At 43.2% G+C, this 72089-nt stretch overlaps 1 protein-coding gene and 1 long non-coding RNA gene across 2 annotated transcripts; both read left to right on the top strand.

The window, feature by feature from the left end:
• Nucleotides 1-30074: 30074 nt before the first annotated feature.
• On the top strand, nt 30075-39276 carry LOC121818296 (odorant-binding protein). The gene is made up of 7 exons (XM_042242139.1): nt 30075-30218; nt 31728-31867; nt 34198-34268; nt 35883-35993; nt 37194-37295; nt 37498-37554; nt 39077-39276. The coding sequence occupies exons 1-6, from the start codon at nt 30123-30125 to the stop codon at nt 37515-37517; spliced, it is 540 nt and encodes a 179-aa protein (XP_042098073.1). The 5' UTR covers nt 30075-30122; the 3' UTR covers nt 37518-37554; nt 39077-39276.
• Nucleotides 39277-60871: 21595 nt separating this feature from the next.
• On the top strand, nt 60872-68219 carry LOC114111737 (uncharacterized). Its single transcript, XR_006058398.2, has 6 exons — nt 60872-61005; nt 63364-63434; nt 64913-65023; nt 66233-66331; nt 66540-66575; nt 68017-68219. It is a non-coding gene; the product is annotated as an uncharacterized LOC114111737 (long non-coding RNA).
• The last annotated feature ends 3870 nt before the right edge of the window (nt 68220-72089 follow it).

Raw genomic sequence — 72089 nt, 5'->3', positions numbered from 1 at the left:
CTCCAGTTCTAGGTAACTTATGCAAAGTCTTTTCTCTTTTCTTGCCTCCAAGGAAGCAGCATGTTTTAGATCTTGTCTAAGATATCTTAATAGTTGTTGGGCTTCCCAGATGGCGCTCAAGGTAAAGAATCTCACTGCCAGTGCAGGAGACATGTGTTCCATCCCTGGGTCGGGAAGATTCCCCTGGAGGAGGAAATGGCAACCCTCTCCAATATTCTCGCCTGGAGAATCCCCATGGACAGAGGGGCCTGGTGGACTGTGGTTCCTGGGGTTGCAAAGATTCAGACACAATGGAGTGCACACACAGCATAAAGTTATTACAGGATTTTTTTCCCCGTGGAACACTAAAATTCTCAAACCCAAGAAAGTTGGAAGTGAATGCACGTGTCACACCCACAGAGCTGGACATTCTACTTCAGCAGATTTATGCTACAGCTATTGATCTGTTCATAGTTCTTTCCATTCCTCAAGTCATCATATATATGTATATAAATGGTTATATTTAGAAATATATTAAAAATAAATTATTATGTTGTCGATATGTGTTTCAGTTCAGTTCAGTCGCTCAGTCGTGTCTGACTGTTTGCAACCCCATGAACCACAGCATGCCAGGCCTCCCTGTCCATCACCAACTCCCGGAGTCCACCCAAATCCATGTCCATCGAGTCAGTGATACCATCCAGCCATCTCATCCTCTATTGTCCCCTTCTCCTCCTGCCCTTAATCTTCCGCAGCATCAGGGTCTTTCCAAATGAGTCAGGTCTTCACATGAGGTGGCCAAAGGATTGGAGTTTCAGCTTCAACATCAGTCCTTTCAATGAACACCCAGGACTGGTCTCCTTTAGGATGGACTGGTTGGATCTCCTTGCAGTCTGAGGGACTCTCAAGAGTCTTCTCCAACACCACAGTTCAAAAGCATCAGTCCTTTGGTGCTCAGCTTTCTTTATAGTCAAACTCTCACATCCATACATGACCTCTGGAAAAACCGTAACCTTGACTAGATGGGCCTTTGTTGGCAAAGTAATGTCTCTGCTTTTGAATATGCTGTCTAGCTTGGTCATAACTTTCCTTCCAAGGAGTAAGCGTCTTTTAATTTCATGGCTGCAATCACCATCTGCAGTGACTTTGGAGCCCAGAAAAATAAAGTCAGCCACTGTTTCCCTGTGCATTTGTTTACAGGTACACCTATTCTGACTGTACCTGTCCACGTGTCTTGACAAAGCTATGCACCCACGCATGCTAAGTCAGTTCAGTTGTGTCTGACTCTTTGCGACCCCAAATAGTTGCTTCTCTATGGGGATCACCTGTTGCTTCTCTACCTTTGTTTTACGGTGTTTTGTTTCTTTCCTTATCTTTTTTTTTTTTTTTTTTGATTCTTCCATGTTATTTTGTGTATCGGTAGTCCTCTTTGTGTTTTACTGGGAAATTCATTGTGACAGCTTGCTGGTCACGTCACAAACTAGATATGTTTTAGCTAACCTTCTGTTTTGTTTACATGCTTTAATCCAGTGTTTATTTCATGTGACATGATTTTTAGAACAAGCCAGTTAATGCTGTATCAGAGAAGGCAGTGGCACCCCACTCCAGTACTCTTGCCTGGAAAATCCCATGGACGGAGGAGCCTGGTGGGCTGCAGTCCATGGGGTCGCTAAGAGTCAGGCACGACTGAGCGACTTCACTTTCACTTTTCACTTTCCTGCATTGGAGAAGGAAATGGCAACCCACTCCAGTGTTCTTGCCTGGAGAATCCCAGGGACGGGGGAGCCTGGTGGGCTGCCATCTGTGGGGTCCCACAGAGTTGGACATGACTGAAGCAACTTAGCAGCGATGCTGTATACATCAGGGCACATATAAGGTTTATTTTGTTATTGAAAAAGGATATTAAGCTTTCTAATTTACTACAGACAGCCTCAATGAATTCTGTTCTGTGAGATACTTTTTGGGATTACCTACGTTTCAATATAGGCTTCCCAGGTGACGCTAGTGGTAAAGAGCCTGCCTGCCAGTGCAGGAGATGCAAGAGATGTGGGTTCGATCCCTGGGTCAGGAAGACCCCCTGGAGGAGGGCATGGCAACCCACTCCAGTATTCTTGCCAGGAGAATCCCATGGACAGAGGAGCCTGGCGGGCTGCAGTCAAAGTGTTAGTTGCTCAGTCTTGCCCGACTCTTTGCGACCCCATGGACTGCAGCCCACCAGGCTTCTGTGTCTGTGAGTTTTTCCAGGCAACGAGACTGGAGTGGGTTGCCATTTCCTGCTCCAGGGGATCTTCCCGACTCAGGGATCGAACCCTGGGTCTCCTGCACTGCAGGCAGATTCTTTATGGACTGAACTACAAGGAGAGGGGCCTACAGTCAATGGGGTTGCAAAAAGTGGGACAAGGACTGAAGTGACTTAGCACACATGAACAGGTAGCTTCAGGGTGGCTGGACACATCAGTGTTTGCAGTTCTCTGGACTAAACTGGTGAGGCAGGAAGGCAAACACGGACAAGTACATGCCGTCTTACTTCCTCCATTTGATGTTCTGTAATGTCCCGCCTACTGTGTCTGGCAGCAGAAGACACATCATTGCTTGCCTGAGGGCTACAAACAGTAGGAGGATGTGTTTGTAAAAGGGCTTGTGGGGACAGTCTGGGATGCTGGCGGTGTTCTGTGCAAGGTTTGTCGCGGAGAGCGTGTGGTTACGATCTCCAAGCTCACTGAAGTGTTCCTTTTATTTATTTTTATGTTTTTAATGTGAAGGTGTGGTTCTGCATTTTTTAAAAAAACTTTTTATTTTTACTTTATTTTACTTTATAATACTGTATTGGTTTTGCCATACATTGACATGAATCCACCACGGGTGTACATGCGATCCCAAACATGAACCCCCTCCCACCTCCCTCCCCACAACATCCCTCTGGGTCATCCCCGTGCACCAGCCCCAAGCATGCTGTATCCTGCCTCAGACATAGACTGGCGATTCGATTCTTACATGATAGTATACATGTTTCAAGGCCATTCTCCCAAACCATCCCACCCTCTTCCTCTCCCTCTGAGTCCCAAAGTCCGCTCTACACATCTGTGTCTCTTTTCCTGTCTTGCATACAGGGTCGTCATTGCCATCTTCCTAAATTCCATATATATGTGTTAGTATACTGTATTGCTGTTTTTCTTTCTGGCTTACTTCACTCTGTATAATCGGCTCCAGTTTCATCCATCTCATCAGAACTGATTCAAATGTATTCTTTTTAATGGCTGAGTAATACTCCATTGTGTATATGCACCACAGCTTCTTTATCCATTCATCTGCTGATGGACATCTAGGTTGTTTCCATGTCCTGGCTATTATAAACAGTGCTGTGATGAACACTGAGGTACCTGTGTCTCTTTCAATTCTGGTTTTAAATGGACATGGTCCCTGTATATAATACCTCACCAAGTTAGACGAAAAGTGCAAATGACATCGGAAAAGTGCGCATGACATTAAGACATTCAAGCCTCTACGTAATATATACACTCAGTTCAGTTCAGTTCAGTCGCTCAGTCATGTCCGACTCTTTGGGACCCCATGAATCACAGCACACCAGGCCTCCCTGTCCATCACCAACTCCTGGAGTTTGCTCAAACTCACATCCATCCAGTTGGCGATGCCATCCAACCATCTCATCTGTTGTCCCCTTCTCCTCCCACCTTCAGTCTTTCCCAACATCAGGGTCTTTTCCAGTGAGTCAGCTCTTCCCATCAGGTGGCCAAAGGATTGGAGTTTCTGCTTTAGCATCCTTCCTTCCAAAGAACACCCAGGGCTGATCTCCTTTAAAATGGACTGGTTGGATCTCCTTGCAGTCCAAGGGACTCTCACTCAACCAAGGTTTAAAACCCAGCACCATGAGACTACGAGAGATGCATGTTCATTACAAGGCTCCTGAAAGTTTGAAATAAGTGCATGGGAAGACTTCCTGGGCCACCCAGTGCTTAAGAATCTGCTTCCCACTGCAGGGGACGTGGATTCAAGCTCTGGTCAAGGGAGTGAGATCCCACATGCCACACAGCAAGTAAGCCTGGGAGTCTCAACTACTGATCCCACTTAGGGGACTCAACTACTATGAGGTGAGGCTCATATGAGGCTCAACTATGATCCTGTGCACCATAACTATATCTCATGTCATATGGCTAAGACCCAACCTGGTCAGGTTAATTAATTAAGTGCATAGGAAAGTTTACTGTGGAAACAAGAGGCATAAGAAAGCTGTTTTTTATTTGTTGTTTGGTCACAAAGTCTTGTCTCTTTGTGACCCCCATGGACTGCAGCACGCCAGGCTTCATTGTCCTTCACCATCTCCTGGAGCTTGCTCAAACTCATGTCCATTGCATTGGAGATGCCATCCAACCATCTCATCCTCTGTCTCCATCTTCTCATTCTCTGTCTCTCTCTCTCTTTTTTTTTTTTTGCGACCCCGTGGACTGGAGTACATGAGGCTCTTCTGTCCAGGGGATTTCCCAGGCAAGAATACTGGAGTGTGTTGCCTTGCTCTTCTCCAGGGGATCTTTCTGGATTGAACTCGGGTCTTCTCCATTTCAGGTGGGTTCTTTACCTTTTGAGCCAGGGACTTTCAACTATAAAAAAGCTGAAGTAGCTGTATTATTAACAGTAGACAAAGGAGGCCTCAGTCTTCCCTGGTGGCTCAGATGGTAAAGAATCTGCCTGCAACGCGGGAGACCTGGCTTTGGTCCCTGCGTTGGAAGATCTCTATACAGTCCGTGGGGTCGCAAAGAGTCAGACAAGACTGGGTGACTGTCACTGCACTAAGCATAAGAATGGACATTTCCTAATGACAAGGCCCTTAAATCAACAACCAAGTTATAAAAAGATTGCAAATATATGTACACAAATAACAGATTCAAAATAGACAAGCACCGTTCAAAGAGATCTCAAGTGGAAAATACACAAATCTGTCATTACTGATTCAGAGGCCGGCCCTCCTCTTTCACTCACTGGTACAACAGAACCTCATCAAATGAACATTTACCCAAGTGTAGGATGCACCGTATCTTCAACTGCCCATGAAACACCCACAATGATATGCCAGACTCTGGGTCATAGAGTAAATAATAACATACTCTCAAAGGCTGGAGTTCTATCAGTTATATTCTACGGTCGAAAACAGAATTGAGTTCTAAACCAATGAAAGCAGTTACCTGGGAAATCTTTGAACGCTTGGCAATCGAAGAGCAGACTTTCTTCATGGCATGTGGATGATAGAAGAGAAAAACCCAACCTGTTGGAAATGTGAGGTGCATTCCTGGGCATATATTTAAGCGCAATTCTGATCCAGAAAGATACAGCACTGTTTACAATAGCCAAGTTGTGGAAGCCACCTAAACGCCCATGGACAGATGAATGGATAAAGATAAAGAAAGTGTGGTAGATATATGCAATGGATTATTTACTCAGTCATATTGAACCTGTATTCTGGAGCCCGGGAGCCACAACTACTGAATCCTGGAGGCATTCAGCCCATGCTCTGCGACGAGAGGTCGCTGCAATGAGAAGCCCATAAGCCAGAACTGGAGAGGAGTCCCCACTCCCCAAAACTAGAGAAAGCCCGTGTGTAGCAGTAAAGACCCAGCACAGCCATCAGTTCAGTTCAGTTCAGTCGCTCAGCTGTGTCCGACTCTTTGTGACCCCATGGACCGCAGCACGCCAGGCTTCCCTGTCCATCACCAGCTCCTGGAGCTTGCTCCAACTCATGTTCGTCGAGTCGCTGAGGCCATCCAACCATCTCATCCTCTGCCGTCCCCTTCTCTTTCTGCCTTCAATCTTTCCCAGCATCAGGGTCTTTTCTAGTGAGCCATAAAATAAATAAATAAATGTGTGCGTTTTTTTTAAACTTTAAGAATTACTTTACAGAGAAGTCAATAAAAATAAAAACGATTTAGTCTATTTTACAGAAATTACTGAAACCTCTGAAATATTTATTTTAAAAATAACAAGTGATTTTTTTCCTTTTTGTTTGTTTCTGTCTCCCTTGCAGAAAAATCAACCAACCATATTCAACCAAATGCTGCCTCCCTGGATAAAAACTGTCTTGGCCATTTACCAGGTCTCATTGAAAGGATGTTATAAAGAGGAAGCCTCCATAATGCTTCAGCTAGACTTAAAGCACTGGAGCTCATTTAACTTTTCCACAGAGATCCATACCCCATAAGTGATAAGAGCCTCCAGTCTACAAAGAAGACGGAACACATTGCCTGCTTCCTGGAATTCAGTATTTAAATTATTCACGATTTGGATACGTCTGTGGGAATTGCTGTATAACACCCTTCTCTTTATGAGCAGCAGATGGAAATACGTTTAAAGATGGACCTTTTAAATCTGTCCCATTTTATAATCATAACCAGACCTGTTAAGGGAAGCAAAAATAAAGCCTTTTGTTGAACAACATTTTACAGGGAATGGCTTAAAGGGAGTTTTCATACATACAGGTCACTTCGTGTTTAAAAAAAGATTGATATAGAACACTCAGGGATATTTTATGAGATGAAGACAGTTGTCAAAAATGCACCTTCAGATACAATGAAAGCGAAAAATAGCAGAAAATTGTGCAGTTTTGACTTCTCAAGGAAAGAGGACTTGAGAAGCTATTTGAATTACAATACAAAGAAGGTTTTATATGTAAATATGTTTTTTTTTTAAAGGAATCAATAGTAAACCCAAACAAGCATTTGGAGTGTTTATAAAGAAATCTTAAAAGGTACAGGAAGATGTATTGAATGAAGTTTGGAAAGCCACATTTTTTTCCTCCCAAAGTGTCAAGAAAAAAAAAATTGCCATTTATTAAAATTCAATGAAGGGTTGTACTTTTAAAAGCAATTTGTGGTGCATTTCCTTTGACAGTCACATTCTATGAGGAAAAACATTAAAAGCCACAAAACTCTTTTAATCTCAGAGTTAAAGACATCTTTGTGGGCTAAGTCCCTTTAGTCATGTCTGACTCTGTACGACCCTGTGGACTGTATCCCTCCAGGCTCCTCTGTCTCTGGGATACTCCAAGCAAGAATACAGCAGTGGGCTGCCATGCCCTTCTCCAGGGGATCTTCCCCACCCAGGGAACAGACATCTTTAACTCACAATAAAAGGTTAAACAAAGCAAAACAAAAGCCCATTTCAACAGAAGACAAAAACAGAGATTCTTGACTTCCATCTCCAATTTTAATATACCAGGAGTTTTCTACAAGTTGATGCTAAATGCAACATGGGAAGCTGTTTGGGTGCACGTGGGCATGCAAGCAGGCACACACACAGGCAGGCATGCGTGCGTGTACACACACACACACACACACAGACATGCGTATATTTGGCGTACATTTACAAGGACAAATATGTCAAATATACAGAGCACACGTATTGGCGATGAGATGCGCTAACTCTGAGGAAGGTCTGTGTACCTAGAGTACACTACGGAACTGGGGAAAAAAGTCTTGAATTAATTTTTGCGTAGTTCATGCTTCTCTATAAAACCAGCTTTTGCTGATCAACCATTTTGCAGGAACTTCTTTTTCTTTTCTTTTTTTAAAAACACTTTTGTTCCGTGTGGCAATCTACTTGGTGAGCTGTGGAGACAGCAAGTTCTCAACCACCACAGTCATCACTGTTACCGAAGTGTTGCCCAGAAATGTGAGGTTTGGATGAGATTTTTCTACCCATGAAAGTGATGGCCCAAGAAACATCCCACCTAGCCTATCGGGCCTTTTGCAAACCCACATGAAACAGATCCACCCATACAGGAAAATTCAGAGCCTTGCAAGGCCGTTTGTGTGGAACTGGTGAATATTAGATGCGTTTCCTTTGAAATTCTGAAAAAGCTGTGCTTGCCCACATTTACGGAAGGACACGCCACGTGTAATATCTTCAGGTCTTTGCTTTTGTTTGCTCAGTCGTAAAATGTAAATAGGGACGCTCTTCCAAGGATGGATTAGAGTCATGTTTCATGCCAACAAGGATGTATTTAAAATTTTCAGTCGGTTGCTCTATATGCATGCAAAAATACTCTGCTTTGTTCAGCTTCAATTTTATATATGACACAAACACCTTTATGTTTACTATAAAAGTATATTTTATATATAATACACATCTCTAATATTTGTCATATCGATTATATATGAATTATACATTATACAAATTACATTATACCATGTCTGTGCATGCTAAGGGGCTTCAGTCTTGTCCAACTCTTTGCAACCCCATGAATTGTAGCCCCCAGGTTCTTCTGTCCAAGGGATTTTCCAGGCACAAACACTGGAGTGGGTTGCCATGCCCTTCTTCAGAGGATCTTCCTGACCCAGGGATTGAACCCATGTATCCTGCATTGCAGGTGGATTCTTTACTGCTGAGCCACCAGGAAAGACCATTATATTATATAAATATGGCAAATAGTAGGTATATTAGAGATGTTTACTATATATAATATATATTCACTGTATACATATCCTACTTGTTGTATTTCTTTGTAGAATCTTAACTAACACAACCTTCTCAAGCAAGTAGTAAAATTTTAAGGGTTTTTTTTTTTTTTTCAGATTTGTTGACAACACTATGTGGTCTGAGAAATATATATTTGTTACCTGCGATTATTTCCCTCTTTCCTGAATCATTTATTTCTGTTATGCTACTCATTTCTTTTGGCTTTTCCTTCTAAATGAAAAGAGTTTCTTTACCACCTGTGTGTCTCCAAGTCCACCACACTTTCTTTTTTCTCTTGCAAAAGCCTTCAGGAGAGTGGTCTAGACAAGCGTCCATCTGTCTCTTTTTTGCAAGTAACTCTTGAATGCACTTCAGGGCCCAGGGCACAACAGGGCTTGTGGACGTCACACGGGTGTGAGCTAAAGCGATGACTGACCGGGAGGCACTTACATTTCAACGACCCCCACCCTGAGATGTACAAGAGATCACATCAAGCTCTTACCTCGTGACGTCTTCTCTGGCAAGCATACCACATGCCACGTCTGAGAAGAAATTTTCAGTGTCCTTGCGGGGTTCAGTGCCAACTCCTGTTTTTTTTTTTTTTTTCCTTTGTGGCAACTTCCCACGGAAAGAGCTATTTCTCTGATTGTGTCCTGGAATGAGAAAAGGTAGAAAGCAGAGGCTTACACAAGCTACTGGGTGCATGGATGGGAGATGGAAATAAATATTGAGTCATCCCAACCAGCACTGACCGTGGGTGTCTGGAACGTCAGCCAAGCTTGCTCACAGAGGTCCCTGATGTGGGTCACTCACCCCTGTGGCCAGACACAGACTCCACTGTGTGCCCCCAGACGACCCAGGTTCCACCTCTGGAGTCTGAGAAGCCTGCAGACAGATTTCTGCATTTCTGGCTGTGCGTTTCTCTCTCAGTCTATAGCCAATCTGCAAGCACACAATGAAGGTTCTGTTTCAGAACGTCTGCAGAAACCACACCCGAGTTGCCAACACCAGCAGCACTAAGAACAGGCGTCCCAGGTGGCACCAGTGGTAAAGAGCACACGAGACATAGGAGATGTGGGTTTGATCCCTGGGTCGGGAAGGTTCCCTGGAGGAGGAAATGGCAACCCACTTCAGTATTCTTGCCTGGGAAGTCCCATGGACAGAGGAGCCTGGTGGGCTACAGTCCATGGGGTTGCAAAAAAAGTCAGACAGGATGGAAGGAACTTAGCCCACATGCAGGCATGTTGACTCTTAGCTCCCGGACCTGGGATCGAACCCACACTGCCTCCACTGGAGGGCAAAGTCTTAACCACTGGACTACCAGGAAAGTCCCTTGGGGCGGGTTGATTTAAAATCCACATTTCAAAAATGCTTCATGTCACCATAATCCTCCTCCCTGTGACTTCCAAGGTATCAACTGAAGCCCCAAGAATTTACAAGCAATTGTTATTGAAACAGCTTGCCAAAGATCTCAATTTTTATGGTAATTTTATTTATGCCTTACCACAAAGTCACAGCTGTATTTGGTCAAGTTCATTTGTTAGGACCCTTGTTTCAGAGGGCCCCTGAAAGGAAAATTTTTTCTAAATTCAAACAATAGAAGCTCTTTCTAGTTCTGTTTTTGCTTGTGCTTGCTTGCTAAGTTGCTTCAGTCATGTTTGACTTTTTGTGACCCCCATGCAGTGTAGCCTGCCAGGCCCCTCTGTCCATGGGATTCTCCAGGCGAGAATACTGGAGTGGGTTGCCGTTTCCTCCTCCGGGGCGTCTTCCCAAACAGGACTCGAACCTGTGTCTCTTAGGCCTCCTGCACTGACAAGCACATTCTTTACCTCTTATATTATACTAACTTAAATGGTAAATGTATAATAATCCGTATGATTTTACTGCTGTGTCATTTCTGAGGCTTCCTTGAAGTTTCAGAAGGTAGAAAATCTTGGTTTGCTCTAAAGAACAAGCATTCTTCCACTGTTCTGTGAAATATTTTAGGCAGAGTAGTTCTGCACGAACTTTCTTTTCCAAATTGTTTATATCTTTTGCGACATTTAGCTGAAATGTTCCATCAGTTCTGGAAGAACTGTGTTGAAGTCTCTTGCTATAATTTTGGAACTCTAACAGGGAAGAACCAATTTTTCATTTTTTTTTTTTTTAGGGGATGAAAATATGTTGATTTTTCTGAAAACATCAGAAACCATGAAAAACAAGCTGAATATCTGGCCATACCAAAAGCAAAACACAGATAAAAAATAACATTTAGAAATCACACTTAATCATAAAGAAACATGCTTGAAAATAACAAATTTAACACTGTTTCCTCCATAAAGCAAAATGGGTTTACTGAACCACAATGCTAAAGTGTTTTTTCAAAAACATGAAAACATAATTTTTTTAAAAAACGAAAATTGAAAGGAGAAAAGCACTCCATTCCCACCCTGGAATCCCGTCATTTATAAAGCAACATGCTCAAATGTTAGTGAAAATAAACAGTTGCTAAACCGGAAATAAATCCTTCAATGAATGATAGCAGATTCCACAGAACACCTTATATTTGCAGAAGAATATCTTTTATACATCAGGACTTCCCTGGCACCTCAGTCAGTAAAAAATCTGCCTGCAGTGCAGGAGGCCTGGATTTGATCCCTGGTTTGGGAAGATTTCCTGGAGAAGAGAATGGCAAGCCACTCCAGTATTGTTGCCTGGAAAATCCCATGGACAGAGGAGCTTAGCGGGCTATAGTCCATGGGGTCCCAAGCGTGGGACACGACTGAGTGACTAAACTACCACCACCACTTTTGTCGAACTAAGGTCTTATCCAATACAAAGAAAGACAAAAGGGGATTAAAAACACACGACTAAATCAAAGTCTTTCTGTAGCAGCACCGGTCACGAAATAAAAGAACCTAGTCCCACAGAATTGTAGGCATATGGCCAATTGTATTCCCAGAGTCCCAGAGTCTTGTACTATTAATAAAAGAGTGTCTCTGTCTTGGAAAAAGTCTGATAGACACCAAAATCCTATTATCCATGTTCCCTCAATAATACTTAGAATGCTCTTATCATCCTTTCAAAGTAACTTCAACTTATTAGGAGTTAACATTTTAAATTTCTTACGATTATATAGTGGAAGGGTTTCCCTGGTGGCTCAGATGGTAAAGCGTCTGCCTGCAATGTGGGACACCTTGGTTTGATCCCTGGATCAGGAAGATCCCCCGGTGGAGGAAATGGCAACTCTCTCCAGTATCCCTGCCTGAAAAATCCCATGGATGGAGGAGCCTGGTAGGTTATATAGTCCATGGGGTCACAAAGAGTCAAACACAACTGAGCGACTTCACTTTAGCCCTTTCACCTTTTAGCGTTATCTAGTGGAAGTGACAAATAGATTCAAGGGATTCAATCTGATAGACAGAGTGTCTGAACTATGGATGGAGGTTTGTAATACTGTGCAGGAAGCAGTGATCAAAATCATCCCCAAGGAAAAAGACATGCAAAAAGGCAAAATGGTTGTCTGAGGAGGCCTTCGAAATAGCTGAGAAGTAAAGAGAAGCTTAAAGCAAAGGAGAAAAGGAAAGATATACCCATTTGAATGCAGAGTTCCAAAGAATAGCAAGGAGAGTTAAGAAAGCCTTCTTAAATGATCAATGCAAAGAAATAGAGGAAAACAACAGAATGGGAAAGACTAGAGATCACTTCAAGAAAATTAGAGACACCAAGGGAACATTTCATGCAAAGATGGGCTCAATAAAGGACAGAAATGGTATGGACCTAACAGAAGCAGAAGATATTAAGAAGCCGTGGCAAAAATACACAGAAGAACTGTACAAAAAGGATATTCATGACCTAGATAATCACAATGGTGTGATCACTCACCTAGAGCCAGACATCATGAAATGTGAAGTCAAGTGGGCCTTAGGAAGCATCACTATGAACAAAGCTAGTGGAGGCGATGGAATTCCAGTTGAGCTATTTCAAATCTGGAAGATGATGCTGTGAAAGTGCTGCACTCAATATGCCAACAAATTTGGAAAACTCAGCAGTGGCCACAGGACTGGAAAAGGTCCGTTTTCATTCCAATCCCAAAGAAAGGCAATGCCAAAGAATGCTCAAACTACTGCACGATTGCACTCATCTCAGTTCAGTTCAGTTCAGTTCAGTCGCTCAGTTGTGTCTGACTCTGTGACTCCATGAATCACAGCACGCCAGGCCTCCCTGTCCATCACTAACTCCCGGAGCTCACTCAGACTCACGTCCATTGAGTCAGTGATGCTATCCAGCCATCTCATCCTCGGTCGTCCCCTTTTCCTCCTGCCCCCAGTCCCTCCCAGCAGCAGAGTCTTTTCCAATGAGTCAACTCTTCGCATGAGGTGGCCAAAGTATTGGAGTTTCAGCTTCAGCATCATTCCCTCTAAAGAAATCTCAGGGCTGATCTCCTTCAGAATGGACTGGATCTCTTTGCAGTCCAAGGGACTCTCAAGAGTCTTCTCCAACACCACAGTTCAAAAGCATCAATTCTTCGGTGCTCACCTTTCTTTACAGTCCAGCTCTCACATCCATACATGACCACTGGAAAAAACATAGCCTTGACTAGACAGACCTTTGCTGGCAAAGTAATGTCTCTGCTTGTAAATATGCTATCTAGGTTGGTTATAACTTTCCTTCCAAGGAGTAAGTGTCTTTTAATTTCATGGCTGCAATCACCATCTGCAGTGATTTTGGAGCCCAAAAAATAAAGTACTCATCTCACACACTAGCAAAGTAATCCTCAAAATTCTCCAAGCCAGGTTTCAACAGTACATGAACTGTGAACTTCCAGATGTTCCAGCTGGATTTAGAAAAGGCAGAAGAACCAGAGATCAAATTGCCAACATTCGGCTGAATCATCAAAAAAGCAAGAGAGTTCCAGAAAACATCTATTTCTGCTTTATTGACTATGCCAAAGCCTTTGACTGTGTGGATCACAACAAACTGGGGGACATTGTTCAAGAGATGGGAATACCAGACCACCTGACCTGCCTCTTGAGAAACCTGTATACAGGTCAAGACCAACTGTTAGAACCAGACGTGGAATGATGGACTGGTTCCAAATTGGGAAAGGAGTACGTCAAGGTTATATAATGTCACCCTGTTTATTTAATTTATATCCATGCAGAGTACATCATGCAAAACACCGCGCTGGATGAAGCACGAGTTAAGATTAAGAGGAAACATGAATAAGCTCAGATATGCAGATGACACCACCCTTATGACAGAAAGCGAAGAAGAACTAAAGAGCCTCTTGATGAAAGAGAAAGAGGAGAGTGAAAAAGCTGGCTTAAAACTCAATATTTAAAAAACTAAGATCATGACATCCAGTCCCATCACTTCATGGCAAATAGATGGGGAAACAATGGAAACAGTGACAGACTTTATTTTCTTGGTCTCCATAATCACTGCAGATGGTGATGGAAGCTATGAAATTAAAAGTGCCTGCTCCTTTGAAGAAAGGCTATGAGAAGCCTAGACAGCATATTAAAAAGCAGAGGCATTACTTTGCCAACAAAAGTCTGTCTAGACAAAGCTATGGTTTTTCCAATAGTCATGTACGGATGTGAGAGCTGGACCATAAAGTAGGCTGAGTGCTAAGGAATCGATGCTTTTGAACTGTGGTGTTGGAGAAGACTCTTGAGAGTCCCTTGGACTGCAAAGAGGTCCAACCAGTCAATCTTAGGATTTTGCTTTAGAGGAAATCAACTCTGAATATTCATTAGAAGCACTGATGCTCCAGTATTTTGGCCATCTAATGGGAAGAGTCGACTCACTGGAAAAGACCCTGATGCTGGGAAAGAGAAGGGGATGACAGAGGATGAGATGGTTGAATGGCGTCACGGACTCACTGGGCATGAGTTTAAGGAACTCTGGGATATGGTGAAGGACAGACGAGCCTGCTGCGTTGCAGCCCATGGGGTCGGACACTCGTTGGCTTGGATCAACAACAATATTCACTGTATATGTGTGGGTGTCACTACTTCTTTATCCAGTTACCTGCCAGTGAACATGTAGGTTGCTTTCATGTCCTGGTTATTGTAAATAGTGCTGCTGTGAACGTTGGTGTACACGTGTCTTTTGATGGGCTTAATTCTTAAGACAGCAGATAGCTATCTTTGTCATAGGAGATGGTAACTATAAGAGACTCACTTGTACCAACTGAAGATGATTTCCACATTTTTTTTTTTTTGGTCATTCTGTACTCAGGAATATTTAGGGGTCCTCATGGTTAAACTTCTGCATGGTAATTTTTTCAGGCAAAGGGAATCATATAGAAGAGGGAGTCTTGGAGAAGTTCAAGGAGGAGACTAGAGAAAGGGGAATTCCAGCAGAAAATATCATGAATATCCTGGAAAATGGCAATGGAATTAAACTTTTTTTTTTTTAATATATCAATCAGGTGGTGTGTATGTGTGCTATCGGGAAACAAACAGATTCCTGTAAACTTTCTTCCTTCATAAATAATCTTTTATATAATCCCTTACTTAAAGAGAAACAAAGAAAAATTAAAACCAAAACCTTGGAAATACTGGTGGATGGGAATAACCTGTGAGTCATTTACTCTTACCCTTTTGTTCTTCTGCCAGATGACTGTCTTAACCAGTGGACAGGAAAAAAAAAAAAAAAAAGCATTTCAGAAATAGCAAAGTGAAAATGGTTTGTTATCAAGGTAGTTCCATCAAATCAGTTAATAAGGACGTACTGTGATTTTATTCCTGTCAAATTTTGCAGGTAACAATTTATTTTTCTGTCCCAATAACTTATATCTTATTGACAGAGAACTTTGTCTGTTGCATTAGGTTACTTAGCTTCTCTTGAGCCCTAATAAATTTCAAATTGTTGCTTGATTAATCCTAAGCAGCTTTGGTGAGAGAGCCTTATCCTGCAGGAATCTTGCAGACCAGAGTCGTTGGAGAGAGGCAGGAATGGCCACAAGTTGGCGGAAACTAATTAGTGTTCCCGTCAGTCCTGACCTCGTGCGTGTCCACACACATCCCCACACTAGGAGAACTGGATTAAAAGAGAACTCACATTTTCTGCAAGACCAGTCTTTAATCTCACATAATTCTGATGGCCCCCTTCAATGCTTTTCCAATAACACCGTCTGAAACATGCATTTGTTTTCATATTCCCTTTCAGAAGGAAATTTTCTTAAAGTGAGATCTTTAAAAGCAAAGAAGAACCACAGCTTTCAGGTGGATATAATTCATAAAGCCCACAGAGAGACCCCTCTCCTGGAATTAGGTGAAGAGCGTGATTCAATCACAGGTCCTGTAAACCATCTTGAACATTCAGCTTGGAATGATTCCTCCCAGAGTGCATTCTGTAGATGAAGGATCCCACCATATGTATATCCTGGGGAAAGTTACGCAGCGACCCCCCACCTACAGCACACAGATGTGGAGTGTTGAGGTCCACCAGGATTTGCACATTGGACCGCCTACCAGATCCTGTAGCCTGGACATCCCACTTCCTAACACTCACCCCTGTCTGCTGTCAACAGTCGACTCCACTAAACCTCTGGTTCTGTTTTTATTCATCTACAGAAAGAGTCCCTGAGACCAGACACATCCGTGTTTCCATGGAGTCAAGACCATCAACAGGAACATGACCTTCGTGGTTCCTGATTAACATGAGCCTTCCCTCTTCACCCTCACACTCCCTCTCCCATCTCATCTCTCCTGGGCACTAGTCACGCCCTGCTTGGGGGTGTTTCATTTCTGAGGGTCAAAATAAATTGATGTAACGTCTTCCCCGCACATGTGTGTCTGTGCAAAAGTCATCTGATTTTAAACACTCAAACATCCACATTAAGTATCCAGGAAACTGTGCCTTTAATAGGATGGGTGTTCATCAGAGACATTCTTGAGAAGGATTAAGTGGAGATGCCCTAGAGGTGTCCAGGGGAAAAAGGAAAAAAAAAAAAAAAAAAAGGACTAAATCATCCTGTGACAAGGTTTTGGACTTTCCTACTGTAGTGGAAGGGGACAACGTGGTCAGGAAAGACGTCCCCAGAAAACATCTTATTCATCCCAGGGAAAGGAGCTTGTGTTCCACTCACTGAGCTTCATAGAGAGAAAGCATCAGATGACAAGCCATGTCACTGAGGGGAAATAACGTGTTCTGACAGCTGCAACACTTCTGCAATTGAGCTGAAGGACTCACATGTCTTAATGATTGGAACAGAAGTTATCAAAGATGGAAGAGCAGCTGAGTCTGGATCAATGGGACCGTGAAGACAGGGCAGGGTTTGCAGGAGCAAGATGATGTGACTGGCAACTCACAGTCACATTTAAAGACGGCTGTCCAGTCTCATGCTTCAAAAGCAGGTGCGTGCTAATACTTCCAAGGACTGGCCCATTCCACTGTCATGGGCAAAGCACATTGCTCAGCTCCGCGTGGTGTTTGAGCCATTGACCGTCTATGAGATCTAGCAAATGCTTGAGATACAGAACTTATTCCAAGGGCTGGGCCACAGCTCAGAGATCTGGTCCACGTCCTAGGGAAAGAAAACCAGGCATAAGCAATATTTATCAGAATAAATGCTTTAGGAGCTTCATAGAGATGGCCTCCAAGTAGGCTCCAGCTGGTCAATGTCAAAGGCATTGGTCGTGAAGGCTTTGGAGACTTCATTAGGAAGTAATAGAGCTGTCAAGGGCAATATTTGAGTTATTTCTCCTGAATAATAGAAGGTATGCATTTGCAGTTCTGACTCTGGTCCTCGCAGTATGTCTGAAAGGTTGGCTTGGTTGGGTGGATAAATTCAGAGACAACGGAATAGTCGGGGGTGGGATGACCCCCCTAAAGGGAAAGACAGGACCTGAATAAAGAAGGTAGACAAGTGTGGAATGCTCCATGTGTTTGCGATGTGACCCTTATTAACAAGGAAAACAGGGTTGTCACCACAAATGCCACAGAAATGCAGGGAAACGTAGAAGAAAACTAGAAACCAAGTTCTTCCACCTGATTTTACACTTTCAATGAAACGGACCCATTTCTTGAGAGATTCATAACTGTCATTGACCCAAGATAAAACAGAAAAATTTGCTTAGTCCTTTCTCTTAGGAAAGAAATTGGACCTGTCATCATACAGTGTTTCACTAAGGACTCGGAGGGTCAGAACATTTCACTGGAGACTCCTCTCAGATTTGCAAATAAGAGAGAGCGCTAAACTTGGTTAAAGTTTTCAGAAGGAGACGATGAGGGACACGGTCCTGCTCCTTTGACGAGGTGAGCAAAGCGTAAACCGCCAAATTCAGAAAAAAGAACTCTATCGTATGCATACACCTACGAGTTCATATTAAGATGTCTCAGATCTGAAACTGCTCTTCCATTCCTGAGACATTTAATTTTTTGAGGTTCGCTCAACAAATCGGCATCTACACAGTGACGATATCTATTTTATTTACACCACAAAGAGGCTGTTATAAGGGAGGGCAGCGTTCGTTTTGCCCACACATATACATAAGTATCAAAATAAATGTTGTTGTTGATCTGTCACTAAGCTGTGTCTGACTCTTTGTGGCCCATGGATTGCGGCACGCTAGGCCTCATCAAAAGTTGTGTCTGACTCTTTGCGACCCCATGGACTGTGGCACACTAGGCCTCCTATCAAAATATAGAGAGATTCTTATTTCTGCTCTTATGCAGATGCTAATATGTTTAGAGGATAATTCATGCCTTGATTCATAGAGATCTAATGTATTAATTTAACTTTTTACATCTTGCACTTTGATATGGCATAGGTTGTTATTGTTCCATTGATAAGTTGCATCTGACTCTTTGCAGCTCCATAGACTGTAGCCCGCCAGGATCCTCTGTCCATGGGATTCTCCAGGCAAGAATACCAGAGTGGGGTACCATTTCCTTCTCCAGGGGATCTTCCCGGGCCACAGACTGAACCCATGTCTCCTGCATTGACAAGCGATACTCTACCACTGAGCCAGCAGGGAAGCCCTCTCTTATAGCTAGCAGATTGTCAATTTATTTCAAATATATCGATCTTACAAACAAGAAACCAGTGAATCATATTTATAAGTGTCAACATTTTAAAATTTCTATTAATGGAAATGCCCTGTCAAAGAGAATCCATCTTTAGAATATGGACAGTTATGCCCAAAAGGACCTTTCAAAACCCACTTGTCTATTCTGTCCCCTTTCTCAGATAGTCCTGCCCACAGATAAAGACATAATTCACTCTTGCAACTAATATCAGAGCTTTACTCAAAACCGTACTTTGTTGAAATTGTATCTTCCATCGAAATGGATTGAAAACACATTCTTGGATTTTACCTTGCCATCAATGGACATGAGTTTGAGCAAGCGCTGAAAGCTGGTGATGGACAGGGAAGCCTGGTATGCTGCAGTCCATGGGGTCACAAAGAGTCGGACATGACTGAGTGACTGAACTGAACTGAGAGCTTCATTGTAGAGCTTAGAGACATGGGATATATTTGTCAATTACTGGTTATCTGCCTTGCATTCGATCTCCTCTGTCTGGAAGACAGTTCAATGGATCATGAGTTCAGTCTGGTTCACAAAGCTTCAGCTGTTATGTGCTTTGTGCTTTTGCTAAGTCACTTCAATCATGTCTGACTCTTTGCAACCCCAGGGACAGTAGCCCACCAGGCTCCTCTGTCTATGGGATTCTTCAGGCAAGAATGCTGGAGTGTGTTGCCATGCCCTTCCCCAGGGGATCTTCCCAACCCAGGGATTAGACCCATGTCTCCTGTGTCTCCTGCCCTGGCAGGTGGATTCTTTTCCATGGAGCCACTTGGGAAGTCCATATAAACACTCATGGAACACAGACCAGACACTGGGCATTAGGAACCCTCCAGAAGACACACTCTTTTCTATGATGCATATATAGATAAAGGTTTACTGTATCTTTAACTATGGGCTTCCCTGGTGGCTCAGATGGTAAAGAATTCGTCTGCAATGCAGGAGACCCGGGTTCGACCCCTGAGTTGGGGAGACCCCCTAGAAGAGGGAATGGTAACCCACTCTTATATTCTTGCCTGGAGAATTCCATGGTGGGCTTCAGTTCAAGGGGTCACAAAGAGTCAGACGTGTCTGAGCAAGTCACACACACACACACACACACACACAAACAGACACACACACAGATACAGTGAACTATAGTGTCTATTGGGTTGGCCAAAAAGTTTGCTCAGACTTTTCCATAAGATGCTATATAAAAACCCAAACAAACTTTTTGGGTATCCCAATACACTCTACTATGCTACGGCAAAATAGAGGAGATTTCCAGTCCTTCTGACAACTGAGACTTGTCCCTCACTGAGTACGCACACCTGGTCTAGGGGTGGCCTGCAATTCACTGCGCTTCACAATGGATTCCAGATTGATATTAGCAGACACTCCGTAAATACTAGGCCATGGTGGGGGTGTGCATAAAAAATCCAATGCCTATGTAATTGACAATAAACATTTTGGCCAAGGACCATGTCCAGAGGCTGACGGACAGAAATACCCACAGGGGAAATTAATTGTCCATCGTTTAGTAAAGCAAATGCACATCCTAAAATGAAAACAAGGAACAAACAGATCAATTGATAACTAGAAAGAACATAAATCCTAAGGTAAATAGTGTTGAGACCCAATGGGACCTTTTTCTCTAGAAGGCGCCAGGTCTCTGACATCTGAAGGAAACTTCATCCCGCCCACAGCTACCTGCAAGCCTAAAATCATCCATGAGTATTAGGGAGGTCATGGAATATGTTGCTTTTTTTTTCCTTTTTACATTTCTCATTTCTCTCAACACCAGGAGAGCTTCAAGGTGTTCTCAGGGACAAGCGTGGGCTCAAATAAAGCTTCAAAGGGTGAGCATTTCTAGTAGGAAAACTTAAGATAAAATATATATGGCACCTCTTCTACTCAAGGGCTACCCAGATGATGCTAGTGGTAAAGAACCCACCTGCCAAGGCAGGAAATAGAAGAGATGTAGGTTTGATCCCTGGGTCAGGAAGATCCCCTGGAGGAGGCATGGCAAGCTAGGAGATCTTCCCAACACAGGGATTGAGCCCTGGTTTGCTGCATTGGAGGCAGTTTTTTTTTTTTCTTTCTTTCTTTCTTTTTTTTTTTTACTACTGAGTCCCCTGGGAGTGCATATATGGATAAAAACATTAATGTATATTGGACTACCCTATATATTGAATTGACCAAAAAGTTCGTTCAGGCTTTTCCATAAATGTTATATAAAAACCCAAATGAAGTTTTTGGGTATCCCAATACATACGAGAAGAAATGGCAACCCAGTCCAGTGTTCTTCCCTGGAGAATCCCATGGACAGAGGAGCCTGGCGGGCTACAGTCCATGGGGTCGCAGACAGTCGGCCACAGTGGAGCGACTAACACCTAGTTCTGTATTCTTTCTCGGTTTCCTGTGGGGATTTCCTTCTTTAAACGATCTCACGTGTGTTACGGAACCACCCGCCGTGACTATCTCTCCCTGTATCTTCAAGTATTTCAAGTACAGCTAGTCCCTGAGTGGTTGACTCCTGTTTCCTCCTAAACACACCCGAGGTGGCGCACCCTGGGCGTTGAGAACAACAGGGGCATGCTGCCCCATTCATTCACCAGCTCTAGCGCTGGGGGTACGGCCAAGACCAAAATCCAGGACCGAAGAGGAAGTCACTCACTGGAGCCTGAAGGTTGATTATCAACAGAACAAAAGATGATAAAGTGGGAGGGAGAAGGTGTTAGGGACTGCGGGGCTGTGATGCTGGAGGAAGGACCACATCCTGCAGAAATCTACAGGTTCCCACAAGGATGGATGCTTCATTCTGGGTCAGAGCAGCAGGTTAACCCGGGTGATTCAGGACTTCTCAGCCTCCCCGTGATGCACACGACTAGATAATTCTCTGTGAGGTGCTGTCCTATGCACTGTAGGCTGCTAGGCAGCCTGCTTCATCTTCATCTCTGACCAGATGAAAGGTATCACATCTTCATCTCTGACCAGATGAAAGGTATCACCTCCCACGTCTTGCATTGTGACACCAAGAAACATCATCACCATACATGACAAGGGTTTCTCCCGGGAGGCAGAGACATCTCTGGTTGAGAACAAATATACCCGCGGTGTTAGAAAAAGTTTCCCAGATTTGGTGAAAACACCAAAGCTGCTGGTCAAGGGCAGAGAAATCTCCATGGGGAACCAGGAGAAACTTTGGGAAATCTCTTGAGAAGACTCTGATGCTTAAAAGTGTGGCTTCCCTAGTGGCTCAGATGGTAAACCGTCTGTCTGCAATGCAGGAGACCTGGGTTTGATCCCTGGGTTGGGAAGATCCCCTGGAGAAGGAAATGGCAGCCCACTCCAGTATTCTTGCCTGGAAAATCCCGTGAACCGTGGAGCCTGGTAGGCTACTATCCATGGGGTCGCAAAACGTCAGACATGACTGAGCGACTTCACTTTCACTTTCACTTTGAAACCAGAAGGACTGCTATCTTCAGGGGTGTTTGTTAGAAATGCAGGTTCCAGGCTCAACACTAAACACACTCCATCAGAACCAGCATCACCGATAGTCTTCTCTGAGGGTCACTGATCGTGTTTCTCTTGGAGAGGTGCTATGTGGAGAATGTCATCAAGGGTGAGAGCTTGAAAATGAGCCTGTGACTCATCCTCTCATCTGTGAGAGTTTATGCACACTGGAACCTTCATCAGGGATCGCTGGGCAAGGCAGTCTGCAGGTTCATGGCCATCCCTATCGAAACACCAATGGCATTTTTTTTCAGAACAAGAATAAATAATTTTAAAATTTGTAGGCAATCACCAAGACCTCTCACTCCCCAAAGCCAAAACGTTCTTCAGAAAGAACAGAACAGCTTGAGGAAACATGCTTCTAGACTTCAGACTATATTATAAAACTACAGTTAGCAAGATAGGATGGTAGTGACAACACACACACACAACCACACAACCACACACACAACCACACACACACAACCACACGCACACAACCACACACACAACCACACACACACAACCACACACAACCACACACACAACCACACACACACAACCACACACACAACCACACACACAACCACACACACACAACCACACACAACCCCACACACACAACCACACACACACAACCACACACACAACCACACACACAACCACACACACACAACCACACACACACAACCACACACACACCCACACACACACACACACACACACACAACCACACACAACCACACACAACCACACACACAACCACACACACAACCACACACACACAACCACACACACAACCACACACACAACCACACACACACAACCACACACAACCACACACACACAACCACACACAACCACACACACACACAACCACACACACAACCACACACACACACCCACACACACAACCACACACACACAACCACACACACAACCACACACACACAACCACACAACACAACCACACACACAACCACACACACAACCACACACACAACCACACACAACCACACACACACACAACCACATAACCACACATGTAAAACAAAGAAAAAGGACACAAAACCCAGAAATAAATCCACACACTTGCAGTCAAATAATCTACTACAAAGAAGACATGAGTATATGGTGGAGAAAACAGTCTCTTGAATAAGCAAAAACAACACCCAGTTGTGGATGTGACTGGTGATGGAAGCAAGGTCCGATGCTGTAAAGAGCAATATTGCATAGGAACCTGGAATGATAGGTCCCCGAATCAAGGTAAATTGGCAGTGGTCAAACAAGAGATGGCAAGAGTGAACGTCAGCATTCTAGGAATCAGTGAACTAAAATGGACTGGAATGGGTGAATTTAACTCAGATGACCATTATGTCTACTACTGTTGGCAAGAATCTCTTAGAAGAAATGGAGTAGCCCTCATAGTCAACAAAAGACTCCAAAATGCAGTACTGGATGTAATTTAAAAAATGATAGAAAGATCTCTGTTTTTTTCCAAGGCAAACCACTCAATATCACAGTAATCCAAGTCTATGCCCCAACCAGTAATGCTGAAGAAACTGAAGTTGAATTGTTCTATGAAGATCTACAAGACCTTCTAGAACTAACACCCCAAAAAGATGTCCTTTTCATTAAAAGGGACTGGGATGCAAAAGTAGGAAGTCAAGAAACACCTGGAATAACAGGCAAATTTGGTCTTGGAATACAAAATGAAGCAGGGCAAAGGCTAACAGAGTTTGCCAAGAGAATGCACTGGTCATTGCAAACACCCCCTTCCAACAACACGAGAGAAGACTCTACACATGGACATCACCAGATGGTCAACACTGAAATCGCATTGATTATATTCTTTGTAGCTGAAGATGAGGAAGCTCTATACAGTCAGCAAAAATAAGACTGGGAGCTGACTGTGGCTCGGATCATGAACTCCTTATTGCCAAATTCAGACTTAAACTGAAGAAAGTAGAGAAAACCACTAGACCATTCAGCTATGACCTAAATCAAATCCCTGACGATTATACAATGGAAGTAAGAAATAGATTTAAGGGACTAGATCTGATAGACAGAATGCCTGAAGAACTATGGACAGAGGTTTGTGACATTGTATAGGAGACAGGGATCAAGACCATCCCCAAGAAAAAGAAATGCAAAAAAGCAAAATGGCTGTCTGGGGAGGCCTTACAAATAGCTGTGAAAAGAAGAGAGGTGAAAAGCAAAGGAGAAAAGGAAAGATATAAGCATCCAAATGCAGAGTTCCAGAGAATAGCAAGAAGAGATAAGAAAGCCTTCTTCAGCGATCAATGCAAAGAAATAGAGGAAAACAACAGAATGGGAAAGACTAGAGATCTTGAGTCTCTAGAGATGCTGGACCTCTAGAGTCATTGGAAAAGGCCCTGATGCTGGGAAAGATTGAAGATGGGAGGAGAAGGGGACGACAGAGGATGAGATTGTTGGATGGCATCACAGACTTGATGGACATGAGTTTGAGTAAGCTCTGGGAATTGGTGATGGACAAAGAAGCCTGGTGTGCTGCAGTCCATGGGGTCCCTAAGAGTCTGACAGGAATGAGCGACTGAACTGACTGACTGACTTCAATTAGTGGTGCTGAGAAAATTGCATGTAGAAGGTTGAAATTAGAACACTCTCTAATCTCATATACACAAATGAAGTAAAAATGGATTAAAGACTGAAATGTAATACCGAATACTGTGAAACTCCTAGAGGAAAACCAGGAGACCACTTTTGACAAAAATTGCGGGAGTATTTTTTGAATCTTCAAGGAAAGAAAAGAAAAATAAACAAATAAGACCTAATTTACCTTAAAAGCTTTTGCACAGGAAAAGAAACCATTGACAAAAGAAAAAAGACATGAGAAATGAGAAAATATTTCCAAGTGATATCCCTGATAAAGGATTAATATGCAACATATATAAACAGCTCACACAAGTCAACATAAAAAAAAAAAAAGACAACCCGATTTAAAAATGGGAAGAAAATCAAAGAGACATTTTCCAAAGCAGAAATGTAGAGGGCAACAGGGATGTGAACAGATGCTCAAAACTGCTAATTTTCAAGGAAATGCAAATCAAAACCACAGTGCGATCTCCCCTTACAGCTATAAGAGTGGCTGTTATCAAAAAGAGCACAGATAACAATTATTGAAGAGGGTGTGGGAAAAAGCGTACCCTCCTACGCTGTTGATGGGAATGCAAGTTGGTGCAACCTCTGAGCAAAACAGAATGGATGATTCACTGAAAAGAGAGCTAACGTATGATGCTCTGACTCCTCTTCTGGGTGCATACTCAAAGGTCTAATTCAGAAAGACACATGCACTCCCCCCCAATGTTCCTAGAAGCCTTATTTGCAGTAGCCAGGACACAGAAACAAGCGAAATATGCACTGAAAGATGAGTGATTAAACAGGATGTGGTATGAACACACAATGGAATAAGGCTCAAGCATCACAAAGAGCAAAGTAACGCCTCTGGCAGCGATGTAGATGGTCGTGGAGGGCATTATGATAACTGAAACAAGTTAGAGAAAGACAAATATCGCATGTTACCACTTACATGTGGAATCTATAGAATATAATAAAGCAGTGAATATTACCAAAAAAGAAGCAGATTCACAGTTACAGAGAAAGAGCTAGTGGTGACCAGTGGAGAACTAGGAGGTATAAACTATGGGATATAAGGGAGGCTCAAGAATGTATTGTTCAACACAAGGAATATAGCCAGTATTTTATAAGTGTTAATCAATTTTAACCTTTGAAAACTGCACAAAATTAAAAAAATTTACCTAGGTTAAAAAAAAAAATGAAATAGAATCCTTGAGGGGACAGGTTGTGTTTGGTAAACAAGGTCAAAATCTACCTTTCACTGTTTAGATCCAGTTGTGGAATCTAAGATGTACCAAAAAAAAAAAAAAAAAAAAAAGAACACAGAGAAAACAGAAAAACAAATCAGAAATTTATAAACTGGGAGAGACAGGCTTCATAGTGAAAGATTGTTGCTAAACCATGGGATTCTTGGCATCCGGAGGAGAAGAATTCAATCCGGGGCCAGAGATGAGGCTTGATCACTCAGAGCTTTTGTGTAATAAACTTTTATTAAAGTATAAAAGAGATAGAGAAAGATTCTGACAGACATCAGAAGCGGGACAGAGAGTGCCCCCCATCCCCACCGCCAGTGTTAGCAAGGGATCTATATACTCTCCAATCCGTTATCACAATGAATCAAAAGAATGTCCAGAGGTTGCAAAGATCTTACTAGACCCACTTCCGCAATCCATATTTCAAGATAACAGGATTAGCCAGAAGGCCCTCAGGAAGGAGAAGCTGTCCTCAAGCAGGATACATTGTTACTATATGATCCCTAGTACAGAGTTTAAACTTGAGCTCTGTAATTGACTAAGACTATGGAGACAGCGATGGCACCCCACTCCAGTACTCTTGCCTGGAAAATCCCATGGATGGAGGAGCCTGGTGGGCTGCAGTCCATGGGGTCGCTAAGAGTCAAACACGACTGAGCGACTTGACTTTCACTTTTCACTTTCATGCATTGGAGAAGGAAATGGCAACCCACTCCAGTGTTCTTGCCTGGAGAATCCCAGGGTCGGGGGAGCCTGGTGGGCTGCCGCCTATGGGGTCACACAGAGTCGGACATGACTGAAGTGACTTAGCAGCAGCAGCAAGGAATATAGACCAAAAAAGGTTTGTCCTTTCCACTTCTTTGAGAATTCCAGAACCCTCTCTCCTTGGGGACCCTCCTGGAGTTCTTATCAACCTGCCTAGAAATTGACTCTCTCAATAGTTACAGAAAGCTGGCTAAATTTGGGGAGCAAAGTCAGGAAGGATGCTTAGCACTGTTCAGGGGTTTATAAGGGTAGTGTTTGTGCAGGAGGGTTCCATTTTTATTTATCATTCTGTGACTGTCAGTTTCGTCAACGCTTATGAAAGACAGTTGGGAATAAAGGTCCTATGACTTCCTTCAGTTACAAAATAGCAGGATTACCACCACCTGTCTGCAATCATGTCTGAGAGTAACTGTGTTTCATCTCCCCTTGATTGGCAGTTAGAAAGGTCCTCCTAAGAGGGAAACACTCCCAGGGGAACATGTGTTAGTAAGACTCCAGAGGAAAATCCCAGGATGTTGAAGGTGCCTAAGGAGGCATGGAAGGGTGATGATGGGTGGATGAGGGGTGTTAGCTGGATCACATCCCTGCTGGAAATGACATAAGTCATGGAGATGAGTGAGAAAATCTGGGTGAGTGTTACGAGGCATAACAAGTTTCTGTGATGACCTTTCAGAGCAGGACGTTAGATCAGAACACTTACAGAGGAATAGAAGAAAACCAACATAAAGATGTATCTTGGGACCAAAATAAAAAAAGAAAAGAAAGAAGGGCCTTCCCTGGTGGTCTAGTAGGTAAGAGTCTGTGCTCCCAGCGCATATTGCTGGCTTGCATTGCTGGAACCTGATTGCAAATAAACACACAAATAAGTTGTAAAAAGAAGAACAGGATTTAAAGAAAGAGAATGTTATTGAAATAGATGGGGAAAAGTGGAAACAGTGACACATTGTATTTCCTCAGGCTCCAAAATCACTGCAGATGGTGACTGCACCCATGAAATTAAAAGATGTTCGGCCCTTGGGAGAAAAGCTATGAGCAACCTAGACAGCGTATTATAAAGCAGAGACATTACTGGCAAAGGTCTGTAGAGTCAAAGCTAGATTTTTTTCCAGTAGTCATGTATCCATGTGAGAGTTCGACCATAAAGTAGGTTGAGTGCTGAAGAACTGATGCTTTTCAACTGTGGTATTGGAGGGGAGGACTCTTGAGAGTCCCTTGGACTGCAAGGAGATCAAACTGTCAAGTCTAAAGGGAATCAACCCTAAATATTCATTGGAAGGACTGATGCTGAAGCTGAAGCTCCAATACTATGGCCACTTGATGCGAAGAGCTGACTCCTTGGAAAAGACCCTGATGCTGGGAAAGATTGAAGGTAGGAGGAGAAGGCAGGGACAGAGGATGAGATGGTTGGATGGCATCATGGGCTCAATGGACACGAGTTTGAGCAAGCTGCAGGAGATAGTGAAGGACAGGGAGGCCTGGCGTGCTGCAGTCCATGGGGGTCCCAGGGAGTTGGACATGACTTGGCAACTGAACAACAACATGTTCCTGAAGGAACACTGTTGGTCATTCTCAGAGAAAGTGGCAATATAAACACCTAAGTTGAAGACCCTGTTTTAGCCAAAGCCTCCTCAAGGGGCTGATACCAAATAGCAATTCTGAGCTCCGAGGTGTCCCAGAAGCAAGCAATACAGAGTCCATGCTCTTGGTAATTTTCTTCAGCTGGACTGGAAACCATAAAAGTACCATTGTTCCTTAATTTCTGCAGTCGGAACTTGATGTTCATTTGGCACATTCATGTGATAAATCCCTATCAAAGAAAATGCCCGTGAATGAAAATTGGAAGAAGAACAAAGAAGGTGTTCTTCGGCTCTTTCATTGTCCTTGAAGATACCAGAGGAGGGATTATCAGTGAAAGTTCAATGAGCTATCAAGGTGACCGGAAAGAGTTGGCAAGGGGGTGAAGATGTGGGGAGAGGATTTAATTCAAGCCAGACTGAGCATTACAAAGCGGGAAGCAGAATCCTAGAACGTCCTGAGGACTGTGTTGCCTGCTGCAAGTCGAAGGCACACTCCTGTACGTTTCTGAGAAAAAGGGATATTCACCAGAGTGATACACGGATATCTTACACAAAGCTGACCAAGGAGGCCTATTCCAGGTGTGCATGTAAAAGCAAGTTACGCAGACCCCCCTGTGAGTGCGTGCTTTATCACTCAATTGTGCCCAGTTCTTTTGTGACCCCTAAGGAGTATAGCCCGCCAGGCTCCTCTGTCCATGGGATTCTCCAGGCAAGAATACTAGAGTGGACTGCCACTCCCTCCTCCAGGGTGCTGGATTATATGCTCAGTGGTGTCCAGCTCTTTGCAATCCCATGGGCTGTAGCCCACCAGGCTCCTCTGTCCATGGCATTTTTCAGACAAGAATACTGGAGTGGGTTTGTTGCCATTTCCTACTCCAGGGGATCTTCCCGACCCAGAGATCGAACTTGCATCTCTAGCACTGGCAGGCAAATTCATTATCACTGAGCCTCCTGGGAATGCCAGGACCCCCTCCTAGTCTTTAAGAAGTTATGTGGGCAGCATCAGAAGAAAGAAAAACATAATTGACCCCTGTGGTCAACGTCACCATCCTGTGTCCTGAGGGTCTGGGGTTAATGTGTAAAGCAGACACACCCTACATGTTAGGATAAAAGGCAGCAGGTCCAAGCAACACAGAAGAAAGACGTTGATGTCTGACTTTTTTTTTTTTTTCTGTCCCACCTTAAAATATGAATTTTATAGTTTATTGGGAGGAAACTTGTTTTTTTTCCTTTTTTTTTTCTTTTCTTCCAAAATATTTAAAGTTAGAAGAACTAGTCTCACGCTTTCTTGCTTGCCTGGAGAAATCATTGAGTCAGTGAGCAAATGATATATTACAAAATAGATGGGTAAGAGGGTTTTTGGAACAGGGGGTGATGGCAATGGCCTGCTGACATGCTCTCTTCCCAGAAGGTTGCTGGAGGCATCTGAATACACTGTCCTCCTTGTGAGGAGGAAATGATAAACATGCTTTGTCCTCTTCACCTGAGAGAAATCTGAGAGTTGCCCAGGGTCTCTAAGTCCTCGTTATAATCTTGTTAAATCCATCACATCTTTAGTTCTGGAAGAGAAGCTTAAACCCCATCTTCTCAATGCCAAAAAAACAGTTCAGGAGTTGCAGATATGTATCTTGGATGGTTTCTCCCATTTTAAATCTCAGGATGTCAAGGAAAGCAAAAATACCTGACCTTCAAAGAGCCTGACTTCTCACTGAGTGTAAAGGCCAAATGTCCAGATGCAAAGTGTATAATCGCATTATAAAAGTGACAGATTGCCAGGGAAGCTCAACTGCCAAGCAGGATATCAGAAGGGGATGTCTACCTCATCAGTGTCTCAGGAGGGGCGGCCATTGGTTTGTGTGCGTCTCACGCCCACAGCGGCGGGATAGGATAAAAAGTGGAAGCTGTTCACGTCCTCTCCAAACCACTGGAACGCCCACAGCCTCTCAAGAAGAAGGACCACGCGGAGTCAACCATGCAAGCCGACAAGATGAAGGTCCTGTTTTTGACGTTGGTCCTTGGTCTGGTCTGTTCTTCCCAGGAGATTCCAGCTGAGCCACACCACTCAGAGGTACCCAAAATGAGCAGCTCAGGGAGGATGTCTCTCTTGTGTGTGTGTATGTGTTTCTTATGGGGTTTCTGTTATGTGGATTCATCTATTCTATGTGAGGTTGCTTCAGTTGTATCTGACTCTTTGTGACCCCAAGGACTGTATAGCCCACCAGGCTCCTCTGTACATGGGATTCTCGAGGCAAGAATACTGGAGTGGGTAGTCACTCAGTTGTGTCTGACTCTTTCCCCCCGTATGGTCTGTAGCCCACCAGGCACCTCTTTCCACATGCACCCATAAACCTAGTCATTACCGCCAACTGAAGAACGGCTCATTAATTGGCATCCACACTGGATTCATAGTATCTCTGTATTATCTCTCCCCCCGTTAAGTAAGTGAAATTCCCTCAGTCGTGTTCGACCCTTTGTGACCCCATGGACTGTATAGCCCACCAGGCTCCTCTGTCCATGGGATTCTTCAGGCAAGAGTACTGGAGTGGGTTGCCATTTCCCCCTCCAGGGGATCTTCCCGACCCTGGGATCAAGCCCAGCTCTCCCATATTGCAGGAAGATTCTTTACTGTCTGAGCCACCAGGGAAGCTCAATCTCTACTATCTATTAAATGTCTCTTAGGTGTTTTCACCACTGTTGCAAAACAGAGGAAAGTGAAGTGAAGGTGTTAGTCAGTTGTGTCTGACTCTTTGCAAACCCATAGACTATCCCACCAGGCTCTTCTGTCCATGGGATTCTCCACTCAAGAATTGTGCACTGGGTTGCCATTTCCTCCTCCAGGGGATCTTCCCGACCCTGGTTTTGAACCTATGTCTCCCACATTGCAGGCAGATTCTTTACCATCTGATCCACTAGGGAAGCCCATTTGATAGTATATTTACAGTGAATGACAACCGCAGATAGATATAGACTCACACACACACATACACACACATCCTATCCCAGGAGATATACCTGTCTGTTTTCACTGAGTTTTAAAAAGGAGTATCCTATTATCTTCCTTGTCTCTTAGACATTTTCACTGCTCTTGTAAAACAGAGGAGAGTGAAGTGAAGGTATTGGCTACTCAGTTTTGTCTGACTCTTTGTGACCTCATAGACTGTATCCCACCAGGCTCCTCTTTCCATGGGATTCTCCAGGCAAAAATAGTGGAGTGGGCTGCCATTTCTTCCTCCAAGGGATCTTCCCGAACTACAATGCAACCCACATCTCCCACATTGTAGGCAGATTCTTTACCGCCTGAACCAGCAGGGACGACCAAATCAGAGGAGGTTCGGTCAAACAGCTGTTGCATTGGAGTTCTGAATTTGACAAGAGAGCTTAAGCAGTCACAGAAATACCTCAATTCCCTGTTCTTCCTTTGACTTGAGTCTTTACATAGCTTTATAAGCAGGGCTTCTTGCTCAATAAACTTGGGGAGCTTCTGCCCCAGTGAAAGTGTAGGGAAACTCCCGAAGGATGGTGTCGAACAGGATGAAAAGGGAGGGACTCACATTTCTAAGGGAAGTTTTGCTCTTAGATTTCAGGAGAATGGAGAACTCATTACATCGCCTCCAGCAACACAGAAAAGACTGGTGAGAACGGGCCATTCAACGTTTACCTTCGCAGCATCAAATTTAACGACAAAGGGGACTCCCTTGTCTTCCACTTCTTTGTCAAGTAAGTGAACATAACCCAGAAGGAAACCATCTGTAAACCCTGAGCCTGAGGGAGGGAGCGTCTCCCTCATCTTCAGGGAGCTCTCTGGATGATGTTGAGAGCATGATGCCCTGAGCTGGGGGGCTGAGCAGGGTCTCTGAGCTAGGGGGGCAGTTTCCCTGAGAGCCTCCAGGGAATGTCCTGGAATCTTTCATCACCACTGAGTTTACCAAAGCCTCAGAGCCCCAGGTACCACTCAGGGGATGTCCACTACACGGCAGATGGTTTACTGAAAACTCATGTACGTATTTTGAGAAATAAAGTGAAGTCACTCAGTCATGTTCAACTCTTTGCGACCCCATGGACTGTAGCCTGCCAGGCTCCTCTGTCCATGGGATTCTCCAGGTAAGAATACTGGAGTGGGTTGCCATTTCCTTCTCCAGGGGATCTTCCCAACCCAGGGATTGAACCCTGGTCTCCTGCATTGCAGGCAGATACTTAATCCTCTGAGCCACCAGGGAAGCCCCCCACCCCCTGGTTTTGAGAAATAAAAACCTTAATAAATAAGGATCTGTATAGCACAGGTGCCCCTAGTGGTAAAGAACCCGCCTGCCAATGCAAGAGACACAAGAGACGCGGGTTCGATCCCAAGGTGGGGAAGATCCCCTGGAGGAGGAAATGACAACCCACTGCAGTCCTGGAGAATCCCATGGACAGAGGAGCCTGGTGGGCTGCAGTGTATGGGGTCAGAAAGAGTCAGACATAACTGAGCAACTAACACTGAGCAAACACAGTAAAAAATTTAATCAATCAATAGAAAAGGGAAAGAATGCAAAGGCTTATGCTTGGAGATAATGGTGTATAAATACACATAATTTATACTATGTCATCCATGTGTACATGCTAAGTTGCTTCAGTCATGTCCAAGAATCTGTGTTGAGTGTGAGAGACCCAGGTTCTGTCCCTGGGTTGGAACGATCCGCTGGAGAAGGGATAGGCTACCCACTCCAGTATTCTTGGTCTTCCCTGGCGGCTCAGCTGGTAAAGAAGCTGCCTGCAATGCAGGAGACCTGGGTTTGACCCCTGGGTCGGGAAGATTCCCTGGAGAAGGGAAAGGCTACCCACTCCAGTATTCTTGCCTGAAGAATCCCATGGAGTCCATGGGATCGCCAAGAGTTGGACACGACTGAGCGACTTTCCCTTTCATATTTGAACATTGACCCCTATGTCAAATATCATATGTATTTTGTATGTGGGTGAACGTGTTTGTATACACAGATGTCCTTTCATGTTAATTCCTCTTATACTGGTTTTTTAAAATTAATTTCTCTTTTTTTTTTTTTTTTTGACTGTGCTGGGTCTTCATCGCTATGTGTGGGTTTTCTCTAGTTCTGGTGAACCGGGGGCCACTCTCTCATTGTAATGCTCAGGCTTCTTGTTGTGACGGCTTCTCTAGTTGAGGAACACCAGCTCTGGAGTGCAGGTTCAGTAACTGTGGCACACAGGCTTAGTTGCCGCTCTGCACATGGGATCTTCCGGGACCAGGGATTGAACCTGTGTTCCCTGTATAGGCACATGGATTCTCATCCACGGGACCAGAGGGAAGTCCTCTTACTGTGTTTTTATACAGCAAGAGTTTGTTTTCGATAAAATTAAAGACTTTTTTAAAATTTACTATCCTGCACTTTGGGGTGACTATAAGAATGGGTTTTGCAGATGGCGCTAGTGGTAAAGAACCTGCCTGCCAATGCAGGGGACATTAAGAGATTCAGGTTTGATCCCTTGGTTGGGAAGATCCCTTGCAGAAGGGAAAGGCAACCCGCTCCAGTGTTCTTGCCTGGAGAATTCCACAGAGAGAGGAGCCTTGCGGGCTACAGTTCAAGGGGTCACAAAGAGTCACACATGACTGGGAGGACTTCACATGTACATATGCAAACTCTAAGAAGACGCTGTCAGGACTGGGAGAGCGCTAAGGTCTCTGTTGGTAGCTGTGCCTCTCAGCTTGAAGACAAGGATTAAAGCTCAGACTGGTTACCTTCCTTCTTCTTTCCGACAATTCTGGCTTTCTGCGTGCTTGTTTGTTTGTGAAGGTGATCTGTTTTGTATTGGCAGTGTATCCCTGGGATGACTGCTCAGATTTCACGCGTCCACGTGACAGTCCTTGTCAGTTGGTAGTCACGTGATGTCACAAGCTTCGCTGGTGAATCTCACACTGTCTCAGTCAATAAAATGATTCGTGACACAGGGCATTGTGTGTCGGGGGGTGGTGGTGGTTGATGGAACAAAACCCTAATGAGATGTGAAATCCATACGACTTCTATCAACCAACTGGAAGCTGTTTTGTCTTTAAGGAACAACGGGGCATGTACAGAGTCATCTGTTAGTGGAAGAAGAATCGCAAACAACGTTTACGTGGCTGAATGTAAGCATGAGTGTTTCACGGGTAAACGTTCACTCAGGTTGAGGTCTCGGTCTTAACTTCCTCAAGAACTGCATACACCAGGCACTGGCCCCCGAATCTCCCCAGCAATGCCTTTTGTTATGAACACAGAGTCCACCCCCAGAGCTTGGACGGCTCTTCCCAAAGATGGGTGGCCGGGGGACACGGAAAATCCAATTTGAGTTGTTCCAATGTGACCCAAGGCTCGTGGACCCAGAGCAGGTTTGGGCAAGTAGCATGCGTTTGCTGGGGGCTAGGAGCCTGAATTGCAGTGGCTATGTTTTCCTTTTTTCTCAAGCTAATCTGTTTTTCGAATGATGGTCAGTGTTTTCAGACACTGAGCAATTGTGTTGGCATGTTTTGGGAACACAGTCAGGCGGTTTTACCTCCCATGTCGCTGAGTGATTGCAAGAAGGTGAGATAGGGGCCAGGAGAGACAGGATGGACTAGCGGATGTAGAAATGATACCTAGTAGGTCTGGGCTGCATCTCGTCCAGACACACAGGGCAGAGTGGACGGGCAGAGAGGACGGGTGTCCCTCCAGGCGGGCACAGAACTCATTACTAGGTAAACCATCTTCACAGCAAGCAGTGTGACAACAGGCTCTGGTGTAACCCAGCCTGAGGGGCAGAGGAAATGCAATAATTAATATAACATGTTCAGAAGGCTGCCGCACACAGGGTCGGCACTCAATAACATGAAGGTTTTTTCTTTTTTATTCTTTCAATTAAATATCTAAAAAATTTTGTGGTTAAAATATTGCTTATTCATTGCTTCCTTAAAATGTATCACTATGAAACATCTGTGCTTGTCCCCGATTTCATCTTTTAAATTTATTTTTAACTGGAGGATGGTTGTTTTACGGTGTTGGGTTGGTGTCTGTAGTGCAACGTGAATCTGTTGAATGCATACAAATATGTCCTCCCCTACGACCTCCCACCCTCCCATCCCACGTCTCTCGGTCGTAACAGAGCACTGGGCGGAGCTTCCTATAGAACAGCTTCCAAATCAGCTAAATGTACAGGGATATCCCCTCCCTCCATAACCTCCATGTCTCCCCATCTCACCCCTCCAGGTCGTCACAAAAACACCGAGCTGAGCACCCTGTGCTACCCAGGACCTTCCCACTAGCTATCTCCTTTACAACATGCTCATATATATATACGGCAGGGCTAACCTCTGAAATGCTTTTTTGCTTTTGGTCTTAAACAGAAATCAACTCCATGTCTGAGATAACAGAAATACAAAGAAATTTTTTTTTTTTTTGGACCTGGGACTTGATAAAGTGCTCATGTTGTTTAAAAAGTGTTCATTGGAACGCATGTTCTAGAAAACCCCTTTAGGGACATGGCAAAGAGTGATTGGTCAACTGCACGAGACGGTGGGACTAAGGAGAAGTCTTGCCTTCTCTCCTTGCTGCCATAGCAACTCCAGCGTTCGACACAGGGCTGAGACAGAGATTGACAGGCAGTTGTGCTTGCCGATAGGATAAATACAGAAGGCATGGCTGCCAACAGGCTAAATTCACTGTGATAGAGCTGTGATCTACTAATATTCAAGGTGGGGCTAACTGCATATTTTCACTCTCTATTAAAGATGCGGGTGCCAATGAATTCCACTTTATTCTGGTGTCTGACGATGGTCTGATAGTAAATTCTGAAAACGTGGATGAAGCAGGCAACAGAACCAGACTCGTTGGGCTCTTGGGTATGTATTACCACCTGACAACATCCCCATTGCCGTGTAATGGCAGCATTGCTGTATTTGTATCCCTAATTCATCTCGTGCTTTCCTTATTCATTCGCAAGGGCCAGGTCTTTCTGTTCATCCACCTAAGAGCCCTGGAAAGTAATCTACCATAGAAAGAGAGGTGAAGAAAGTAGATGGAAGTGGTGGGAAATATCATCGGACAATTCAGAATTATTCTCACCTGCTAGAACCTAAAAATAAAATTACTGAGTTTTTCTTTTTTCTTTTTTGAAGGCATGGCTATAAGGAAAGTGGTAGTCAGTCTGCCGTGTCTGACTCTTGTGACCCCATGGACTGTAGCCCCCCAGGCTCCTCTGTCCATGGGATTCTCCAGTCAAGAATGCTGGAGTGGGTTGCCATGCCCTCCTCCAGGGGATCTTCCCAAACCAGGGATCGAACCCAGGTCTCCCAGATTCTTTACCGTATATCGAAGTTGTCCTCAATTCCTTCATTTTATGCCACGTTTCCAAAGTAATGCAAGCCTTGAAGCAGAAACGTTTAAAATACATCTTCGTCCTGTTCATTCATCCAGTGCGTTGCTCTTATGAGCATTGACATCACCCCCAAATAACCACGTCGAAACACCGAGAGGTGTGTGTACCACGGGGACTCCTTCTTGTTTGTTGTTGTTCAGTCATTAAGTCGTGTCCAGCTGTTTGCAAACCCCATGGACTGCAGCACGGCAGGCCTCCCTGGGGATGTCGGGTCTCTGTTTCAGGAAAGGTTCTGAGTAGAACCGTGGGTTAAAGAAAGAGTAGATTGTCTCCCATTATCACGTGTGACATGGCGAGCGTGTGTCTATTGGGGGAGAACTCTGTTTGCTATATATCTGGGCCCCAGAACAAGACCTAAGCTCAGATGGCAGGAAGCTGGTCAAGGAGCCAGGCGGTTCCATAGTGTGATGGAAGGAGCCCCAAATTCATGGAGCTCTTTGGGGTCCTGCTGCTGATGCGGGGGGCAGGACTGGTTACCCAGTTGGATGGGGATTAATTCTTTAAGATGGACAGCAGACATCTGAGTCGTGGGAAATGGTAGCTGTTTGAAGCTCTCTCCCATTATTCCAAGGGAAACCTGGTCAGCGCATTCAATTCTCCTCATTGTGTCTTCAGCAACGGTTATAACGGGTAAATTTCTGCTCTCCTGCGTTGTGATTTCCAGGCAAAGAAGATGAAGTTGACGACCATGATCTGGAGAGGTTCCTTGAAGAGGTTAGAAAATTGGGGATTCCAGAGGAAAATATTGTGGATTTCACCAAGGGTGGTAAGTGGAACTCTATCTTTTTTCCCCCCTGAATCTTTCACCCCATATGGACATTCACAACCAGGAAACAAATGAGTTTGCTTATAAATTGTTCTCTTGCAAGTAATCTTTTATATAACCCATTACTTAAGAAATGTTAAAATTACCGGAATGGGTACTATTTGGTGGGTCTCTCATTCCTGCCCATTTGATTTCCCCCCAGACGGCTGTCAGGCCCAGTGAAAAAAAAAAAAAAGAGTGATGTCAACTCCACCTAATTGTAAGTAAACACACTCTGTTATGAACGCTGTTCCATCAAAGAAATCAGTAAAGACACTCTTCTTTTATATGTGTCAAAATTCTCATGTAACCGTGTTTTGCCCCAAGGACTTACATTCTATCCCCAGAGAACTTTTTTTTTTTCTTCTGTTACATTAGGCTACTTTGCATTTCTTGAGCCCTATTAAATTTCAGACTGGTTGGTTGATGAACGCCGAGCAGTTTTAGTGAGAAAAACTGAATTCTGAAGAAATGTGGGCAACCGGAGTCATCGGAGACAAGCAGGAAAGGCCACAAGCTGGTGGAAACTAACTTGTGTTCCCGTCAGTCCTGATCTCAAAGTTGTCCATGTGCTTCCCTCCCTGAAGGAGAACCGAGATTAAAGAGAGGTCACATTTTATGCAAGGCTGGTGTTTAATCTCTCATGATTCTGACAGAACCAGTAAAGATCTTCCAACCACACTGTCTGAAACACACATGTGAGTTAACTTTCCCATTCAGAAGGTGATTATCTTCAAGTGAGATACTTGAACTTTTTCAACTAAGACAGCCTGCAGAAATGACACCGGTATAGGCTAACGCGTGGCTTTCCTTTTTCTGCTGATGCAAAATGGAAGGAAAGAAAGGAAATTTTTTTTTTTTTTTAAAAGTAGCTTCCAGGTGAATATGATAAGAAAGAAGTGGTACATAGGTACAATGGAATATTAGTCAGCCAATGAAAAGCATGAAACAATGCCATTTGCAGCAAGATGGGTGCAACGGAGATTATCACACCAGGTGAAGAAAGTCAGGCAGAGGAAGACAAATATCGTGATGTCACTTATTATGGGAAGTGAAATATGGCACGAAGGAACTTATTTACCCAACAGAAGCCGACTCACAGATACAGAAAACAAACTTGTGTTTGCGTAATAGGAGGAGGCTGGGGAAGAGAAGGATTGGGAGTTTGGTGTTAGCAGATACAAACTGCTGTATACAGGATGGATAGATGAAAAATTCCAATTGTATATAGCACAGGAAAATATATGCAAGAACTCAAAACCAACATGTGGAAAGAATCTGAAAAATGATAGATATATGTATGTATAAACGAATCATGTTGTACACCTGTCTGAAACTAACACATCAATACTGAACTATCCTCCAATGTAAGATAAAATTTAAGAATTGATTTTTGAGGCCCCCAAAGACAAAGCTGGTGGAAATAGAGGGGTCTACTCCAATCTCAGAGTCTTTAGGCCATCTTTAGAGGAAGCATTCTCATGAGCATGGAGCCCGTGTTCCTGACTCCTACAATGCATCCTGCAGATAAAGGATCCCACCATACATACACCCTGGGGAAAACTACACACAGATCCTCACCTGCATCGCAAGATGTGGAGTCCTGAGGTCCACCAGCCTTCTAACATTGGATCAGCTACCAGCTCCCTGTTCCCTGGACAACCTCCTGCCCAAGGGTCCCCTTGTGAGACATCAGGCAGTTGACTCTCTTAAACCTTTGGTTCTCTTTTATTCACCTACAGAGTCTGTGAGACCAGACACATCCTCTTCCCCATGAAATCAAGATCAGCAACACGAAGATGATCTTCCTGGTTCCCGATCAACATGATCCTTCTCTCTTCGCGCTCACACTCTCTTTCCCATCTCATCTCTCCTGCTCACTACTCACTTCCTGTCTGTTGGTGTTTGATTTCTGAGGGTTTAAATAAACTGGTTTAATACACACCTGACTTACGAGTGTCTCTATAGCAAGTGCCTGATTTTAAAACACACAAATATGCATATCCAATTCAACTATCCAGAAAGATGTGTCTATAATAGGATAGTTGTTCCACTGGAGACAATTCTGATGAGGGTTAGATAGAGATGTCCTAGAGTGTCCAGCACACAAGGATACAGAGAAGTACATTCAATCACAGGACAGGGGGCGGGGCTCTGGGTCCTCTTACTGTACCGGAGGGGACAGCCTGGTCAAGAAAGATGTCATATAAAGCAAGAAAGCATCATATTTGTCACAGGGAAAGGAGCTTATGTTTTCCTCTCTGAGCTTCATAAAGAGAAAGTGTAAGATGTCATGGGACACAACAGGAAAAATGTGTATTCCCATAGCACAAACCCTTCTGAAACTGAGCTCAAGGACTGATGTTTCTTAGCCACTATATCACTAGTAACCGAAGCTCAGCGGCAGCTGAGACCTGGTCAGTCCATAGGATCATGAAGTCAGATCTGCACTGTCTGAAGGAACAGGATGACTGACTGCCCAGTCAGGAAGCTGTCATTGTCCTCAACACCTAAAGTTGGTCTCCAGCCTCATATGCTTCAAAGAGCAGTTCAGTTCAGTCACTCAGTCCGACTCTTTGTGACCCCATGAACCGCAGCACGCCAGGCCTCCCTGTCCATCACCAACTCCCGGAGTCCATCCAAACCCATGCCCATCGAGTTGGTGATGCCATCCAACCATCTCATCCTCTGTCATCTCCTTCTCCTCCTGCCTTCAATCTTTCCCAGCATCAGAGTCTTTTCAATTGAGTCAGCTCTTTGCATCAGGTGGCCAAAGTATCGGAGTTCCAGCTTCAACATCAGTCCCTCCAATGAACACCCAGGACTGATCTCCTTTAGGATGGACTGGTTGGATCTCCTTGCAGTCCAAGGGACTCTCAAGAGTCTTCTCCAACACCATAGTTCAAAAGTATCAATTCTTCAGTGCTTAGTTTTCTTTATAGTCCAACTCTCACATCCATACATGACCACTGGAAAAACCATAGCCTTGACTAGATGAACCTTTGTTGGCAAAATAATGTCTCTGCTTTTTAATATGCTATCTAGGTTGGTCGTAACTTTCTTTCCAAAGAGTAACTGTCTTTTAATTTCATGGCTGCAATCACCATCTGCAATGATTTTGGAGCCCAGAAAAATAAAGTCAGTCACTGTTTCCACTGTTTCCCCATCTATCTGCCATGAAGTGATGGGACCGGATACCATGATCTTAGTTTTCTGAATGTTGATCTTTAAGCCAACTTTTTCACTCTCCTCTTTCACTTTTATCAGAGGCTCTTTAGTTCTTCACTTTCTGCCATAAGGGTGGTGTCATCTGCAGATCTGAGGTTATTGATATTTCTCTTGGCAATCTTGATTCCATCTTGTGCTTCCTCCAGCCCAGCGTTTCTCATTCCAATCCCAAAGAAAGGCAATGCCAAAGAATGCTCAAACAACTGCACAATTGCACTCATCTCACATGCTAGTAAAGTAATGCTTAAAATTCTCCAAGCCAGGCTTCAGCAATATGTGAACCATGAACTTCCAGATGTTCAAGCTGGTTTTAGAAAAGGTAAAGGAACCAGAGATCAAATTGCCAACATCCGCTGGATCATTGAAAAAGCAAGAGAGTTCCAGAAAAACATCGATTTCTGCTTTATTGACTATGCCAAAGCCTCAACTGTGGGATGACAATAAACTGTGGACAATTCTGAAAGAGGTGGGCATACCAGATCACCTGACCTGCCTCTTGAGAAACCTGTATGCAGGTCAGGAAGCAACAGTTAGAACTGGACATGGAACAACAGACTGGTTCCAAATAGGAAAAGGAGTACGTCAAGGCTGTATACTGTCACCCTGCTTATTTAACTTCTATGCAGAGTACATCATGAGAAACGCTGGGCTGGAGGAAGCACAAGCTGGAATCAAAGAGCAGTGGATGTTAGGATTTGCAGGGCTTGGACATTCCAATTATCAAGGGCGCAGCACACAGTTCAGCCCCCTCCATGGTATTTGAGCTGTATAGAGTCAACAAGACCTAACAAACACTCAAGAGATAGAACTTATTCCAAGGGAAGGTGAAAGCTCATAGATATGGTCCAAAGCCTGGGGAAAAGTAATCCAAGACCTAAGAGGTATTTAAAAGAACAGAAGCAAAATGCAAAGGAGACAGGGAAATATATATGCCTCTGAAGGCAGAGTTCCAGAGAAGAGCAAGAAAGCCTTCCTCAGTAATCAATGCAAAGAAACAGGAAAAGAACAGAATGGGAAAAGACTACACATCTCTTCAAGAAAATCAGAGAGACTATGGGAACATTTCATGCAAAGATGGGCACAATAAAGGACAGGGATGATAAAGACTTTGCTGAAGCAGAAGAGATTAAGAAGAGGTAGCAAAAATACACAGAACAGTTGTACAAAAGAGGTCTTAATGACCCAGGTAACCATGATGGTGTGGTCACCCACCCAGAGCCAGACATCTTGGAATGCAGAGTCAAATGGGCCTTAGAAAGCATCACTACGAACAAAGCTAGTGGAGGTGATGGAATCCCAGTTGAGCTATTTCAAATCCTGAAAGACGATGCTGTGAAAGTGCTGCACTTAACATGCCAGCAAATTTGGAAAACTCAGTGGCCACAGGCCTGGAAAAGGTCCGTTTTCATTTCAATCTGAAAGAAAGGCAGTGCCAAAGAATGCTCAAACTACCACACACTTGCACTCATCTCACATACTAGCAAAGTAATGCTCAAAATTCTCCAAGCCAGGCTTCAACAGTAGATGAACCATGAACTTCCAGATGTTCAAGCTGGATTTAGAAAAGGCAGAGGAACTAGAGATCAAATGGCCAGCATCCATTGAATCATAGAAAAAGCAAGAGAATTCCAGAAAAATATCTGCTTCACTGACCACGCCAAAGCCTTTGACTGTGTGGATCACAACAAACTGTGGAAAGTTCTTAAAGAGACAAGAATACCAGACCTTACCTGCCTAAGAAAACTATATTCAGGTCAAGAAGCAACAGTTAGAAATGGACATGGAACAACAAATTGGTTCCAAGTTGAGCAAGGAGTACGTCAAGGCTATATACTGTCACTGAGCTTATTTAACTTATATAGAGAGTACATCAGGAGAAATGCTGGGCAGGATGAAGCACAAGCTGGAATCAAGATTGCAGGGAGAGTATCAATAACCTCAGATCTGCAGATGACACCACCCTTATGGCAGAAAGTGAAGAAGAACTAAAAAACTTCTTGATGGAAATGAAAGAAGAGAGTGAAAAAGCTGGCTCAAAACTCAACATTTAAAAACCTAAGATTATGGTACCAGGTTTTATCACTTCATTGCAAATAGATGAAGGGAAATGGAAACAGTGATAGACTTTATTTTGGGGGGCTCCAAAATCACTGCAGACAGTGGCTACAGCTATGAAATTAAAAGATGCTTGCTCCTTGGAAAAAAAAGCTATAAGAAACCTAGCCAGTGTATTAAAAACAAAAACATCACTTTACCAAGAAAGGTCTGTAGGGTCAAAGCTATGGTTTTTCCAGTGGTCATGTACGGAATGTGAGTAGGACCATAAAGAAGACTAAGCATCAAAGAACTGATGCTTTTGAATTGTGGTGTTGGAGAAGACTCTTGAGCATCCTTGGACTGCAAGGAGATGACACAGGTCAATCCTAAAGGAAGTCAACCCTGAATATACATTGGAAGGACTGATGCGGAAGCTGAGGCTCTGATATTTTTGGCCATCGGATGCAAACAGCCAACTCATTGGAAAAGACGCTGATGCTGGAAAGGATTGAGGACTGGAAAAGAAGGGGTTGGCAGAGGATGAGATGGTTAGATGGCATCACTGACTGAGTGGACATGAGCAAACGCCAAGACAGTGAAGGACAGAGAAGCCTGGTGTGCTGCAGTCCATGAGGACACAGAGAGTCAGACACGATTGAGCAACTGACCAACAACAAAGTCATATTTAATAGAATGAATGTTTCAGTTCCTACGTAGACACAGCTTCCAAATGGGTTAGAAGTGGCCAGTGAGAAAAGCATGCGTGATGAATATCTCCATGGCTTTGGTGATTGTAACAAAGACCAAGGGCCATGTTTGAATTAACTTAAATATTAAGAAAACAATTACAACAGTGGGGAATGTGTGTCCTGGACAGCATATTCCCGTTTGACCTCAAGATATAAAGGAAAATAAATCTTCCTGACCTTGAAATATCGGATGTATATTGTGATTTCTCATTCACTCTAAAGGTCGAGCGTCCAGAGTCTCTTAAGCATCTCCTAAAACAATTAAAATGACAAAATGCCACGAAAGCTCAGCCCTGCCAAGCAGGATATTGAAGATGACTTCAACGACCAAGGTCTTAAGGAGGAACAACCATTGGTTCATGACGTGTTACGCCAACATAACGATCCTATAAAAAGCGTCACAATTCGCATCCTCTCCAACCACTGGGACACCCTCAGCCTCAAAAGAAAGTCTACAAGTGACACGAGATGAAGGTTCTGTTCCTGACTCTTCTCCTTGGTCTGATTTGTTCCTCCCAAGAAGAGGAAGGTGAGCAAAGTCTCTCAGAGGTACCAGGGATGGTCTGATCTGGGAGGAGGTCTTGGGTGTGTGTGTGTGTGTGTGTGTGTGTGTGTGTGTATTCCTTTTGTGGTTTTGCTATGTGGCTCAATCAGAAACTTGCATCCCTCCAACTGATCATTGCTCCATTTCCTGGCTCTACGCCTGTTCCACTTGGTCTTTGCATCACCTCTACTGTGTATTAATTGGCTCTTGAGCATTTTTCCTGCTCTTCTCACATGGAAAGAGGATCAGTCAAACAGCAGTTGGAGCTCTTGCATTTGACATCAGAGCTCAAACTCTCTCAGAAATGTCTTAATTCCTTCTTTCACTCTGACTTCAGTTTTACATTATTCTATGAATCCTGCTTTGATCCTTCGAGTTAGACAACATAAGCTGCTTTGCATGAGGGAAGAGGAACTCATGAAGAATGATGCTTGATGAAAGAAAAAGACAAGGACTAAAATTTCTAAGGGGAATTTTTGCTCTCAGCTTTCAGGAAAATGGAGAGTCCTGTACATTGTATTCAGTGATAAAGAGCGTCCATTTGGGGTTTTCCCTTGTTAAACTTGAAATTGATGATAAAAAGGGCACAATAAAGATCGACGTTTTGTTGAGTAAGTAAAAATCACCCAGAAGGAAAACAGCTGTAAACCCCAAGCCTGAGGGAGGGTGTGTCTCCCCCGTCTGCAGGGAGCTCTCTGTATGATGTTGAGAGCATGACCCCATGAGCTGTGGGGCTGACCAGGGTCTCTGAGCTGGGGGTGCAGTTCCTCTGTGAGCCCCTGGGGTAAGTCCTGGAATCTTTCATCACCACTGAGTTTACTAAAGACTCACAGCCCCAAGGACCACTCAGGGAATGTCCATTACACTAGAGATGGTTTACTAAGAACATGCAAACTCGGGTATGCATATGGAGGAATAAAAACACTAAGAAAAAAACAAGTAATATTTCTCCTTGGAGTGATTTGTTTATAGACATATGAATATAGAAATATATATAATATATATGCATGTATTGATAGTATACCTGGATCAATTACAACCACATGTACTGATACAGACTCATACACACACACACACACACACACACACACACACACACACACACACACACTCTACCCTAGGAAACATACCTGTTTGTTTTCACTAAATTTTTAAAGATTATCTATCATCTTACTCTTTGCTGATGTTTTGTTTTTAAGTTTTTGAGGTTTATGTTTGAATTTTCACATGGCTGCTTTTTCAGAAGCTAGCTTTACTAAAGTGTACAGGCATGTTAAGTCACTCAGTCGTTGTTCAACTGTGTGAAAACCCTCTGTACTGTAGCCCTCCCAAGCTCCTGTCTCCACGGGATCCTCCAGGCAAGAATACTGGAGTGGGTTGCTATGCCCTTCTCCAGCGGATCTTTCTGACCCAGGGATGGAACCCGGGTCTCTTATGTCTCCTGCTGTGGCAGGTGGGTTCTTACCACTAGCACCACTTGGGAAGCCCCTTACTGAAGTGTCTTTATGTGTAATTATATGCACATTTGTGGAGGGCATAGTTCAAAGCATTTAGACAGGTGCACACCCTCTTCAGGACCTCCACAGTCTAGATACAAAATTCCTCCATCTCTGCCAAAAATCTGTTTTTTCTTGCCATTAATGTCTCCTCCTTGAGCCGCAGATAACGATGGATCTGGTTATGCTCTCCCGTTCTAGAACCTCAGACAGCAAGATTATGCACCTTGCATCATTTTCTGCCAGCTTAAACACTCAGCAGAATGGTTACAATTTTATCTCAGTGTCTGCATATACAGGGAGTCACATTTCTCAAGCCAAGTGAAAGGACGTTGTTTGCACATAAAAAGTTGGGTATATTTTTCATGTAATAGAAAGTGGTTTTGTTTGTACTTTTTAGGTGGTTTGAGTAAGTTCAATTTATCAAAAACAGTGAACACAATTCACTGTGGATATTGTTTTCAAAGGTGTTTGTTCGATAATGAATCTAATTGTTTTTGTTGGGTTGTTTTGCTTTTAATATTGGGTTCATGTGCATGCTTCCTCTGTACCAAATACACCCTTTATCACATATGGATGATATGAAATCAAAGTCTTTTTTCTTATACAGTTGACAATATATGCAGGCATGTGTATTAAGTCCCGTCAGTCATGCCCGACTCTTTGTGACCCCATGGACTGTAGCCCGCCAGGCTCCGCTGTCCATGGGATTTTCCAGGCAAGAATACTGGAGTGGATAGCCATCTCCTTCTCCAGGGGATGTTCCTGACCCAGGATCAAACTTGGGTCTCCTGTATTGAGGGGGATTTTTTACCCTCTAACCCACTGCAGAAGCCCTGACAATATATACCTTCTTATATTCAGTTCAGTTCAGTTCAGTTCAGTTCAGTTGCTCAGTTGTGTCTGACTCCTGTGACCCCATGAATCGCAGCACGCCAGGCCTCCCTGTCCATCGCCAACTCCCGGAGTTCACTCAGACTCACGTCCATCGAGTCAGTGATGCCATCCAGCCATCTCATCCTCGGTTGTCCCCTTCTCCTCCTGCCCTCAATCCCTCCCAGCATCAGAGTCTTTTCCAATGAGTCAACTCTTCGCATGAGGTGGCCAAAGTACTGGAGTTTCTGCTTTAGCATCATTCCTTCCAAAGAAATCCCAGGGCTGATCTCCTTTAGAATGGACTGGTTGGATCTCCTTGCAGTCCAAGGGACTCTCAAGAGTCTTCTTACATTGCGTATACATAACTTCCTTAGGGCATATAAGCATGCTATGTGTGCTTGTGTGTTTGCTTGTGTGTGTTTATGTGTCAATGTGTGTACATCCATACATGTATCTTTCAGTGTTTAAGCCTCTGTACGGGGTTATGACGGAAGAAAAGTGTGTTTGCTGAGAAAACGAAACACTGTAAGGTTTTCCTATCATATCCTCTAATGAACAGTGTCAGGGTTTGATGCTAAAGCTGAAACTCCAGTCCTTTGGCCACCTCATGCGAAGAGTTGACTCATTGGAAAAGACTCTGCTGCTGGGAGGGATTGGGGGCAGGAGGAGAAGGGGACGACAGAGGATGAGATGGCTGGATGGCATCACCGACTCGATAGACATGAGTCTGAGTGAACTGCGGGAGTTGGTGATGGGCAGGGAGGCCTGGCGTCCTGTGATTCATGGGGTCGCAAAGAGCTGGACACGACTGAGCGACTGAACTGAACTGAGAGCCCCAGTGTCTGTCATGATGGCTACATGTCAAGTTTCCAGGAAGTATATATGTATTTTTTAAAAGGTGGATTCTTTTCATTTCTTCCTCTAACTCTAGATTTCTCCATGCTCATTTGGCTTTAAACATGACTTGCTTTGTCTTGGCGGTTAATTATGGAACTACTGCTCAGATTTAATATGTAGACGAGCCATCCTTGTCACTTGACAGTTACTTGGTCTTAGCGAATGTATTTCTTCTCTTTTGAAGGTCACATTTCTCGCAGGCACTAAGGTGACACCTCACTCTTAATCTTTGGGGAGAATCAAAGAAAATCCTAGTTATAGCTCATATTTTCATTACTTAGATCAATCACCATGAATATTTATTGTTTTAAGGTTGAATGGAAACTGGAAAAAAATGCATAGACGACAACATTTATGTTGTTTACTCTAAGTATGAGAGTTTCACTGCTCAGAGTATGTTTGGGTGGAAATCTTGGTGCAGCCTCCGTCTATAACCCCCACACCTGAATTCTACTCCTAGTAACAATCGGAGGGGTGAGCAGGCTCTGGTCCCTAAGATTTCCAAGCACTATACTTTGTCATGAGATAAGGGTTCAAACACACAGCTTGGAGGTCTCCTCCCAACTGTGAGTGTTACTCATTGAGCATAACCATGTGTAGACCTGTATTTCACATCATACTCATAGGACTTAAAACATTCTTATGAACTCATGTCTCAAGGGTCTGTCTTGAGTCTGCATGTCAGTGTCTTTTACATTTTTAAATTTTACTTATTTTTAAAAAATTTATTTATTTATTTTTTACTTTACAATACTGTATTGGTTTTGCCATACATTGACATGAATCTGCCAATTTTACTTATTTTTAATTGAAGAATAATTGCCTACAGTATTGAGTTGGTTTCTGCCAAACATCAACATGAATACCTTTTAAAAACAACCTTATAACATCTGAATTCATTGAAGGTATGTGTGGTGGATGAATTTGAACCCAAGGAAATAACCCTGAGTTCAACCGTAAAGGCAGCTCTCATTCAAAGCCACGAGGATGCTGGCTAAGATTTATATTCCTAAATTCTTTATAACGGCCCTAAACTACCTTCCTAATTTTACATGGGCTCATGAGTACATATCTGACGACAATTTAAGAGTCTTAGGTCAATTGTATGAAAGAAAAGTGAAAGTGAAGTCGCTCAGTTGTGTCCGATTCTTTGCGACCCCACAAACTGTAGCCCACCAGGCTCCTCCGTCCATGGGATTTTCCAGGCAAGAGTACTGGAGTGGGCTGCCATTTCCTTCTCCAAGGGATCTTCCAGACCCAGGGATCGAACCTGGGTCTCCTGCACTGCAGTCAGATGCTTTTACCGTCTGAGCCACCAGGGAAGCCCGATTGTATGAAAAGGTGGGATTAAAAGTCTTGCCTGCTTCCCTTGCTGTCGTAAAAACTACAGGATTCATCTCACCCATGTAGTGAGGCACAGATCAACACATGATGCGCCATTGCCAATATTCTCAATTTGCGACCATAAATCTAACTGATAATAAATTAAAGCAGAGATGTATATTTGTATCTTGTCTCTCTCTCATTTTGGTACAAATGAACTCAGAATCAGTTAAGCTTCCGACAGTGCTCTGGTGCTATGAGTTGTCAACCAGTTTGCATTCGGCAGGGAGACACGATTTGTTGGAATATTGGGTATGTATGATGTTCTAATATTCACGTCAACATGGTCATGTAACATTTCCATTGTCAGGACTTTTATCCCTAAAATAAGGATATGGTGATAGTATCAATTATGCAATCTCCAGGACCTTGGACTTTATGTGCACTGAGTTAAATTCCGGAACTTAATCTCCCAAGAAAGATGAGTTTGTAGGGGTGGAAGTATCAGATCATCAGTCAGTTCAGTTCAGTTCAGTCGCTCAGTCGTGTTCAACTCTTTGCGACCCCATGAACCACAGCACGCCAGGTCTCCCTGTCCATCACCAACTCCTGGAGTTCATTCAAACCCATGTCCATTGAGTTGGTGATGCCGTTCAACCATCTCATCCTCTGTCATCCCCTTCTTCTCCTGCCTTCAATCTTTCTCAGCATCAGGGTCTTTTCAAATGAGTCAGCTCTTCACAGCAGGTGGCCAAAGTATTGGAATTTCAGCTTCAACATCGGTCCTTCCAATGATCATCAGACGTTTCTAAAAAATTTCCACCTATTGACATTTAAGCAGGAACAAATTGAGTTTTACTAGAAATAGATTTTACTTTTAAAATATTTTTAATAGAGGAAATTACAATACTTAGTTGGTTTCTTTCTTTTTTTTTTTTTTTTTACACTTTAATTAACTTCAAGCCATGGCTGTGATGCGGCTACTCTCAATTTCCTCAGTTTATACCAGTTTCCCAATACACTCTAAGTGCTGAAACAGAAACTTGTACAATAAATCTTTGTCTTGTTCAATTTCTCAAGTGCTTTGTTCTTATAAACACTGACATCACCCCACTTAGCTACACAGAAGCATTGAGAGGTGTGAACACCATTGGAACAACATGTGTCGATTTTGGGTAGAATGGTGGTTATTTAAAGAATACATCATCTTCAATTATCATGTACGACTGATAATGTGGGTCAGGCGAGAACCCTGTTTGCTTCTTATTTGGATCCAGAACAAGACAGGAATGGAGGTACAGATACTAGGAAGTTGGGAAAGAAGCAAGTTGGTTTCCCACTGTGAGGCATGGAGCCCCAAATTCATGGAGCTCCTGAGAGTCTTTGGGGTCCTGCTGATGATGTTGGTGGGGGGAGATCTATGTACAGAGCTGGACAGGGCTTAATTCTTAAGACAGACAGCAGACATCGGCGTCATGAGAAATGGTAACCGTTTGAGGCTTAATTTATAACAAGGGATGATCTGACTTGCACGCTCAACTTTTTGTTCTGTATTCAGAAAAATTTCTCTGGGTTCTAAGGGGCAAAATTCTGCTTTCTGTGTGGTGTATTCCAGTGAAAGTGAATGTTGAAGAGGAATCCTTGGCGATATTCAATGAGCTGATAGACAAGAACAAGATTGAAGAGAAAGATATTGTGAATTTCATTGAAAGTGGTGATGGAATCATACTTTTTCCTTAATAGATCATTCACTCGATCTGATCTGTAAACATGCTATCAAGAAACAAATCAATTTGCTTAAAATTTCTTTCTCCATAAAAACTAATTCATTACTTAAAAAAAAAATGGTCTTAGAAATAGTGGGGAATGGTAATAATCGGTGGATATTTTTTTCCTGTCCTTTTGATCTTCCCCCAGGGGACTGTCCTCCCTGTACCCAAGAGACTTCAACAACCTCAGAGTAAGTCTCTTTCTGATAACATTCTACTGAATAAATTAATAAGGACACCCGGTGATTTCACACCTGCCAAATGCTGTAGGTAACGATTATTTGACTCAATAACTTACATTCTATCACTGGAGAATTTTGTCTCTTACATTAGGTACTTTCTCTTCTCTGGAGCCATATTACATTGCAAACAGGTTGGTTGATTCATGCTGAGAAGCTTTGGTGAGAAAGCTTTATCCTGCAGGAATCTTGCAGACCTGACTCATCACAGAGAAGAAGAAATCCCCACAAGTTGGTGGAAACTTAGTGTCCCCATCAGTCCTGACCCCGTGGTTGTCCACACACATCCCTCCTCCAGCAGAACTGGGATTAGAGAGAGCTCAGGATTTCTGCAAAACCAGGGTTTAATGTCGCATGGGCCTGACAAAACCAGTAACGGCCCTTCCGACCACACTGTCTGAAATGTGCATTTGGTTTAAATCCCTCCTCACGAGAAGATTTTCTTAAAGTGGGATCTTTAAAATTTCTCAACTAAGACAGCCTCAGAAAATGACACTGATCTAGCCTAATGTGTAGCTTTTAGTTTTCTGTTGGGAAAGAAAAATAACACACAAGAAAAGCAAAAGAAAACACTGGCTTCCAGATGAATGTGATAAGGAAGATATAGTGCATATATTTAATGGAATATTACTCAGCCATTAAAAAAAGCATGACATCATTCCATTCACAGCAACGTGGATGGACCTAGGGATTGTCATACTGAGTGAAGTCAGAAAGAGAAAGACAAATATCATATGGTATCAGTTATGCGTGGAACCTCAAATATATCATGAAACAATTTATTTACAACAGAGAAAAAGACACACAGATACAGAAAACAAACACGGTTGCCTGGTGAGAGGATGTTGGGAAGAGAAGGATTGGGAGTTTGGAGTTAGGAGATACAAACTATTATATACAGGGTGGATAGACAACAAGGTCATACTGTATAGAACAGGGAACTATACGCAATACTCTGCAAATAACCTAAATGGGAAAAGAATACAAAAGAAATAGATATTAATATATATTCACATAAACTAATCAGGTTGCTATAGCCCTGAAAGTAATACAAAGTTGTTAATGAACTGTGCTGCAATACAAAATAAAAATTAAAAGTTAACTCTTGAAGACCCCAAAAAGAAAATTCATGCGATTACAGGCATGTGGTCCAATCACAGAGCCTAAACATGCACTCTGAAATCATAGCTCCTACAATCCACCCCCAATAGGAAAGGTCACCCCATATGTACATCCTGGGGAAAAATTCCACAGGGACCCCCACCTACATCAGAGATGTGGAGTAGTGAGGTCTGCCAGGATTCAGACATTGGATCAGCTCCCAGCTCCTGTACCCTGCACAGCCTACTGCCTGAGGCTCACCCCTGCCAGTCATCACACAATCGACTCTACTAAACCTTTGCTCCTGTTTCGCTCACCTACAGAAAGAGTCCCTGAGACCAGACAAATCCTAGTCTCCATGGAATCAAGATCCACAATACGAAGACGACTTTCCTGGTTCCTGAGTAACACGATCCTTCTCTCCTCACACTCACACTCCCTCTCCCATCTCGTCTCTCCTGGCCACTAATCACGTCCTGCTTGGTGGTGTTTGATTTCTGAAGGTTTAAATAAATTGGTTTAATATACAGCTGAGTCTCCTGTGTGTGGACCAAAAGCCCCCATTTTACAGTACACAAATATGCACATTAAATTTAATTATAGGGAAATATATGCCTATAATAGGATAGGAGTTCCATCAGAGACAATTCTGGGAAGAAGTAAAAGGAGATTCTCTAGAGGTGTCCAGTGGGGAAGGAGATGAAGGACTAAGCCATCCTGGGACAGGGTTGTTGACCCTCTTACTGTTGTGGAAGGGGGCAGGCTGGTCAAGAACAATGTCCCTGGAAAGCATCTCTTGGATCATAGGGGAAGAACTTGTGTTCCCTTCTCTGAGCTTCATAGAGAGTGTAACAAGCCAAGGGCCACAACAGGAAAAGTGCCTATTTTGACAGCACCTCACTTCTGTAATTGAACTGAAGCCCTGATTTTACTTAAGGACTTAGATCACTAGCAATCAGAGGTGGCCGGGATCTGAGCCTTGGTGAATTCATAGCAACAGGAAGTCAGGGCAGTGCTTGTAGGAACAAGATGATTGACAGCTAGACCGGAAGCTGTAACTGTTCACGACATCTAAAGACAGCTTTCCAGCCTCTTATGCTTCAGAGGGCAGCGGATGGTAGTGCTTCCAAGGAGAGGCCATTCCCACGGTCCTGGGGAGAGCACGCAGATCAGCTATCCAGGGTGCTCGAGGTGTTTATAATCTGAAACATCAACCATCCTCTAGATACAGAATATTCCAGGGGTTGGGGCAAAGCAAGCAGATTTGGTCCAAGAGCTGGGAAAGGAATATTAGACCTCAGTGATATTTAACAGAATCAATGTTTTAGCTCCTATATAGACACGACCTCCAAGTGGGCTACAGCTGGCCAAAGTCAAAGGCACCGATCATCAATGTTTCCATGGGTTAGTTGGTAGTAACAGAGGTCAAGGGCAATATTCAAGTTTTCCCACGTGTATAGCAGAGTGTATGCTGTTGGACTTTGGACTCTGGTCTTCACAGGTGGTCTAGAAATGCTGGACTGGATGAGTGGATTAAAAAAATAGGCAACTGAGCACTAATTAAGATGGGGAATCTCTTAGGTAATATTGAAAGGAAGACCTGGCATAAATATGTCAAAAATTTGAAGTACACACATATGGATTTATGTATATTCATATACACATAATATACATATATATGTATGACTTGTGTATTTGTGATGCCAATATTAATATGGAAAAACCAAATCATCACATCAAATGCAACAGATACAATCATGAGGAAGCTATAAACAGATTTATATTACCGGAAATAACACTTCTGATGAAATGCACACATTACTTGGAAGATGTGTTACTAATTTTGACATTGACAAAAAAAAAACCCCAGAACTTTTACTGTCTTTAATCCACTAAAGAAATTGAGTTGAATGTTTGATAAATTTTCAGGGTTGCTGCTGCTGCTGCTAAGTTGCTTCAGTCGTGTCCGACTCTGTGCAACCCCATAGAAGGTCTCCCACCAGGCTCCCCCGTCCCTGGGATTCTCCAGGTAAGTACACTGGAGTGGGTTGCCATTTCCTTCTCCAATGCATGAAAGTGAAAAGTGAAAGTGAAGTCACCCAGTTGAGCCCAACTCTTGGCTCCTCCATGAACTACAGCCTACCAGACTCCTCCATCCATGGGATTTTCCAGGCAAGAGTACTGGAGTGGGGTGCCATTTCAGGGCTAGAAGATTGAGTTAGAAATTTTCTAAGGAGAAATACCACTAAACTGACAGAAAGTCACCCACAGACACATGATCGTGACTTCATATCAAAGTATTTTCATTTCTAATTTCATCCTCAATCTTTTAGACAGAATTAAAGACTTTCACTTTTCACTTTCATGCATTGGAGAAGGAAATGGCAACCCACTCCAGTGTTCTTGCCTGGAGAATCCCAGGGATGGGTGAGCCTGGTGGGCTGCCATCTATGGGGTTGCACAGAGTCGGACACAGCTGAAGTGACTTAGCAGCAAAGACTTCCAACAGGTTTTGTTAAGTCCTATATACCCAGAGAAAACATTAATTCCAAAATGTACATGTACTGCAATACACAGCAGCAGTATTTCTAATAGACATGGACATGGAAGCAACATGAATATCCCCCAACAGAGGAATGGATAAAGATATACTTGTTGTTTTTGTTTACCCACTAACTTGTGTCTGACTCTTGGCCACCCCACGGACTATACCTCTCCAGGCTTCTCTGTTCATGGGATTTCCCAGGCAAGAATCCGGGACGTACACAATGGAATACAATGCAGCCACGTGCAGAGATGTGGATGGACCTACCGAGTGTCATAGAGTGGGACGTATGTCCGAAAGTGAAACACAAATTCAGTATCTAACTTATGTGTATGGAATCTATTAACAGAAAAGGGGTACAGACGAGCCTAGTTCCAGGGCAGAAGCAGAGACACAGGCAGAGAGCACAAACGTAGGGATACCAAGGGGGAGACGGGGGTTGAGAGGACGTGGGAGACTGGGCCTCACATATGTAAACACTGCTGATACTCTGAATAAAGTAGGTAACTAAAGAGACCCTACAGTCAGCGCAGGGAGCTCTGACTGTGATCGGAATGGGAAGGAATTCCAGAGAAGAGGGGATATATGTGTATGTAGAGTTCACTGACCTTGCTGTAAGGCAGAACTAACACAATACTGTAAAACAGATACACGCCAACAAAAATTTCACACTTCTACATACACATGCATGCCGTGTCATAAATAGACCAACATACCAACATACGGAAGACCAGCCTTTGCTTTACACATACATGGGAATCACCATGAAGAGAATTATACTTTGGTTCAAGGAGCAGTATTTGTAGAGACTGTGTTAATTTATCAGTTCAGTTCAGTCGCTCAGTTGTGTCCAACTCTGCGACCCCATGGGCCGCAGCATCCAGGCCTACCTGTCCATCACCAACTCCCGGAGTCCACACAAACCCATGTCCATTGAGTCATTGATGCCATCCAGCCATCTCATCCTCTGTCACCCTCTTCTCCTCCTGCCCTCAATCTTTCCCACCATCAGGGTCTTTTCCAGTGAGTCAGCTCTTCACATAAGGTGGCCAAAGTATTGGAGTTTCAGCTTCAGCATCAGTCCTTCCAATGAATATTCAGGACTGATTTCCTTTAGGATGGACTGGTTGGATCTCCTTGCAGTCCAAGGGACTCTCAAGAGTCTTCTCCAACACCACAGTTCAAAAGCACCAATTCTTTGGCGCTCAGCTTTCTGTATAGTCCAACTCTCATATCCACACATGACCACTGGAAAAACAAAGGCTTTGACTGGATGAATATTTGCTAGCAAAGTAATGCGTCTTGTTTTTTTAAAATGCTGTCAGGTAGGTCATAGCTTTTCTTCCAAGGAGAAAGCATCTTTTAATTTCATGGTTCCAGTCACCATCTGCAGTGATTTTGGAGCCCAAAATAATGTCTGTCACTGTTTCCATTGTTTCTCCATCTATTTGCCATGAAGTGATGGGACCAGATGCCATGATCTTAGTTTTCTGAATGTTGAGCTTTAAGTCAACTTTTTCACTCTTATCTTTCACTTTCATCAAGAGGCTCCTTAGTTCTTCTTTGCTTTCTGCCATAAGGGTGGTGTCATCTGCATATCTGAGGTTATTGATATTTCTCCCTGCAATCTTGATTCCAGCTTGTACTTCATTCAGCCCAGCATTTCGCTTGATGTACTTTGCATATAAGTTAAATAGGCAGAGTGACAATATACAACGTTTCAGTACTCCTTTCCCAATGTGGAACCAGTCTGTGTTTCCATATCCATTTCTAACTGTTGCTTGTTGCCCTGCATACAGATTTCTCAGGAGGCAAGTAGGGTGGTCTGGTAGTTCCATCTAGTGAATAATTTTAGACAGTTTCTTGTGTTCGAGATATTCAAAGGCTTTGGTGTCGTCAAAAAAGCAGAGGTGTTAATTCATAGAGATCTAATTTATAAGTTCAGTGTTTTATATTTTCCGTTCTGACAGTGTCATAGCTGCTATTACATTGTATTTATTTCTAAATGTTTGAACACCACAATTAACAAACCAGTTAATGGATTTTGTACATATCAATTGTTTCATAACTGCCTTAAATATTATGCCTTATTGCCAGGGTCCAGCCCCGGTGGATACAGGGAATTTGAAGGGTGGATGGCGTTGGCGTGGAAAGACTTATTTATTTATTGATATAAGATTAGATTAAGAAACAATAGTGTAGTAGGAGAATTAAGTGAAGGAAGAGGGCTGAATATCTTGGGTTACACGGAAGACCAATAAAATTCCAGACAAGGAATCTGCACCATCTATGTTGGGCCACCGGCCCTAGCTTGAATATCTAAGGGTGCCTCGCCTTAGGCTCCCTTTTGCCCGGGTCTTAACAGCCAGGGCAAGTAAGTAGACTTGGCAGGTCTCCGTGCCCCAGATGGAACTTCAGCCTGAAATTAAAGTAAAGAGCAGAGGGAGGAAAAGGGAGAGAAGAAGAGAGAGAGAGACACGGGGGGAGCCAGACTCCCAAGAAACCAGGCCGAAAGACTCGTCCGAGAAACTGGGTCCAATCCTTTATTGTTCAGAAGGCCTTTTATACTTTTGATAAAACATGGAGATCAATGGCTAACACAAAATTATGTAGTGTTCGTAGCCCAGACTCTTTCTGTATATCATTTTGTATACAAAAGGTCTCAGGTGATTTACATTATCTTCTGGCCAAGAGGCTTGTTAACACTTTTGGCTCTCTTCCTTAATGAATGTTAATTTCATTTCCCCTGAAGTGTTTTTCTTTAATCTGCATCCCCTTAAAGCATTAAAGTTACATCTCTATAGAACAGAGGTGCAGTGGGTTATAACAAAGAAGGTACTTAAAGATCTAATGTTGCTAATACAAGGCCTACTACTTGCTTTTCTATATACCAACTATATCTAAAAATAAAGGATATGAAGATTTGGCAGCAAGCACTGACTCAACAAATGAAACCTTTAATCAGTCCTATTTAAAGATTTTGACTCCTCGGAAGCCCCTACATTCCTAGGATGTTTTAAGCTTCCTGTGCCTCCTGCGGTCAGGAGCCTCAAACAATCACACGCGCAGCTGTATGAGTCCTGCAGGCAGGCTAGAAAGCCATCAGAGGGGTATTTGGATTGAAACACTCTTTCAAATGCAGAAGACTAAAGCCCTGAATTGACTTTTCCCAGAGAGTGTCAGAAGAGTGGAAAAGCAGAGCACAAAACCCGGCAGATTTTTGTTGGGGTACATGCTTAGGAATTTCCAGAGGGGCCCCTGAAGTCTGAGCACGCCTTGCATATGTCAGCTTCCTTCCTCATGACTTTGTCACGGGCGGGATTCCTCACACTGGCTTCCGGCACCTTATGAAAGCGAATGCACGTCTAAGGACTTCTTTGCTGATTCAGTGTTTAGAGCTTTGCCTTCTAATCTCTGATTTTCTAGCTATTATCTCACACGCCTTGTGGCCACAAAACCATAAGTAAAACAGAAGCATTATGGTAACAAATTCGATAAAAATCTAAAACAGTCTATATCAGAAAAAAAATCTATTAAAAACCAGTGAATGCATTTGTAGAATTTTGATCATGTAACCAACCAAGGCCACTGTTCAAAACACATTAGGATTTATATTCTTAAGTCAAATATTGTATTCTCACAAATTCAGACTTAACCCACTCTTCCAACTATTTACAGAGCATCATGCAAAACCTTCTCTAGGGGATATCCCCTCACTGTAAAAGAGGAACCTTACACACTCTAACTTTCCACCTTCCTCTGGTCTCATCCTACAACTTCTAAAGAGCAGTTGTTTTGGCAATTGTTTATTAGCTTGTATTAATATGTATCTGAAGCCTTTCACAGGAAGACTGTTCTCTGGATGACGTACTGAGCCTTTCTGCTTCCTGCTGAATTCTGAAGCTTAGGCTCTTGTTGGCACTAAATCTGTATTTACTGAATTCAGGCCAAAGTGTGCACATGAAGAACCTTACAGAGCGCACATTCTTTACGATGCATATTGAGGCAGAAGTTTAGCGGACATTGTGTGGAACTTACTTTCTAGTATTTTACTGCCAGATAAAGGAGAGAGCAAGGCACACTGCAGAGAAAGTAACTTTTCTCTCCTGCGGTGCACACATCTTGAGAAACACTAGCCTGGAGTTTTCCACTGTTGGTACTGTGTCTCGTTTCCAACATGACATCATCTAACACTCACCAATTATTAGGCGTGGAGAGGTAGAAAAATGCAACTCCTATTCATTTGATAGTGAAACGGTTTGATTAAGGACTATGTCCAGGTGCTGACGGACTGAAATACCTAGAATGGAATTAGGTGTCCAGCTTTCAGTTAAGCTATAACGCACGATGAAAAGGAAGCAGACACTGACCCATAAAAAGCAGTCCTGGAACACAGAAGCAAAGGTGCCCAGTGGTGAAACACAATGGAGCCTTTCTCCATGGAAACTGCCTTCTCTGACATTTCTAGGAAATCTCCTTCTGTCCACATCAACCTGCAAACCCAAAAGTTTCCGCAATGGTTAGGAAGGTCATGGATGTTTCAGACAAATGGGGCACCCTTGGGAACTATGAGAAATGTCCAATGTAGGTCCACTGAACCTTGGTCATGAATCCTTGAGGGAAATGGGTATCTTTGGTGGCCAAGGTCAAAAGTTACCTTGCAGTGTTTGGATAGGAGTTGTGCAATCTAAGAAAGAAAAACAAGGATCACAGAGAAAAGAGGACAGTAAGGGGCATTAAATCTTCTAGGAAAGAGAGGCTTCATAGTCACAGAAGCTTGAACAAACTAGAGAAAGAAACACCAGGAGACATTTCAAGCAGGGATTGTCATTATTTTGGAGGAGGGGTTACAACAGTACTGTTTGAGTAAGAGACAATTCTGTTTTATTTACCAGTTTGTTACCTACATTTTGGGCAATACTGATGAACAGAGAATTTAGAATAAAGACTCCATGACTTCCTTCAGTTAGAAATAACAGAACTGTCCCAACGTGTTGGAAGCATCCCTTAGAGTAACTATGGTTACTCTCCCCTTGATTGGCAGTCAGAAAGGGCTTCGTGAGATGCAATGGGCCTAGGACACATTCCCTGGAGACACGTGTGGGTTAAGAATCCAAAAGGAAAGCCTGAGGATGTTGGAGGTGTGTAAGGAGAGATGTAAGGGTTTCGTCGGGAGGATAAGGTGTGTTGGCTGGGTTCTCATTCCGGCCTGAAATTTTCTGCATCAGGATGGCCCTGGTGGACCAGTGGTTCAGACTCTGCCCTTGCAGTGTAGGGGGCACATCTTCCATCCTTGGTTGTGGAACTAAGTTCCTAAGTTGAAAGGAAATATAAAGAAGAGAGTCTTTGGCTGTTTCACTGACCTTGACAATAACTAGATGTACAGAGTTAGGAAATGGGTTTCTTTTTTTTTTTTCCTTCAAAATTCTAGAAATTATAAGAACTACTGTCTTACTTTCTTGTTTGCCTGGGAAACAACTGCGTCAGTGAATAAATGAAATATCACAGATTTGATGGATAAAGGGCATCTGGAAAGGGGGAGGTGGAGATGAACTGCTGACCTGCCTTCTTTGCCCGAGGTGAAGGGACACAGAAAGCATGCTTCTCTTACCTATAAGGAGGACAGAGCCCGCCGTGGGGCGACAGGAGGTGATGAACGCTTTGAGCAATGATCCTCACCTCAGAGAAATGGGAGGTTTTCCAAGGTTCTCTTGGAAATTATTCTACTATGTGAACCCGCACTCTCAATTTTACTTCTGGAAAATAAAATATCATTCATCTCGTCAATGTTAGAAAAAAAATACAGGAGTGGGGGATGTGTGTCCTGCACAGTTTATCCCATTTTTGGATCTCACGATAGAATGGAAAATAAATCTTCCTGACCTGAAATGTTGGATGTGGACTGTGATTTCTCACTCACTCTTAAAGGTCAAATGCCCAGATTCACTTAAGCATCTCCTAAAACAATCCTCATCATTCAACGATGAAATGTGGTAAAAGTTCATCCCTGCAAAGCATGATATTGAAGATGACTTCTGGATAACATTTTTCTTAAAAGGGACAAGCACTGGTTCATGACGCGTCACACCAACATAAAGATGCTATAAAAAGGGGCACAGTTCTCATCCTCTCCAGCTGGGACACCCTCAGCCCCGACAGAAGAAAGTCCACGAGAGACAGGATGAAGGCTCTGTTCCTGACTCTTCTCCTTTGTCTGGTTTGTGGGGCCCAAGAAGAGGAAGCTGAGCAAAGTGCCTTAGAGGTATCAGGGATGGTGTGATCTGGGAGGAGGTCTTGGGTGTGTGTGTGTGTGTATGTGTGTCCCTTTGGTGGTTTTGTTATGTGGATCCATAAGCAGCCCGTCTCCCTCCAACTCAATACAGCTCTATTCACTGGCTCTAAACCTGCTCTGTTTCATGTTTGTATCGTCTCTGCTGTGTATTAATTGACTCATGCATTTTTTCCTTCTCTTGTAGCACAGAAAGACGATCAACCCAACAGCTGTTGGAGATCTTGCATTTGACATCAGAGCGTTGCTCTCTCAGAAATGTCTCCATTCCCTCTTTCACTCTGACTTCACTTTCTCCATTATTTTATAAATCCTGCTTTGTTCAAGGCAGTTTGATAACGTGTGCTGATTTGCACAAGGGGTGGGACACTCAGGTGGGTAATGTTGGGTGAAAGAACAAGACACAGATGGAAATTTCTAAGGGGAATTTGCTCTTAGCTTTCACGAAAATGGATCACTGTGTATCTTGCCTCCACCAACCCAGAGAAGATCGCTGAGAATGGGCCGTTCAGGATTAAGTTCCTTAAAATTGAGGCCGGTGATGCAAAGAACACAATCATCTTTGAATTTTGCATTAAGTAAGTAAAAATAACCCAGAAACAAAACAGCTGTAAACCCTGAGCCTGAGGGAGGGTGTGTCTTCCCCGTCTGCAGGGAGCTAGCTCTCTGGATGATGTTGAGACCAGGATGCCCTGAGCTGTGGGGCGGAGCAGAGTATCTGAGCTGGGTGGGTAGTGCCCCTGAGAGCCTCCAGGGAATGTCCTGGAGCCCACAGGACATTCCCTTCCTGCGGCATCTGTAAGAGACGGTTCTCACTGAGCCCAGAAGCTGAGGGCTGGGGGAGATCACACAGTGAGCTCTGCCTGCGGGGTGTCCTCACGGGAGATTTCATCACTGCCGAGTTTACTAAAGCCTCACAGCCCCAAGGACCACTCAGGGAATGTCCACGACACGGCACATTGTTTACTGAGAACATGCAGACTCAGGGATGTATATGGAGAAATAAAAACATGAAGGAAAAAACAGCTATGAAGTTTATGCTTTGAGACTTGGTTTATAGATATGTCAACATGTAAATGCTCATATATTATATATCGTACATGCCTATATTTAATAGCTTACATACCATCGACTGCAACCACACATACAGACACACAGTCACACACACACATACGCACACACAGATCCTGTCCCAGGAGATATACATGTCTGTTTTTACTAATTTTTTAAAGGAATATCCTATTGTCTTTCTCTTTGCCGTTCTTACAATTTTCGAGTTCTATGTTGTGAATTTTCATGTGGCTTTCATTCTGAAATCAACTTTACTGAAGTGTGTGTATGTGTAATAAATATGCACCCTTGTGGAGTCCACAGTTCAATGTGTTTTGACAGGCACACACCCTTTTCATGACCTCCATAGTCCAGGTATAAATTTCCTCCATCTCTGCCAAAATCTTCTCCTTGGTGTTACTTTCTGCCCCTTGAGACACAGGGGACGAGGGATCTACTTATTCTCTCCTCTTGTAGAACTTCAGACGACAAGATTATGAGCCCTGCCTCATTTCCTCAGCTTCTATCACTCAGCGTTATGATTTACAAATTGATCTCTGTGCCTGCCTATGCAGGGAGTCACAGTTTTCAAACCAAGTGAAAAGATATTCTTTGGATGGATTAAATTTTGTATCAGTTCAGTTCAGTTCAGTTCAGTTGCTCAGTCATGTCCGACTCTTTGGGACCCCATGAATCGCAGCATGCCAGGCCTCCCTGTACATCACCAACTCCTGGAGTTCACTCACATTTATATCCATCTTGCAGTGATTGGAAAATGGTTTCCTTCCCTTTCCTTTCCAGTTGTTTTGTGTTTTGAATAACTTTCATTCTCATAATGATTAATAACAGTGAAATTAATTCATTGCAGAGATTCTTTTTTCAAGGTGTCTGTATAAAAAGTAATCCAACACTTGCTGGGCTATTTCCTTTTAATATATGTTCTGTGTGCATGCTTCCTATATGCCATTTATACCGTTTTTCACACTTGACATTGTTGCACTCAGCTAAGTCATTTGTTATGTGGTTGACAATGGGTGGATGCGTACTAAATCTCTTCAGTCGTGTCCGACTCGTTGCGATATCATGGACTGTAGCCCATCAGGCTCCTCTGTCCATGGGATTCTCCAGGCAAGAATACCAGAGTGGGTTGCCATTTCCTCCTCCAGGGGTTCTTCCTGACCTTGGGATTAAACCCATGTCTTCTCCCTCTTCTGGCAGGTTCTCGACCAGTAAGCGCCACCAAATGTTATATATACCTACAGTTTCCTTATGACATACAAGCATTTCATATGTATGCGTGTGTCTGCTTGTTCGTGGGTATGTTGGATCGTGCATGCATATATACATGTTTCTTCAGTGGTTAACCCTCTTTTTGTGTTGTGCTGGAAGAAGAGTGTGTGCTTTGATAAAATTGACCATTTCTTTCTCTAATTTTTCTGATTTATTTTTCCTATCACATTATCTAATGAATCATCACCAGGTTTTGAAACCCACAACGTCTGTCGTGATGGCTACAGCTCTCTGTTTCCAGAAATATATATATATATATATATATTTATATATTTTTCCAATCTGTATTCTTTTCATTTCTTCCTAAAATTGTAGATTTCTCCATGGTTATCTGGCTTTTAATGTGACTTGCTTTGTACCTGCAGTTTATTTGGAACTACTCTTCAGATTTAATGTGTAGATAAACCATCCATGTCACTTGATCACTATACCGCCTTAGAGAATATATTTCTTCTCTTTCAAAGATTAATTTGCTCACAGGCACTGAAGTGACCCCCCACACTGAATCTCTGGGGAGAAATGAAGAAAGTCTTGATTGCATGTCAAATTTTTTTCATTTCTTTAATCAACCACTGTGGATATGTTTTGTTTTTAAGGCGTGATGGAAAATGGGAAAAAATACGCATCACGGGAAAGAAAGAAGATGACAACACTTATGTTTTCGAGTGTAAGTATGACTGTCTCACTGGTCAGAAACGTTTGGGTGGAAATCTCGGCACAACTTCCTTCAGTAACCCACATGCCTGAATTCTGGTGCTGCTGCTGCTGCTAAGTCACTTCAGTCGTGTCCGACTCTGTGCAACCCCTTAAATGGCAGCCCACCAGGCTCCCCCGTCCCTGGGATCCTCCAGGCAAGAACACTGGAGTGGGTTGCCATTTCCTTCTCTAATGCATGAAAGTGAAAAGTGAAGGTGAAGTCGCTCGGTCGTGTCTGATTCTTCATGACCCCATGGACTGGCGCCTACCAGGCTTCTCCACCCATGGGATTTCCAGGCAGAAGTACTGGAGTGGGGTGCCATTGCCTTTTCCACACCTGAATTCTACTAACAATTGAAGGGGTGAGCGGGCTGCAGTCCCTATGATTTCCATGCACGTCACTTTGTCATGGGACAAGGGTTCAAACACTCAGTTTGGATATCTCCTCCCAACTGTGAGTGTTACTAAGTGAGAATAATGTGTAGACCTGTATTTCATACGGTTCTCATAGAAAATTTACAATAGCCTTAGAAACTGACACTTTTGTTTTCAAGTATAAGTGTAAGTATCTTGAGTTTCTATCTTGAGTTTCCACGTCACTGTCATTCACTTCTTACAAACAATCTTAAAATATCTTAATCCATTCAAGGAATTTCAGACAAACTTGAACCCAAGGAAATCATCCTGAGTTCAATCAAAGAGGCAGCTTCTGTTCAAAGCAACGGGTATTGTGCCAAGATTTACATCTGTTAGTTCTTTGTGAAGGCCCTAAACATCATTTCTGATTTTACATGACTAAGGGTTACATAGTGAAATTTGCTCAGTCATATCTGACTGTTTGTGACTCCGTGGACTACACAGTCCATGGAATTCTCCAGGCCAGAATACTGGACTGGGTAGCCTTTCCCTTCTCCAGGGAAGGGGTACATGTTGCTGCTGCTGCTGCTAAGTCACTTCAGTCGTGTCCTACTCTGTGCGACCCCATAGACGGCAGCCCACCAGGCTCCCCCGTCCCTGGGATTCTCCAGGCAAGAACACTGGAGTGGGTTGCCATTTCCTCCTCCAGTGCGTGAAACTGAAAAGTGAAAGGGAAGTCGCTCAGTCATATCCAACTCTTAGCGACCTCATGGACTGCAGCCCACCAGGCTCCTCCGTCCATAGGATTTTCCAGGCAGGAGTACTGGAGTGGGGTGCCATTGCCTTCTCCAGAAGGGGTACGTATTTGACTACAATTGAACTGTATCAGGTCAATTGGACAAGAAGGTGGGAATAGAAAAGTCTTGCTGCTTTCTCTGGTGTCCTAACAACTGTAGCATTCACCAACCCATGGAGTGAACACAGATCAACACAGGATGCACCCTCGCTAATAATAATAATAATTTTGCCACAAAAAGGCTATTTGACAATATGTTAAGGCGTGGTTGTATATATCTATCCTTTCTTTCACAGATGAGGGTACCACAAAATTAATAGTTATATATGCATCAGGCAATGTTCTGGTAGTATGTGTTATCAACATTGATGAGGAAGGCAATGAAACAAAGCTGGCTGCAATATTGGGTAAGTGTGAATCCCCCATACGCACACAGACATGGTCATGTAACATTAACAATGTCAGCACTTTTATCCATAAGATCAGTATGTGCTGAGCACATCCTTTCCGTGGTCTGCAGAACCTGCCTATTCTGTTTCACTGAGGTCAGGGCACTGGAACATCATCTAAGAATAAAGAGTAGCTCCTAGGAGTGGGGAAGAGGAGATAGTCAGATATTTCTAAATAGTTTCCATCTGGTGGAACTAAAAAAAAATTTAAAAACTGAGTTTGGCTAGAAATTTCTAGCAATTTTTTTCTTAAATTAAAAACTTTTTAAAAATTTTAAAAACATTTAAGTTCTTAAATTTAAAAAGAAATCTAATTAGAGGAAAACCAGAATATTGTGTTGGTTGTTAGTTTTTATTTAAAACTTCAATTAATTTCCATTCATGGATATAATGAGGCTACTCTCAATTTTTTTCATTTGATACCAGGTTCCCAATGCACTCTAAGCCTCAGAGCAGAAACTTTCATAATAAATCTTTGCCTTGTTCAATTTTCCAGTACATTGTTATTATTAGCACTGATAGCAGCCGGAATACCCACACAGAAGCCCTGAGAGGTGTGTGTACACGTTGGAATGAAATTTGTGTATTTCAAGAAAGTTACTGGGGAGAACATTGAGCTAATTAACAAATAGATCACCACCAATTACTACATGTGATGTGGTGAATGTGTCTCTCTCAGGACAGAACCTTGTTTCCTATATATTTGGATCAGAACAAGGCCTGAGAGGCAGTTACAGTTTCTGGGAAGTTGGTACAAAGGCAAGCAGGTTCCATACTCTGAGGTGTGGGCCCCAAATTCATGGAGCTCCTGTGAGTCTTTGGGTCCAAATTCATGGAGGTCCTGTGGGTCTTTGGGTCCAAATTCATGGAGCTCCTGCGGGTCTTTGGGTCCAAATTCATGGAGGTCCTGTGGGTCTTTGGGTCCAAATTCTTGTGGGTCTTTGGGGTCCTGCTGCTGATGCTGGCGGGGGGGTCTAGTTACGGAGCTGGATGGGGAATGACTCTTAAGACAGACAGCAGACATCTGAGTCAAGGGAAATGGTTACTGTTTTAGGCTTAATTTATAACAAGTCACGATCTGATTGTACACTCAACTTCTTGTTCTGTACTCAGAAATTTCCTGGGTTCTAAGGGGCAAAATTCTGCTTTGTGTGTGACATTTTTCAGTGAAAGTCGATATTGAAGCAGAAGTCTTGGAACTGTTCAAAAAGCTGATAGCAGTCAAAGGGATTGAAGAAAAAGATATTCTGAAGATCTTCGAAAGTGGTAATAGAATTAAACTTTTTCCTAAAGATATTGTTCACTTGATATGTAAATATATGACCAAGAAACACATCAATATAGATAACATTTCTATCTCCATACATAATGCTTTACATAATCACTTATTTTAAAAAAACCATCTTGGAATTATTTGGGTATGGCAGTTCAGTGGATGTTTCTTTCCTGTCTTTTTGATCTCCGCCCCCTCCAGATGACTGTCCTCCCTGTGGAGAAGGTGCTGCTGAGTGTAAGTGAAAATAGCCTCTGATTAACGTTCCATTAAATAAATCAATAAGGACACATTTGCAGGTAACAATTTTTGTCCCGATAACTGACATGGTATTGCTTGGGACATCTTTCTGTTACATTAGGTAATTTCTCTTCTCTTGAACCATATTAAATTTCAATGTTTTGGTTGATTAATGCTGAGCAGGTTTGGGGAGAGAGGCTTATCCTGCAGGAATCTTGCAGACCAGAGTCATCAGAGAGAAGCAGGAATCCCCACAAGTTGGTGGAAACTATCAGTGTTCCCATCAGTCCTGACCTCATGGTTGTTGACACCCTTCCCTCCTCCAGGGGAATGGGATTAAAGAGAGCTCAGGATTTCTGCATGATCAGTATTTAATCTCACATGATTCTGACAGAACCAGTAAAAGGCTTCCAACCACACTGTCTGGAACATGGATTTTTATATTCCCCCTCAGAAGAAGACATTTAAATTGAGGTCTCTAAACTTTCTAAACGAAGACAACTTCAGAATACAACACTGACCTAGTCTGAAGTGTTTGTTTTAATATTTTTCTGGACAAAAAATAAAAGACAAAGAAGCTTCCAGGTGAGTATGAGAAGAAAGAAGTGCTGTATATATTCAATGGAATATTACTCAGTCATAAAAAAGAAAGAAAAACTAGTGTTTGCACCAACATGGATGGGTGTAGAGACTGTCATACTTAAATGAAGTAAGTTGAAATAGAAACATAAATATCATATAATATCACTTATATGTGGTATCTGAAATTTGACACTGAGGAACTTATTTACAACACAGAAAGAGACTCACAGAATCACAGACTTGTGATTGCCAAGGGGAAGGAGGCTGGGGAAGAGAAGGACTGGGAGTCTGGGGTTAGCAGATTCAAACTATTACTTACAGGACGGATGGATAAAAGTGTCCAACTGTGTAGCCCAGGGAAATATACGCAAGACTCTGCAAAATCCTAAGTAGGAAACGTACCTGAGTAAGAGCGGATACTAATGCACGTACATAGGAATTATACGCTGCGCTAGTATAAACTATTGACTTTGCTGTACCCACACTAATACAATATTGTAGATGAACTATGCTCCATTACAAAATAAAAACTAAACAATTTGAGGTTTGAAGATACAAAAGACACAACATGTGGAATTAGAGGCATATGCTCCAATCACAGACCTGAACATGCATTCTGAAATCATAGCTCCTAGAGTCGATCCCAAATGGGAAAGATCACCCCACAAGCACATCATGGGGAAATTCCACATGGACTCCAGCATCACAGAGATGTGGAGTAGTGAGGTCCACCAGGATTCTGACATTGGATCAGCTACCAGCGCCTGTACCCTGGACAGCCTGCTACCTGAGCCTCACTTCTATCAGCCGTCATGCAGTCGACTCTCCTAAAAGGTTCTGTTTTATTCACCTACAGAAACAGTCACTGAGACCAGACATGTCCTCGTCTCCTCGGAATCAAGGTCAACAACACAAAGACGACTTCCCTGGTTCCTGATTAACACGATCCTTCTCTCTTCACATTCACACTCCTTCTCCCATATCATCTCTCCTGGTCATTAATCACATCCTGGGGGGCGGATCTGATTTCTGAATGTTTAAATAAATTGCTTAATTATACAGCTGAGTTACGTGTATCTGTGCTGAATGTCTCCACTTTAAAACACACAATTCATTCAGTTCAGTTGATCACTGTGACATCATGGACCGCAGCATCCAGGCCTCCCTGTCCATCACCAACTCCCGGAGTCCACCCAAACTCATGTCCGTTAAGTCAGTGATGCCATCCAACCATCTCATCCTCTGTTGTCCCCTTTTCCTCCTGCCCTCAATCTTTCACAGTATCAGGGTCTCTTCACATGAGCCAGCTCTTTGCATCAGGTGGCCAAAGTATTGGAGTTTCAGCTTTAACATCAGTCCTTCCAATGAACACTCAGGACTGATCTCTTTTAGGATGGACTGGTTGGATCTCCTTGCAGTCCAAGGGACTCTTAAGAGTCTTCTCCAACACTACAGTTCAAAAGCATGACCTTCTCTGAAAGTCCATGGACTGTAGCCCACCAGGCTCCTCTGGGATTCTCTACTCAAGACTACTGGAGTGGGTTGCTATTTCCCTTCTCCAGGGGATATTCCTGATGCAGGGATCAATCCTGAGTCTCCTGCAAAAGATTCTTTCCTGACTGAGCCACCAGTGAACCCTGGGTCAGTTTATTATTTCATGAAATCAGTGTGATGTTTCCAGGAACAGGGTCAGGCTCCGTCAGGAAGTTGTAACCGTTCACAGAATCTAAAGATGGTCTTCAGGCCTCATAGACTGCAAAGAGCAGAGGATTGTAGGATTTCCAAGGACTGGGCATTCCCATTGTCATGGGCAGAGCACACAGATCAGCTCCCCATGGTGTTTGAGATGTTTACAATGTGAAACACCAACCATCCTAGATAGAGAATATTCCAAGGGTTGAGTCAAAGCTCAGAGATTTGGTCCAGGAGCTGGGAAAGGAATACTAGACCTAAGTGACATCTAACAGAATAAATGTTTTAGATCCTACATAGATCCTCCAAATGGGCTGCAGTTGGCCAAAGTCAAAGGCACCAGTAGTGAATGTTTCCATTGCTTACTTGGTAATAATGGAGGTCAAAGGCAACGTTAAAGTTTTCCCATGTGTACAGCAGAGTGTAGGCAGTTGGACTTTGGATTCCAGTCTTCACAGCTGGTCTGAAAATGCTGAACTGGAGAGTGGATACAGAGACAGGCAACTGAGCAAATTAAGATGGTGAATCTCTTAAGAAAAGTTGAAAGGAAGACCTGGCATAAACAGGTCAAAAATTCTGAAATATCATATACACACATATGGATTTATGTATATATATGCATACGCATATTATATACATATAATGGTGTGACTTGTGTATTTGTGATGCCAAGATTAATATGGAAAAACCCAATCATCACATCAAATCCAACTGATACCAATGATGAGGTTGATGTTACTTAATTTTTTTGGTTTCCAAAATTACTGCAGATGGTGACCGTAGCCATGAAATGAAAAGACGCTTGCTCCCTTGAAGAAAAGTTATGACCAATCTAGACAGCATATTAAAAAGCAGTAACATTACCCAAGATGGTGGAGTAGAAGGTCATGCGCTCAGCTTCTCCTGCAAGAACTCCAGAATTACAACTCACTGCTGAACAACCATTGACAGGAGAAAGTTGAATCCCACCATAAAAAAGATACCCGACATCCAAGGGCAAAGGAGAAGATCCAGCAAGACGGTAGAAGGGGCGAAATCACGTTGAGGATCAAACCCCATACCTGCCAGAGACACTCGGAAGGCTCAAACAAAGCTTGTGCGCACCAGGACTCAGACACTCCACAGAGACTGAGCCAGAAGTGTGTTTCAGCGTCTCCTGTGGAGATGCAGGTCAGCAGTGGACTGCTGCAGGGGCAGGGGCTCCGGAGACAGCAGACCTGAGAATGGCATAAGCCCTTTTGGAGGAGGGTGGCATTAACCCCACCATACAGCCACCAGAACATGCAAAGGACTGGTGACACAGACTCTTGAAGTGCACGAAAAAAAGCGTGTGTGCACCAGGTCCCAGGAGAAAGCAGCAGTGACCCCACAAGAGATTGAACGAGACTTGCCTGTGAGCATCCAGAAATCTTCCATGGAGGCCTGCTGCAGAGTTGACGGGTACTGAGTGAAACAGTGCATGCAAGGGACCTTTTGAAGAAGGTCACCATTATCTTCACTACCTCCACCTCAGTTTTGCCTCATGTCAAACAGGGAGGGAACACAACCCTGGCTATCAACAGAAAATTGGGTTAAAGATTTACGGGGCATGGTCCCACCCGTCAGAACAAGATCCAGTTTCTCCCTCAGTTAGTCTCTCCCAGCAGGAAACTTCCATAAACCTCTTGTCCTTCTCCATCAGAGGGCAGACAGAATGAAAACCACAATCACAGGAAACTAACCAGTCAGATCACATGGACCACAGCCTTGTCTAACTCAATGAAACTATGGGCCATGCTGTGTAGGGCCACAGAGGATGGACAGGTAATGGTGGGAAGTTCTGACTAAACACGGTCCACTGGAGAAGGGAATGGCAAACCACGTCAGTAGTCCTGCCTTGAGATGCCCATGAACATTATGAAAAGGTAAAAAGATAGGACACTGAAAGAGGAACTCCCCAGGTCAGTAGGTGCCCAATATGCTACTGGAGATCAGTGGAGAAATAACTCCGGAAAGAAAGAAGAGACGAAGCCACAGCAAAAACAACACCCAGTTGTGCATGAACCTGGGGATGGAACTAAAGTTCGATTCTGTAAAGAGCTTTATTGCAAAGGAATCTGGGATGTTAGGTCCATGAATCAAGGCAAATTGGAAGTGGTCAAACAGGAGATGACATGAGTGAACATCGACATTTTAGGGATCAGAGAACTAAGATGGACTGGAATGGGTGAATTTAACTAAGATGACCATTATATCTACTACTGTGGGCAACAGTCCCTTAGAAGAAATGGAGTAGCCCTCATAGTCACAAAAGAGTCCAAAATGCAGTACTTGGATGCAATCTCAAAGACAAGAGAATGATCTCTGTTCATTTCAAAGGCAAACCATTCAATATCACAGTAATCCAAGTCTATGCCTGGACCAGTAATGCTGAAGAAGCTGAAGCCGAATGGTTCTATGAAGACCTACAGAAACTTCTAGAACTAACACCCCAAACACATGTCCTTTTCATTATAGGGGACTGGAATGAAAAAGTAGGAATCAAGAAACACCTGGAGTAACAGGCAAATTTTGCCTTGGAGTACAGAAAGAAGCAGGGCAAAGATTAATGGAGTTCTGCCAAGAGAATGCACTGGTCATAGCAAACACCTTCTTCCAACAACACAAGAGTATATTGCACACGTGGACCTCACCAGATGGTCCATACTGAAATGAAAATGATTATATTCTTTGTAGACATAGATGGAGAAGCTCTATACAGTCAGCAAAAATGAGACCGGGAGCTGACTGTGGTGCAGATCATGAACTCCATATAGCCAATTCGAGGCTTAAATTGAAGAAAGTGGGGAAAACCACTAGACCATTCAGGCATGACCTAAATCAAATCCCTATGATCATGGACTGAAAGTGAGAAACAGATTCAAGGGATTAGATCTGATAGACAGAGTGCCTGAAGAACTATGGATGGAGGTCCATGACATTGTACTGGAGGCAGTGATCAAGACCATCCCCAAGAAAAAGAAATGCAAAAAGGCAAAATGGTTGTCTGAGGAGGCCTTACAAATAGCTGTGAAAAAAAAGAGAAGTGAAAGGCAAAGGAGAAAAGGCAAGATATTCCCATTTGAATGCAGAGTTCCAACAAATATCAAGGAGAGGGAAGAGAGCCTTCTCCAGTGATCAATGTAAAAAATAGAGGAAAACAATAGAATGGGAAAGACTAGAGATCTCTTCAAGAGATCATAGAGATCTCTTGAAAAT

The sequence above is a fragment of the Ovis aries genome, chromosome X, assembly GCF_016772045.2.
Source record: "Ovis aries strain OAR_USU_Benz2616 breed Rambouillet chromosome X, ARS-UI_Ramb_v3.0, whole genome shotgun sequence".
NCBI lineage: Eukaryota > Metazoa > Chordata > Mammalia > Artiodactyla > Bovidae > Ovis > Ovis aries.
Note: the sequence above shows the minus strand (reverse complement) of the source record. Positions and strands in the feature narration are given on the sequence as shown.

Bases quoted from the DNA above. Each gene is read 5' to 3' on its own strand.
- LOC121818296 (XM_042242139.1), top strand. From the start codon at position 30,123: ATGCAAGCCGACAAGATGAAGGTCCTGTTTTTGACGTTGGTCCTTGGT. The intron at 31,868-34,197 runs GTAAGTGAACAT...TTTGTCTTTAAG, and splicing joins GTCTTCCACTTCTTTGTCAA to GAACAACGGGGCATGTACAG. The intron at 35,994-37,193 runs GTATGTATTACC...TGTGATTTCCAG, and splicing joins CAGACTCGTTGGGCTCTTGG to GCAAAGAAGATGAAGTTGAC.